The sequence below is a fragment of the Urocitellus parryii genome, chromosome Y (genome assembly GCF_045843805.1).
Source record: "Urocitellus parryii isolate mUroPar1 chromosome Y, mUroPar1.hap1, whole genome shotgun sequence".
Classification (NCBI taxonomy): Eukaryota; Metazoa; Chordata; class Mammalia; order Rodentia; family Sciuridae; genus Urocitellus; species Urocitellus parryii.
The window spans coordinates 33,834,503-33,906,591 of record NC_135548.1 but is presented as its reverse complement, the minus strand read 5'-3'; the positions used below and the strand labels follow the sequence as shown (position 1 = coordinate 33,906,591).

At 39.9% G+C, this 72,089-nt stretch overlaps 1 protein-coding gene across 1 annotated transcript; it reads left to right on the top strand.

Moving 5' to 3' along the window:
• Window positions 1-15,483: 15,483 nt before the first annotated feature.
• Window positions 15,484-54,582, top strand: LOC144251097 (long-chain-fatty-acid--CoA ligase 1-like). The gene is made up of 5 exons (XM_077794213.1): window positions 15,484-15,555; window positions 34,747-34,973; window positions 47,404-47,518; window positions 51,454-51,518; window positions 54,261-54,582. Exons 2-5 carry the CDS (start codon window positions 34,779-34,781, stop codon window positions 54,417-54,419), a joined length of 534 nt encoding a protein of 177 aa, XP_077650339.1. The 5' UTR covers window positions 15,484-15,555; window positions 34,747-34,778; the 3' UTR covers window positions 54,420-54,582.
• Window positions 54,583-72,089: the final 17,507 nt, after the last annotated feature.

Sequence of the window (72,089 nt, the reverse complement as noted above, 5' to 3'; positions counted from 1 at the left end):
ATAGACTAAGACTTTAGTGACTCACTTAAGATCACAAACTAAGTGACAGATGAGGGGTGGAGCCCAGAATCTCCATGCCAATTCCAGGGCACATTCTACCATGACATTCGGTACTTGCTTTATGTTTGCACCAAGCAGGACCCACACAGTTTGCCCATGAGACAACTTGGACACATGCCTGAGCAACAGATATGAGAAGGCACCCTCAAGAGCTCCCACCTACCCCTGAGAGACATGGGACTGACTTTGTCTCAGGACTCACCATCCACCTTGCTGAACTTGTCTTAGACTGCACAAGAGCTGAAGAAGCCTCCATTCCATCCACCTTCCTCTCCTTCACTCAGGATCTGGGCTGCTGCTTCCTAGAAGAATAGACTACCACAGCCATCCAATCCTGGAGAGCTGATGTTCCTGCAGGGGATATCTGCAGCTTCAGGAGCCAAAAGGGAGTACTCAGACTCTAGAAAAGGAGCAAATAAACCAAGAAATAAAAAGATAGAAAAATTGGGCAAACCTCAGAATGCATGCCAATCCTGGCCTGAATCTATCCTTGGCCAAGGAGCAATTTAGGCAGGGAAACTGATTCTGCCAGGGGACTATATGTATACATGGGCAGCCACCATGAAATGGCCATGAAGAAGTGGTTGTTCCTAAGCAGTGGTACCCCTCTTAAAGCCCATCTCACTGTGGAAGACAAGGTATTCCTGTTGGACTTTCTGCACCCTCTTAGGTTTGTCCTTGAGACCTGATTTTTTTGACCTTCAAAAAAATCTAGATGTCAAACTCAGGAAGAGACAACTCACCATGATACTTGTTAATGAAAGAAACATCCATGTTGATTCCTCCTGACAGGGAAATGTCAGAGAAAGCATTAGATTATATGGAATAATGTCAAAGACATAATCCCACACACTCTTCACCCCTGAATCATGGAGCAGGCCTGCCATTCCTATGTTTGTTCATCCACCACTTGCCGAGCTCTGTTGTGCCTGGATGGTGGGATGCAGAGAAGAAATGCAGCATTACAGAGTCACCACCAAGTATCAGGGAAACAGGGGAGACTGCAGGATTGACACAGCTTTTACTAAGTATATATATGTATGTATGTATGTATATAATTTTTTACACTGCAAACAAATACTTAGTACAACAACAATGCTCCCACTTTTAAAACACACAGCATTAGTCTTCCCATGGGTCACTGGCTAGTCCAGTGTGACTAGGGACTGTCGGATACAGATATGTGTAATAATGGCGTCCATATCCTCAAACACCATTGCTGGCCCTCAGGCAGTATGAACTGATTTACAGATCTGGGGGCACCAAACATTCCCCCAATGTCTGGAGAAGGAGGGGAATTTAGACATCAATGAGCAAAATTACAATATCCTCTAAATCTGTGCTGTCCAAGAGCTACATGAGGCCGCTGAGCACTTAGAAGGTGACTAATCTAAACCAAGAAAGGCTGGATGTGTAAGGTACACAATGGATTTTGAGAGAACATGACAAAAAAGAACACAAACTATCTCAGGAATAGCTTTTATGTTGATAAAATATACTGATTTTGGATATATTGGATTAGATAAGTAAACAATTCAAATTAAACCACACTTTTTTAAAAAATGTGGCTACTAGAAAATTTCAACTTACACATGAGACTCACTTTCTACTGCACAGATGTCTAGATGTAAAACTCAGTGAGCGCAGGGACTGTCTGTTTTTGTTGATCCAGTTCATAGAATTCAGCACAGTGCCTATCCCTTTTCAGGAATGAATGAAAATATGAATGAATAAATGGACATTAGTTATGAATTTCTCTTGAGCATCAGTTCTACACCTTCCTTATCTTCACCTAATGTCTGAGAAGAGATTTGCAAAATCTATCTCCCAAATTAGAATCTCAAGCCCTGACCTCCCCGAGGGCATATCTCACTGTCTGCATGCAAATTCCACTTAGGTGAGGAACAGACATCCAAATTAACATTTCCAGAGAATTCTTTATTTTTCACCCAAAGTAGTTTCTGCCCAAATCTTTCTTCTCTTAATAAATGGCACCTGAACTACTTGAAAGGAGTAAAATCCTAGATGTCAATCTTGAATCCTCTGTTTCCCTACTCTTTTCCTGCCATTAGTGCCATCGCCCAACCCTGACCCAATCAAGAAAGTTTTATTGATTCTATGGAAAAATATTATCTAGATGTGTGCATTTTCTCCACTATCACTACTACAGCCAGCCTTAGTATAAACCACCTACATCTTGTACCTGTGCAACTGTCGTAACTATCCAGGTATTACTGACATCGTCTTCAGAATTTCTTTGAGCCATTATGACCCTTCTGATAAAGACTAAAAAAAAAAAAAGCCTAATGCATTTTACTGAGAGATGATAAGATGATTTTTATCTTTATTGAACAAATGTACTTTAATATAGAGTATATAAACTGCAAGATGGAAACAGCTAGGGGCATTCATCTAAGTATACACCTGCCCTGGGGCAAGTTTTCATTTATAAATCTGCTCCATTTATAGAGTTCTCCATGGATGGAGGGCCCAGAGACAGGGAGGCTGAGCTTGGACCCTATTCTTCCCCAGGGGTAGGCATCACTCTTCACCCCAGAACCCTTTCTGCCAGCTTTTGGGGACTTCACTATGGGTGTTCCCCAGCTCAGATGCAAGTGAAACATAACACTCACCCTTAATTGGATGACACAAAATGTGAAAAACAGTCTTCATTTGCGAGATCACAGAGAAACAAGGAAGTCAAGTATTATGGAACTAAGTCACAGGTATGTTTTGCTGATTCAGTTATTTAATGGACTCCTGTTGCTATAGAACTGCAGGGAAAATGGACTTAGCTTACCAGAAAGGGGACACTCAGAACCTGAATCTTACACGTGGAACTTATGCACTCTCCCTTCCATGACAGGAGATCAGGGACCTCTGAAGCTCATCTCTGCAATCGGACTTGGGGCCCAACATCTTCATGCTCTTCCCTCTTCCTGCCCCTAAATTTTCCCTTCTCCTAACATGTCCTTAAACAATCTCCTCCCCTGCAACTCAGTGGGAACCTGCAAACTCATCCCTGCCCTTCTACTCCTTGGTGTCATCTTGGACCCCTCCCGTATCTGGTCACTCTTATCCACCACCAGCTCTTGTGCATTCCTTCAAAGGTTTCTAGTCCTGGGAGCACCATCTGGAGCTGACCCATAACTCCGTACTTCCACACGATCACAGGTTTCCCAGGACAGGTCCTTTCTTCACTCTCTTCCTGTTGAGTCTACCCATCATGCTCACTGCTACCAGGTCAATCTTCCAAAGCACAATTTTCTTTAAGTCATACTCCCCAATAAGCCTGGGCAGCAGCTCTCTGTAGCTTATTCATTCATATTTTATTTATGTGTTTGATTTATTTTGTGATACTGGGGATCAAACCCAGGGCCTCACGCTTGCTAAGTAAGCACTCTACGACTGAGCCCTCATTCTTTTTTAAAAATGTACTTGTCCACTGGGCATAGTGGTGCACATCTATAATCCTAGCAGCTCAGGAGGCTGAGGTATGAGAATAGGGAGTTCAAAGCCAGGCTCAGAAACTTAGCAAAGCCCTTAGCAACTTAGCAAAACCCTTGTCTCAAAATGAAACATAAAAAGGGCTCAGGATGTGGCTCAGTTTGTAAGCACCACTGGATTCAATCATTGGTACCAAAAACAAAAAGTGCATTTGTCCAATACTAACATTAGGCCATATGCTCTGTGCTGGGATGAACAAAACAGACTGGTAACTCCAGAAGTGTGAATGATCTCCACTCTGCTGTATGATTTTGAATACTTTACCAGCTCCCAGACAGACCTCTAGTCCATGATTTCCACAGCATGCAACTCCTTCTCCACTTGTCTTTATTTGAATTTTGTTCATCTCAAAAATGTCAATTCAGAGCCTCCCTTTTTGATGCTTCTTTGAATTCACATCATTTACCCTCTCCACACCAATTATCCAATTCCTATCCTCCAGTCTTATTTTTTAATGCAGTTATCTTTTTATTTGTGTGAATCTTATCCCCACAATTAGATATAGATATAAACACAGCTTGAGGAGGGTTCTCCCACAGAGTCTAATTATTAGATAGATAGCCTTGCAATATTTCTGATTAATTCATTTATATAGGAATTTACTATTTGAGGGATTTATTTTCTTATGTGACAGTCGTATAGAGGAAAATCAGACTATTACTTTACTGTTGTCATGTCAAATTGCTCAACTGAGTTTCTATATTCAAGTTTTATATTAAATCTTTAATATAATTTAAAATCTATTCTTTACACTAAAAAATTGTTCATAAACTATTTGTAAAGCGGGTGCCATGCTGAAAGTCAGGGTGTGTGTTTGTTTGTTTTTGGTGGCCCTGGGCATCAAACCCAGGGCCTAGTACATGCTAAGCACACACTCTACCACTGAGTGATGCCCCTAGTCCTAAAGTCAGGATTTGATATTTCATTTTTTGCCCTTATCTACTGTGCTTCATATAGCATTAAGCAAATAGCAAACACCCGATTAAAAAAAAATGATTGATTGCAATACTTTTCAATATTTCATTGGTTGATTAATCTTGGCTAAATTCCCTACTGACTTACTCAAAAGTAGGGTAGTGTTCTGTCCACTGCTGCCAAACAGGGCCTAAGACAGACCTGCTACCCATCAGAGGGGGAAAATTGCTGAATGTGATGCAAGGATAGAAGGATGGCTAACTAGATAGATGGGTAAGTGAATGGATAAGTGATGTAGAGTAGCAGGGATTGCTTCCAGTCTGGGTTATCAAAAATTTTCTGAAGGATCTGGTAGTTGAGCCATGCCTTAAGGGCCAAGGAAGACTTAGATATGAGAGAGGAGATCAACGGTGAACTTAGGCAAGCAAACAACTCAAGCAAAAGTTTAATGGACCAGAAGAGTTTGCTATTATTCCCCCACCCCAAGTCCCCAAGAAGCAAATAATTCCTCTCCCCCAAGCAATTCCAATTCTAGCACTTGTCTTATTGGTCCAGAATGTGGTGACCACTGTCAGTTATTACTGTCAAGGATTTAACCCCTTCCTGCCTGGGGCGGTGTTGCATTGTCCCATTTGCAACGGCAGGTGACAACAGATTCCCTTTCTCTATCTCTACCCACAGCAGTGAGGGCACAGGCACAGGACCAAAGACAGAAAACCGGAAGCTCTTACCTGAATGACCGTAACAGAGAAGTTGGGAGGGCTGGAATCCGCCTGTAACAACAGCATCCAGCTGTATCCAGCCCGGTGGCAGTTATTACAGTTTCAATGGCAACATCCTGATTAAACTATTCTTAAAAGATAGCTGTGGTTTTTTCCTGCTTCTTGGCTCCTGAGCCAGATCAGATATTTCACACTCTAAAATTCTCCAGTTTCCTTCCAATGAATTCTGGATCTACTCAAAACAGTCATAGCTGATTTCTGTTGCTTATAATCAAGAAGCCAGCTATTTTACACTCAACAGCACTGTGCAAAATAGTAGGTGCTTGGCTAATAGTACAGATGAACATACTTGAAAAGGAGGCAAATTTAAAGCAGAAAAATTAACCTAAGGTTTAGACTAGGTCACTGCATTATTTCTACTTAATATGCAAATTATGGGAACTTTGGCATGTGGTACTTCAGTAGGAACAACACCAGTGAGACAGAGATTTCAGAAAATTACAATTATCTAAATCTAGTCTCTCCAGATTATTACCAGAAAGCCAGGTTTTGGGGCAAAGTGCAAGCCTCATATACCTGCAGTATACTGCCAGGCTGCTAGATTGATTGACTTGAAGAAGATACCCTGAAAGCAGAGACATCCAGACATTTTCAATAGTGAGTCCAAATGTCCAGAACACCATAAGCTGCCTGCATTTAGAATGGAGAGCTATATTAAAGAATAGCCTGGTGAGTATTAAAAAAATATGTATTTTCTGTCAGACATAAAAATCAGTGCCCACAAAATACATTTTAATAAACTTTAGCTTTGCAGAGTACAACATTATCATCAATTTTACGCAGTCAGTGAGAACATTGATGATATTTACCTCACTGAACTCATTCCAAAACCATGTATTCAATATATTCAGGTCTAAAACACCTCACTCAATTTTCACTACCCAAGAATACTCTTGATGAGGATTCTTGGATTGAAATTTAACAGTCAAGGAAGAGAATGTGTATGCACAGAGATATATAGGTTCCACACAAGGGTCAGACTTTGATCAGAAAGACCAAGGTATTGAAGGAATCAATAATACAATAACTCTTTAGTAGATTAATTAGATAAAATATTTTGTGCTAAAAACTTTAGAAGATATTGCATTGTAGGAATAGACTGGCACTAGGTCATCAGACTAGGAGTTTTTGAGGTCCCATATTTATTCAACTTTGCACACCTTTCATGATCAGGGCCCACTACACACATACACATGCATGCACGCGTGCACGTGTGCGTGCACACACACACACACACACACACACACAGAAACCTGCACACCCCAGCACCTACCATTGTGGCTAGCACATAGTAAATGCTCAATAAATATTTTTAAGCAAATACATGAAGACCTAAACTTAGAATGAAACTCCACCCCATCACTGACTACACGTGCCATACTGCCAGCTCTATACAATACATCTGGGAGGCAAGGATGGGGAAGTTAGAATAAAGGAAGCTATGATGTGGCAGACCCCTTACAACCTGAAGTGCTAGCTATTACATCTGACTTTTCAGATGTGAAAAGTGAGGTTCAATGAGATCAGTCACAGAACTAGGAAGAGGTAGCAACAGGCTTTGAACTTAGATCTTTTAAATTACAAATCTAGTACTCTTTCCATTTTACTCGGGAATCGTAACTAGGGACTCTAAGAAACCCACATAATGCACAATGGGAAATGTTTATGGGTTGGAGATCTGTACCTTTCATCAGATTCCCAAGGTTGTTCAAGACCTTCACAAGGCTAAGATGTGAGATTCTGGTTGCAGGCAGATATGGACTGGCATTTGCCCGTTACACTGGAGAAGAAGGTAAGAGTTGAGGTGGAAGAAGGTGGTGGTTGCTCGAATCACTCAGATTCAACATCCCTCCAAGCTGATATACTGACTCCAGGAGGTACTGGTGTCCTCCCTGCAAGGAGTGACAAACGACCTGACACAAGTCCCAACCATTTTCAGTGTTCTACTTGGAGAAACTTACAACACTTGTGTGTGTGTGTGTGTGTGTGTGTGTGTGTGTGTGTGTGTGTGTTGGGCAGGGATGTTAGAATGCCCATAGGGACCAGAATCAGACCTCACACACCTGGACATGAAGCCGATGTTGTGTTGTGATCTGAATAAGAGAAAAACCAGTGGAGCTCAAACCCTAGGAACGGAGTAGGAAAACATCCATAGATGGATTAAGTAGTAAATCTAATTCTACTCTGGACTTTTGTATACAGCCTTCTTGGAAGTAACATAGAGATTGGAAACTCTGTTTTTATTCATTTAACAGGTGTTTGAACAGTATACACTGCTATAGTAGGCAGGGTGGCAGGGAGCTCTGTGTAACAGAGTGGAGTAAGGTATATTCTATTACACAAGGCATATTACACAAACCTGTAATCACAAGTCAGTGTGACAAGTACTACACCAGACACATGATAAAGAGCTGCAGGTGTACTGCCAGAAGGGAGAGAGATTATACCTAAGGGAATGAGAAGCAGCAGTTCTATTTGAGGTGACTCGGCAGTTCAATTAAATAAACATATAGCAAACTTCAGGCACTGGATTGGCTTGGGGGCAGAAGAGGTCTAGACTCAGAATTTCTGCCAGGCCCATGATGTTACAAGAATGGAAATTACAACCTGCCAAAGCAAAGGCTGACATAGCTCTGGGAATAACAAACTGTGCGTACATATTCTGGGGGAAGGAATATCTAAGTTAGGTTTGGAAGAATGCATATGAATTTACCAGGTTTCAGGCAGAAAGATGCATAGACTTAAAGGCTACCCAAAGAGAAGCAAGAATAATAGTAATAGTATTTATAGAGCATTCACCAGGGACTAAGCATTGTTCTAAATGCCATACAGACATTATCTCACAGGGCAAGCCTCTGAGTAGGCACTGTTACCACATTTTATGTGTTCTTAGGTACACACTTTTTTTTGGACTTTAATATCTATGGAATCAGGATGTGTGGTGGATTGTTTGCAAAGTGGCCACCACAATTCCCCTTCCTTGTATCCATGTGCTTGGATAGTGCTTTCTCATACTGATTTTTGACACGACACGTTACTTATTTTGGTCAATGAAAATAGAGCAAACAAGAAGTAGAGGTTTGAAAGGCAGTTGTACATTGAGGCTTATCCCCTGTGATGTGTTTGGAACCTGAGATCACATTTGAACACGCGTGGATTAGTTTGATGGAGTGAGTGGTCATGCAGAAACTGAGGAACCTTAATAACCAACCATCACACCTGTGAGAGAGACCATCCCAGGATATCTAATCCTAGATGATCCACCATTTGATAGTATCTGCAGGAGAGAGCCCAAGAGATACCAGCAGAGGAATCATGGAGCTGCACCCAGCCCCAGAGCTAACCACCAAGATAAGGAGCTCATAAATGTATGTTGTTTTAAGCTGCTCAGTTTTGGTGTGACTTGTTATTTTATACAGTAAAAGCTAACTGATGATACAGACACCATCAAATGATGGTGTCTTGCAATTAAAATGAGCAGCATTTTTTTCCTTAGGGATTCATAAAATAATAGTGAATCTTATAATTGATTTAGGTTTCAGATCTGATGCAATGCACTTTCATATTTGGCAGTTTAAAAAGCTAGGGATCTGAGAGTTACTTGCCTTAAGTCTTTAATTAGTAAGTAATGGAACTTGAATCCAAGCAATCTGACGCCATACTTTTGGCCTTTAACCTTCAGATAGTTCCATCTAGCTGGAGAAGGTAACAGACAAACTGGTTGATGAGGAAAGCAGGTACAAGTTCTGTAGGTCAACTTAGGAGACGTTGAAAAGAGTTTGAATTCTACCATTTGAGAATCAGAAGCCAATTGAGTTAGGAAGATGGAGGAATAAATAAACTCTTGATGTTGACCAATTAAAATGCTCATATCAAGAAACAGAAAGGAAATAGTGTGGGGTGGAGGGTGGGGTCTGGAAGCACTGGCCTCTTTGATGGCTCTAGGTTGGGCAGAACTTCAATGGCAGGAAAGGGCCTGAACAGCGGGGCTGAGCAGCTGGTGGACTGTGACCCAGAAGGAGGAGAGAAATACCCAGGACAGTTACTGCCTGGGTCTCTGCAGACTAGCTCTTCCTCATAAAGTGAATGAAGCCAGTGGCTCAATTATATTTAAAAATTACAAGGAGTGTGGGTAAGGAGAGGACTATGGCTTAATTAGGGCCATTGAAGACCATGTGGTAGTTATCAGTAGTTACAGAACAGTGTTGGTTTGGCAGAAACACCCTTCTTCCCCACTGCTGGATGCCCAAGACAGTTGAACTTGCAAATCCAAACAGGGTCATAGTGACAGTACCAAAAGATTTCCAACTGGACTAGGTTGACTTTTAGGCTAATGGTTTAATTTTCAGAGCCAATCACTTACAGCCACCCCATGAAATTCAGGGAGGGACCCTAGCAACATGCTCTCATAGTTAAATGTTCCTCTAGTCTTTGCAAAAGATGATTTAGCTTCTACCAGTTGGTTCAGCCATCACTCTATTTCGTCTCTTCCGTCACTACCCTCTTGCTCAGTAGTGCCAAGGTCATTTTTGGAACCCAGCTAAGGGGAACTGGTGTTGGTTGTATGTGTTCCTTTGGGTTTGGGAACTACATTCATGGAATTTGCATCAGGAGGACCTCACCTGCTGTCAGGAGGACCTCACCTGCTGTCAGGAGGACCTCACCTGCTGGGCCAACTTACCTAGCCTACTGGTAGGAGGTTCAAAGTCAGAGATTCATATCTCCAAATCAACCTGTCCTAAGGCACCTGGAAATTTATGTGATCAGGGAAGAGGAATGCAGATTGAAATGTGAATAGTCAGAAGGTATACCACAGAAAATTCTTCTAATTGGCATGCATTTAAAATTAAAAAGCAATGGGCTGGGGATGTGGCTCAAGTGCTCGCCTGGCATGTGTGCAGCCCTGTTCGATCCTCAGCACCACATACAAAGATGTTGTGTCTGCCGAAAACTAAAAAAATAAATATTAAAACTCTCTCATTAAAAAAAAAAAAGCAATGGATCTCATTCTCTTCAATATCTACTCAAAATTCTAAGAAGTCCAGGCCTGGTGGCATATACCTGTAGTCCCAGCAACTAGGGAAGCTGAGGTAGAAGGATCACAAATTCAAAAGCCAGTCTCAGCAACTTAGTGAGTTTGCATAAATAGAGGCCCTCAGCAACTTAGTGAGACCCTGTTTCAAAATAAACCATAAAAGGGGTGGGGATTTAGCTCAGTTGTGAAGTTCCTCTGGGTTCAATCCCTGGTACCATTTTAAAAAAAAAAAATCTTGAGGAATTCCATCAGTCTTGTTAGGGGAAAGATCGAAAGACTAGATTTTCTTTCTATTCTTTATATAACAAATTGTGTTATTAAAAATGTCATGTGGGGCCAGGCGTGGTAGTGCACACCTATAATCCCAGCAGCTCAGGAGGCTAAGGCAGGAGGATCGTGAGTTCAAAGTCAGCCTCAGTAAAAGTGAGGCACTAAGCAACTCAGTGAAACTTTGTCTCTAAATAAAATACAAAATAGGGCTGGGGATATGGCTCAGTAGTTGATTGTCCCTGAGTTCAATCCCAGTACCCCTCTCCCAAAAAATGTTATATGAGGCCAGCAATGTTGTAGCTCAGTGATAGGGCCTTGCTTAGCATCAACAGACCCTGGGTTCAATCCCAAGTACCACCAAATTAAAAAAAAAATCTTATGTGGCTTTCCTGCTCCCAATACATAATCTCATTCTAATCAAGAGAAAAACATTTGACAGCTGCCAAAAGAAGGATGTTTTGTAAAATACCTGACCAATGTTCCTCAAAACTGTCAAGGTCCTGAAAAACAAGGTTAATCTAAGAAACTCCCCCAGCCAAGAAGAGCCTCAGGAGACTTATAAGAGACATACCAAGTAAATGTGGTGTGGTATCTTGGGTGGGGTCCTGAAACAGAAAGAGGTAAAAATGAAGGAAATCTGAATAATGAATGGATTTTAGTCATAGTTAATATATCAGCACTGGCTTACTGATTGTATCCTAGGTACCCTGCTAATGTAAGACGTGAATCATGTTGGAAGGTGGATGAGAAGTTGATGAGAGTGCTGAAATTTTTCCATAAGTTGAAAACTGTTCTAAAAAATAAAGTTTATTAAAAATCTCATACCAAACACAACTAATGAGTACACAGCCCAAAACAGTGGGAAAACTTATTTTGGTAGGAGAGAATAATTTTTAAAAATTTTTAGGTTATTTTGTTGAACTTCATGAAATTTTTGGTGCAATTATAATGGGCAATATTCTTTTCCTTCCCACTGCTGTAGGCCCAAGAGAGACTTAAATTTTAAAATTTATATTTTACTGGGATTTCTGTTCTCATTCAAAAGAAACATTGATTGTTGTATTCAGTTTCGTATTTGTAATTTTCTTTAAGAGCTCCCCCAAATTGTATAAACTTTAGGTTCCACATACCCTGAATCCACCCTTGGTTAGTCCTGATTACATGTGTATAGTTAGAAAGATGTCCAGTTAAACACTGAGTACCATTACGTAAATACCATCCTAGGACTAGCAGTGGAGTGAGAAGGGGTAGGATGATTCATGAGGATTCATGGGACACAGTGCCTGCCCTCCAGGCACTAAGCGTTTCATGAGGGTAATTAATTATATGCCTATTGTACATGGTGTCTCAAGACTGGTTGAGCATCATTTACTGATGACAACTCTTTCATCAATGGCCAAGACCTGGCATTCAAAGCACATTGACTAGCGTTGAATGATGTAACTTGACTTCAGATGATGATTGAAAGCAATAGATGTAGAAGATCAAAAATAATCACAGCTGGGCTGGGGTTGTGGCTCACTGATAAAGCACTTGCCTAGCACATGTGAGGCACTGGGTTTGATCCTTAGTACCCCTCTCTGTAAGTCACAAAATGGAATGTTTAATTATAGAGCCTGGAACCTTCATTGAATGAGAAAGCTCAGGGCCTGGGCTGTCAGTCCCTAGGACACTGTTCTATAGTAGGTATTATTCCTGTTTACAGAGGATAAAATAGGGATTAATGCAGATTTGCCCAACCCTAAAGCTTGTATTCTTAACCACTGTGCAATACAACCTCCCATCAAAGTCTATCTGATGGCTACAGGACAATCCTCCAAACTGTGAAACATTTTGAAATGTCAGGAAGAAAGGTTTTAGTTTCGTTTTGTTTTTCTTCAGTGTTAGTGCTAGAATAGACCTGAGAGATTGAGATTATTTAGTTTGTTTTATCTTTATTTCTAGAGGGAAAGTCTGAGGCGATGGGGAATGAAGTCGCTGTTCAATGTCATATAACAGCTTCTGCCAGAGAGAGTAGGAACTCAGATCTGATTCCAGATTGTGTGCATTCTCCACTCTAAAGTTATAAATCACCTGTATTAAGAGCCCGGGAAGAGGCATCCAGTTTGAGTTCAGTGTCTTGGAATGGGAAGAGATACTGAGACAACTGCCTGAATGTTATGGAAAGAAATGTACCCCCACCGCCCCCATTCATATGTTCAAGGGCCTGAGAATGTGATTTTATTTTGGAAATAGGATCTTTAACAGAGACAATCAAGTTAATACAAGGTCATCAGGTTGAGCCCTAAAGCAATATCCTTATGAAAAGGGAAATTTAGACATACTTTGTAGAGCCAAGGTGATGTGAAGAGCCACAGGGAGAAGACAACCATTTGCAATGCAGAAAGACCTGCAACAGATTCTTCCTTTCAGTTCTGTGAAAGAACCAACCTTGTCAACTCCTTGATTTCATACATCTAGTCTCCAGAGCTGTGAGTCAATGAATTTCTATTACTGAAGCCACCTAATTTATGATACTTTGTTACACAGCCCTGGGAAAGGAATATACTACAGAACTGGGAAAGTGGCTAAGGATGCCCTGGGCCTCACAGACTGGTCAAAAAAGTAAGAAGGTAAAGGAGAGGATAGAATGATGAAATCATGGGTGTGGAGAAAGAGACATGGGCAAAGAAACCAAAGATTATCCAATAAAGGAATGTGCAATCTATTTTTTCTAATAAAAATAAGTGTGGAGTCTATTTTTTTTCCTCTCATTTAAATGGGTGCATGTCCATCTGAAAGATACAGATCTTGAAGGGGAGCTAGAAGCAGCCAGCTATTACAGAAGTTGTTGGTGTGTGGGTTGCTCTCACCACTACCATGCCACAGAGCCCAGCTCAGTGTGAGAGGAAACAAATACAATTGCTACTTTCGGGTGTTCTGGAAAAGCTCTAGAGACACTCAGGAAAAGTGTTTTAAGATATTATTTGCTGCCTAGTGCAGTGGTGCATGCCTATAATCTCAGTGATTAGGGAGGCTGAAGCAGGAGGATTGCAAGTTCAAGGCCAATGTCAGCAACTTAGTGAGACCCTGTATAAAAATTTTAAAAAGCCAGGGATATGGCTCATTGATAAAGCACCCCAGGGTTCAATCCCCAGTGCCTCTACTCCTTCCATTATTTTCTGGAATCAACTTGAATATGCTTGAGCCTAGAAGGAACACATCTGTTTTTAACCAGTGTAAACCTCAGTATAATCCCACCATTGTTATGTGCATGCTCTGGAGGCAGACCATTTTGAGTTCCAGGTGTAGTCTTGCCCTCAACTGACATATAACCTCTGTGCCTCCATTTCCTCTTCTGTAAAAGGGGCATGATGATAGCACCATCTCATAGGGTTATGATAAAGATAGGGTCATGCATGTGCAGTGTCTGATATTAAGCCTCCAATAAGGGGTATGTTACTGAAGTGGCACCCCCTTTCTCCACAGAAAAGCCCTCTTCACCATGGCTGATTTTAGGACTGTCAGAAAAAGAGTCCAATGTATATAAACTTCCTATTTTCATGTCACCCTGTTTACTTGGCCACTGGCAGAGAAGATACCAGCACTCCAGGTGTTGGACACCCCCTTACTAGTTTTTCATAAACCTATCCAGTATAGTACTTTGAAGAAATGTGCAAACAAGGCCTCTGGCCTTGAGCTGGGCTTCACAGAGATGTCTGCATTTTTAAGATAAGTTACAAATGAGCCCGTGGTAACAACTGGCAGCGGGAGGATAGAAAGGGGAGATGAAGCTCTCCCCTTCTCAGGTGTTGTCCTTGAAGAGTTAACTTGCCCAGGACAGTGAAAGAAAAAGCTGCTTTTATGTGAACTTCTGCAGACTGTGAAATTCTGAGCCCCTCCCCTTACATTCTGGATATAAAATTCTGAAACTCCCTGAACTCCGGGTTCAGGGGATTGATTGATTACAGCAAAGGCTGCACCCTCTGAACCTGGCTGCAGCCAAATAAAACTGTTTCCTGCTATCTTCGGTGCCTGGCCTCGTTTGTCCCTACAACATTATCACCAGAGGCCTTTATTTTAACAATAATTCTTCTCATCCCTCAAATTCAAAGCAGTACTAGACCTCTGCCCAATGCTTGGTGCAAACACCACTGTAACTGGACAACTATTAGAGCTTAAAGATACTGGCAGGCCTCAGGAACTAAGAGGAAAAGTAACAGTTGAGATGTGAGCCTGAAAACAATTGCGTTGGTGTCTGAAAATCCCTCAAAGTTCATCCCATAGAATCCCTCAAAACTGCATGGCAAGAACTCAGCAGGTGAATGTGATGCTTCAGCAATGCCTAATCTCTTTTGCTCTCACTATCCTGGGGCCTGAATTGTCCAGGGTTGCTTCATGTCTAGGACATTGTGGAAGTCCACACAGGTCTTCCCTGCCAGGGACTGTGGCGAAACTCAGGGTGGGGACGGTGGTGAAATCCTGCTAAAAGGGGTCGCATAAGTCTGTGCCAAAGAAAAACGGAAAGGGAAACTCTTAGACCACCAGACATCCACAGAGCAGAACCCCCGGGACTACAAGAAGTCAGTGGGGCAGGTGGCTGAGCGTGCAAGGTGCAAAAAGACGTCTCCCACCTCAAGGCATCGCAGACTCGCAGTCTCCGGGCCTTTGGGGCTGGGGCACTACGATTTACCCTTTGCCCTTCCTCAGATTTCGTTGTGAAACCGGACTGCAGTTCGGGTGACTTCAGCCGCTTTTGCCCGCCACCCGCTAGCAACGCACGCGCCCAGCGGGGGGGCGGGGCCTGGAGGATGGGGCAGGGCTTGCAAGGCAGGGTGGAGCGGGCCCGGCTCGCGCACTTACAGCCGCCTAGTTCGGCCGCGGGGGCGGGGCTCAGCCAGTGGGCAGTGGCGGCGGAGACTCTTTAAATAGCACCAGGACTTTGCGCTGGGCTGGGAGTGGACTGCAGTGACAGCCGTTGGCGGAGCGGCCCGGGTAGCGGAGGAGGTGAGTTCGCCCGCTGCGCGGAGCCTCAGCTGCTCCCGCTGCGGTGCGGGTTCTCGATGGAGGCGCGGGGCTGAGGTTGCACCGCGGGGCCGATCCTCAGAGGCGGTGCGCAGTGGGGACGCGAGAACAGCTCGCCGCTCCCGGAGACGTTCCTCTTTCCGGTCTCTGCTCTGCGGCCTCGCTTCCCAGGGCAGCCCGAGCTCCCAGGCCGCCCCTCTCACCGCCGCTTCCTGTGCTGGAGCCCGAGTTGCCTGCTCGCCGCTTCCCGCTGGTGGCGCTGGTGGCGCGGGCGCGGGGCTGGTGCACCGCGTATCCGAGGGACGTGTGCCGCGAGACCGGCCCCTGGTTGGCGTGGCGGCGGGGACCTGCCCGGCCCACAGTAGGAGGCCCAGCCCAGGTGCGTGGAGGTGGTCCTACCTGATCCGGGACCGTGTTCTCTCGGCCGCAGGCATCCCTTGTGCCCCAGGGGCAGGGTCTGTAGGGCGTGCTAGGACCACGCTGGGAGCTAGACTGGACCGGTGCCTGAGTGTGATGATGGCCCCTGCGCGGAACGCTCTCTGAAGGGTCAGAGGCAGCACCAAAAGCAGGTTGCCATATGTAGAAATTCTCGCGGTGTCTCCAGAGGAGTGTACATAGCCGTGATAGAATCATTGATTTAAGGCACTCTGGCCTTTTTTTTTTTTTTTAATTAGGCAACAAAAGATGATCTCTATCACTTTATAGCGTAGAGGGTCAGCTTTGGTAGATGACTTGAATGAAGGCGTGGATTAGAATCTAGAGACAGACTCCAACTAATCAGCATTGAATGTCAGGGCTTGCAAACCCTATCCGCACTCCACCCAAGCTCAAGGTTATGGAGCCTAATTAAGAATAGCCATTATAAAAGTGCCCTTCAAGTGCCCTGGTTAAGACTTTTAAGCTGTATCTTGATGCATTAATATCCAAAATACTCCAACTATCAATCAGTACCATTTAGTTATTGACCTTTGATTAATTTGAGAGAAACTGGTTAAATTGCAGTTTCTGACACACCTTTCACAACTTAACCTGTGATTATTCCAAAGAAACCAAGTGTTGACTTAACACAAACAAGCAAAAAAATCTACCAAAAACTTCTTTCAGGTGGACGTTGCCCAGAACTTAACTTTGAGTTAATGATCTGCAATGCCATGGGCTTGAGAAGGTCGAACTAAAAGGAACCCATCATTTTGGAGCATGAAAGGGCAGGATGATACAGTGGAAAACACAGGACCAGGTCTTGGGAGACATTCCTTCTTGTTTTGGCTCAATTGGGAAAATCCTTTCCTACCCTGAAACCAACTCCTCATTTATGAAAAGACTGCATTAGACTAAAATTTCATGAAAGAGCTAAAATTCTATGACTGGAAAAGGGAAAATCTTTCAAAGTAGTATAACTTATACCTCTCCTCTCAAAATAAGTTATGCATATTAAAAACTTCTGTTTTCTAAATTTACTGTAAATATAGAAGATTTTAAAAAAATCACCCTTCCCTCATAATTATGAGCATTTTGACATGTTTCCTTCCTGTCTCTGTTATTCATATTTTGGCAGGATTTTTATTATTATTGTAGGCAGCCTGACTCAAAAGAAATCTCTGGGATTTTTAATTTTTGACATTTAAGAAGTGATATGTGACAAATGCAGGTAGGGAAAGGCCATCTATTTATACCATAATGGTACAGTTTTCATAGCTACCTGTTTGCTTCTGAGTCAAGTTCGGGGTAACTCAAAATGTATCAGCATGCCACAGTGTTTTACTTTGCGTCTAAGTCTTCCAGCATCTTTAGTTTTGATGTGACAGTGTTGTGGAATATGGCTGTGTGTCTAGGGGAGGAGCCTGGGAAAAGATCGGGTTCATTTATAGCTGGAGATTTCTCCTCTCTCCTAAATTTCCTCTCTGGAAAGGGCAAGTCTGTAGGAATACTAATAATTTCTAAGTTTATATTTGTAACTTCAAAAGAGCATTAGTTTCCAAGATCAGTTGAAGTTATTGAGCAACTTTGCATTTTAAAACAGATCTCCATTATTCCTTTGCATTCACTGTCTCTTATAACCAAACTCTGTTATGTTAGAATCCATTAGTAATGTTTTATGGACAGTCTTGTTTGGATGATGAGTAATTTTGCCTGAAGAGTAATTTTCGGTGAACAAAGCTGATCTGAAGCTGCCCATGGTTGGGTACATGTTAGTTCTTCCAGGGGCTTCTGAGAACTTTAAAGCCCTGAAGTAGCAACTGAATGTGGGGTGAACTAGAAGGAAGAGGCAGTTTTACCAGTGTTTGTAACAGCAGCTCTGAGACTGTTGTGTCTATAAGATGCTGAATGTCAACTCCTAGGAAATTTTAGTTTGTTTAATCCTAGGGTGATATGTAATGGCAGAAGAGATAGTCATGGCAGAGTGAGTTATGTTAATTTTCCCCAGCTCTTGATATCCTGTCATGTGCAAGTTCTTAACAGTATTCAGTCAGTTGTAACCTTAGAGGAATCAAGAAGTGGGGGATGAAATCTGATGGCTTCTTCCTTGATGTGTGGCTGGCTAAAAGGATGTCACCCTTGGACAGAAACTCACCTGGAGGTAGGAAAGGGCTCTGTGCCCCTGTGACATCTGCCTCCAAATGTATTTGCTGATTCCTAAATCTATGATTTCAAAACTGGTGGCCTGGGTAATTTCTTCAAGAATTATTTGCTGGTCTTCAAGTTTTAAATAAACACTTTGAAATTTATCTAAGGCCATTTTGCCCTCCCCAGTTGTACTTATTTATTTTTTATTATTATAAAAGTAATGGATGCTTATGATAGAAATTTGGGGAAGTAAAAAAAAATAAAAAGGTCCTCTAGAGGTGAAGTACTATTATAACATTTAGTGTATTTTCTCTTGTTTTTTTTTTTCCTTAACAATTTTTTAAAAACTTAAAGCATACATTTTTAATCAAAGATAAAAATTTTGGCAATTTAATTTTAATTACCAAAGTTACATTGTGAACACTTCCCTCATGTTGTTATGTACTATTTTTAAAAAATGAGTTTCAAAGATGACAGCATTGTATACTTTATGGAATATGCTTTAATTTATTTACTTCTCCTTGCTGGATATTGAGGAACAGCTATTTTTTACAAGGCAGTTTACCAATATTTGTTAGTTTTTTTTAAAAAAAAATTAAATCAGGTTCTGCTTTAAATCTCTTGAAATTGACAATGATTTGAAAATTGTTTTATTAATGCATGGGTTTCAATGGACTTTTGGGTTCTAATGAAAAACTGTTGAAATAAGGTTTTCATGGTTTGGAAAGATAAATTGAAAGGAGTTGGGGCAACAGAGTAGGAGATGTGGGTTACCTTTTAGACCATTTCCTCATTCTGAGTGGGACGTATGCTGAATGTCTTATCTGTCTGTTTGCACATTTTTGTCTACTGTAGAAATTGGCACTTTCCCCTGAGGTTTGTTGTGGAAGAAATACCCATATCCACTAAGTCAGAAAACCCTATATGTCATTAAGAGAAAGTTGCAGCAGGGACTGGTTTCACTCTCAAGGCACAACTGTCAACTGTGAAACAGGGCTCTGGCAGCCACAAGAGTGGTGGCCGCAGCCAGAACAGGGCCAAGGCTCAGGGATCACAGGGGTGACAGACAGATCAAGGCACTGTTCTTCGTGCTTCAGGTATGTTAACTCATTAGTCCCCCAATGACCTTGTGAGGTAGGTCCTACTCTTTCTTATCCATACTTTACAAAAGTTAAAGAAACAGGTGCAGAGGTTAAGTTGACTATTCCAGTATTTGAACCTAGACAGTCTGACTTCAGGGCCTGTGCCCTGGTTGCTTGGCTTTGCTGACCCTTGAGAGCTAGAAGGATTCTCAGTGCGGCAGAGGCTGGAAAGTTCCAAGTTATTCAGCTGGTGGCAAAGCAGGACTGTGCTGAGTCTCCTTTTTCTATATCATTGCTCCTTATTTTTTTCTCCATCTTGTTTATAATCTTCCATGAATTTTCCCTTTGTGCCACCACAGTGCTGAAAGAGACAACAAATTTTGATTCATTCAGCTTGGTTCAGTGCTTGATGATATCATTTGCTTTTTAGAGAATTAAAGTGTAAATGGCTTTGTCTGCCCTTGAACTTGGTCTTGAAAGCCTGGAGAACAGTCAGGACACATGATTAATGCATCAGGTGTACCGGAGGAAAAGAGCACATTCCAAGTGCGCACGGGAACCCAGGCTTACCACAGATGGTGGAATAATGCCACTGTAGGAGGTTGGCCTCTCCATGAAAACATAGGTTTGCTTTCTGCTGCTTTTCTTTGGGCCCTTTTACTGGAAACAGACTTCTCCACATGTTCTAGATCATATCGAAAACTTGTCATAGACAAGAGAATTGTGAATTTTGAGGGCTCAAAGGGCACAGTAGCATCACTAGTGATTATGAGTCTGTTTTTCCCAGTGAAATTTTAGGTGGGACTTCAAGATGTGAAATAAATAAGAACAGATCTGCTGTGGTTAAAATGGGGAGGCTGAGTATGGGCGGGATCGCAGATCACATAGATATGGTTGTATCATCTGTTTTCCCTTGCTGCCTTTGAGGCTCTGCAGAGCAACCCCAACTCTGAAGCAGCCCAACTCACTCATCTTTTCGATGCAGTAACTGTGGTGCAGGGAGAAGAGGTGACTCAGCCAAGGTTACACAACCTGTCTTTGCCTCTGGCCATGACACACACAGGAGTTTTGTTCCTGGGCCCTTTGCCTGTTTGGGGAATGGCTGGCCCTCACTACTGTCCTTGACTTATGTTCTGAAATCCCATCAAGTCAGCAGGTTCTGCTTATTCTAGCCCATTCTCTGTACAATATTGCCCAATACCTACACACTATTGCCAGGTCACTCTGAAGACTGCCCATCTAGTCTGGAGCCTGTCACCTCTGGGTTAGACAGTGAAAGCCTTTAGTTAAACACGGCAGGAGGAACAGTGACTACTTTTTCTGGAGCAGAGGTCTGGTTGTATCCCTCTGGAGCAGAAACGGTTACGGCCCTTCTCTGTAAGGCCCCACGTCTTTATTTCCTGGGACTTTCTACAGCTTGGCTTCAACCTGCTATTTGCCCTACCTTTACCAATCCATTGTGTACTGTGATTTATAGAAAATAAGCTGGTGGCACAGGGCTGTGCCCTAAGACTGTATGTGAACTGTCTCAATGCCCCAGTGGCCGTCCTGTGTCCTGGTAGGGACTGAAGTTGTAGAGTATCCAGAACAGACCCCCTGTGTGTCTACCTTGGCCCATCTGGAATGCCATTCCTCGTCCTAACCCTATTCCTCAGAACCCTGCTCTTTAGAGTCACTCCTGGAGTAACTCTGCCCTTTCTCATACTCCATCACTCACTGTAACCTGAGGCTCAATGACATTCATTCAGCCGGAAGGCATCAGCAGCCTTGCAGGTGGAGATGTTGCATTATTCCCATGCTAGTTAGAAAACTGCTGCTGCCCCAGGGAGCTCCACCCCTAATTCAGAAACCAAAGGACTCATCCACTGCCTAACAGAGCTTCTGGTCTGAGCAGTGGCCTGAGTCTTTTCTGATTGGTTAATGTCTGGCCATATTGGTTATTAAATATTTTGAATAGCATCCCTGTCTCTATCTTTCATGTGCCTTTTCCTGTGTGTGTTTCTTGCTTCTTCACATAGGCACCCCAGCCACACTCTTAAGACTTGAGCATGCAGGAGACCTAGTCATTGTCATTTCTGTGTTTTCAGGAACTTTTAACATAGCACCTTAGTGCTCTTAAGTATGTCATATTATCTGATGTTTGATTCGGACTAGGAAACATTCAGAGAGCCCCATAGAAATGGCTCCTGACAAGAATATATGTTCTTGTCATCTAATGTTGCAGGTTTGTCTATTCTATTTTATGCATAGATTAGATCTTATAGTTAAGATCAAGTAATTGAAAAATCTCAAGACCAAAACCTGTGTCTTCATGGGTGTAAACTTTGAGCTTAGGAGTACCTCTGAGGGATTTCTTTCTGTTTTGTTTCACTTATGTTAGAAGCAGGTGGCTGTGGGTTTTGCAGGATGTGGGAGGAGAGATTAGTGTCAAATTTTAGATAATCTTACATAACTGTACTATAGTCTTCATTTACCTGGTATTTCTATTTTAAAACTGTACCACATTTCTGTGCCACTAATGAAATGGTCAAATAGATCTTTGTTCTTTCTGTAGGGCAGTCATGCACATTGTGCCTAGGTGTTCCAGCATGTGCAGTGGGCGGGGACATAGTCTGCTCAGCAGTCCAGCCCCGCACCTCACGAAGCATGGAACAGGAGTCCAGAGCGTGTGGCTGAGCAGCCCCGCCTTATAGGTTGCCTGTAATGTTGCACCGGTCTGTTTTCCTCTCCTTTTTCTCTTGCTGGTGATGGCAAGACTTCTCTAGAACTCAGGAAAGGTGAGGATCCTTGGCCTTTGGGGTAGGGTCTGAAGCTGTGGGGTATCCAGGACAGACCTCCTCAGATGAGGCTAGACTCTGAGTCCAGTGTGGCTCCCATGGCTTAGATTCTCCTTCTACCACAACAGCCAGCCCAGTCCATTTGGCTTCTTAAATATGACCTGTGACAGTCACCAGCAGTGCTTGCCCTCTCCAGCATGTCTCTCTTGGTCACTGGATGATGTTGAATATTTGTCTTCCCCCTGCATATGAGTTTCTTTTGACAGACTCTGTGGTTCTGCCTCTCAAATGTTGCAAGCTCTGAAGTTAGCTGTTTTGTATATTGTCACTCATAGGAGGAAATGGACAGTGACTCCAGCCAGGCAGGTGACCAACAGAGGCCACAAGGAGTGCACGGCACACTGTCAGTTCTCAGAATGGGGAAATGTTCACCCTATGGGGACAGCTAGACCATCTATTAGGGTACAGGATGGAAATATTAGAACTTTCATGGATATTTATTTTTTTGCCTTTATTTAAATTCTTATTTGTTTTACAATGTTCAGAAAATATTTATGGACTATACATGTGTATAGATTATGAAAATCATTTAAATTAGGGACATATTTATTACTAATTGGATTATAACATTAACAGTAGTCATTGGATTATAACTATTAACAGCAGTTATTACAAGCTTAGAGAAACAGAGAGGTAACTCTACCACTGGCATGGCAAGAGACTTCTGAATGCCAGTTCTAAAAAGAAGATGACTCAATGTGCCAGTTGAAGGGGAATAGAAACTGAAACTCCTCTCTAAAACTAGGTTGTGATGCATGTTAGAATGGGTCTCTGACTTCAGAAGAACTTAACAATGCAGAAGCCTCAATAAGATTGGTTCTCTCTCTCTCCCCCCCCTCTCTCCCCCTCCCTCCCTCCCTCTACCCCTCCCTCCCTCCCTCCCCCCCCCTCTCTCTCTCTCTCACATCTCCCAAGGCTGGAGCTGTGCTTGACATATAGTGGGTACTCAGTGAATATGTCCACATGGAATATATGGACCTTTTTCATGCTTGACAATTAAGTATCAATTTGAATTGACTGTTTCCAGTCAGTGTTTAAGTTGGTCTCCTTTGTTTAAACTTTTGGGCAGTTGAGAGGATATAGTATATGTGCCAGTCATACTGTTGCACAAATGATTTCCTGAACTGTAAAATCATAGAACTATTGAAACCTCAGAAGTTTCATCTGGATGACAGGATGTTGGAGACTACTTAAAAAAATTTTTTTTAAACATGGATAAAATGAAACAGTATTAGCAAAATGTTGATTATGTTTTAATGAGAAGCTCAGGTAATGGAGATATGGTAGTTTTATTACACTTTGTCTACTATTGAATAAGACTTGGAACTTTTCAGAATAAAAATTGAAACAAAGCATAAAAGGAATATAGAGACCTGAAGCTAATGTCACCTACTCAAAGCAGGTCATGACCAAACAGGAGAATCTCCTTTCCTCTTCTCTCCTCTGTCTGCTCTCTGAGTGTCATTGTACTATAATCTTAGACAACTTTTTAGATTTGTTTTGTTTATAGCTTTCCCAGGGCCAGTCACTGCTTCTGATAGTTACCTGAAAGCTCAGTGTAATTTTAACTCATGTCCTGTGGTATCAGACAATACCTCTCTTGTCCCTCCACATACAATGAGCAAAATCTTGCTCAACTTTTCTGTTGCACCTGTTGTCCCATGTTCTTTAAATGCCCTCTTGAGTCCTGAAGAAATTCACCACATACCAACATTTTGTAGATTTCATTTGCTTCTGCGTTTTACCTGTAAAGTCCTGAGTTTTCAATTCTGTGAATATTTCAACAAAACTGACACAGGTGCATTAAAGTAAGTTGGAAATCATAATCTAAGGCATATATATATATATATATATATATATATATATATAATATTAATATTGTGATAATTATCATGTCATAATATAATTATATTCTTATTATAATAATTGAATTATATTATAGAGCATACAATTATATTACATGGTATATGCTATATTTAAGTTTTTATAGGTGTTCCATATCTGGGACAATGGGACAAAATGGGTTAAAGGAACCGCAGTTACCTGCTGAAATCTGTAAACACTGAAAAGTGACTTCTCCAACTTTGAGAGTAGCTGTTTTTTTTTTTTTTTTTTTTTCTGAGTAGAAATAGGTCTTTGTGTCTGTCTGCTTCTCACGCCTGTTCTGCTAAGCCATTTCTCTAGTTCATCGGTCACTCTGAAACCTTGATCTATTTTAAGAGGCTTCAGTAACTCTACACAACCTTGTGTCCTGTTCAGCCTCCTTATCCAGGTCATGGTATTTGATAGCTTCAACGTCTGGGAGCTGCTAGGCCATGTGGGTTCCTTGAGGACAAGGACTGGGTGTGTTTTCCATCTCCCACACTGGCCTGGGCTCCAGCAAGGACCTGGAGGGATACATAAGCTGTACACCCCTCTATTGACAAACATGTTGACTTGGCCTCTGCCTAAGGAAGCTGGCTTCCCCTGCCCACCTCCAGGCTCCCAGCATGGTCTAGCCTTTGAGGGTGTCTCCCCACCCTCACCTATCTCTGCCTATTTAGATTTGGCCTGGTTTCATCCTTAGCTCTGAGCCCTCCCCCTGACCTCCAGCCCATACACAGTGCCTTCTCTCTTCTCCAGGGAGCACCCCAGCCCCCAGCATTTACTTCTGAGGTTATCACCCCCATCTTATTCGGGTGGGTTTGCTCTTGCGGGTGTGTTTGTCTTCACTGGTATCCTAAACTTGCCGAAGGTAGAGAAAACACTGGTAATGCTTTATCTTCATGGCGATGGCCTTCTGTGTGCAAGGGACTAATGAGAGTTCTCTAATCCCCTACAATTTTCAGAGGGTTGTTTGTGTATTTGGAGTGAGATCTTTTACCTGGTCAGTGGCTGAGCCAGGACTCAACACAGAACAGAAGGTGAGAGCTTAGATATGTGTTTTCTGGGAGGGGTTTATATCCCATCTGTTATTCTTTAACAAGGACAGGTTACCACCCTAAATCCTTTGTGGAGCAGGTGGGAAATACAGGCCCCTTCCTTTTCCAGCTGGTCAGTGAACTTCCCTGACTTGCCATGATATTTAGGCAGAAATCAGTGTTAAAACAGTATTTGAAGACAAATGGAAGAAACTTCCTTCTCTTAGGAATTTTTTGAATGGAAGCTTTCCCTTATATGTGCATCTCATTGAAATTTAACCTTGTGGTCCTGCACAGTCTTTTTCACATGACTTGAATATCTTCATCAGGCATGTCCAAACGATAATTATCATTTTCCTAGGTGGACATCCATGATAGTCTTCTTTGTATCTATGTGTTGAGAGGAGGGAGGAGAGCTATACGGTTTATGTAGTTATTTATTGCTCTGGAGCATGTTGGGCAAGTCTTGTCAGCATTCCTTACATCTGGAAGAGCCACCCACCCAGCATTCTCAGTGTTTTGGAAGCAGCCTCCTCTCCAGAGCCCTCACAAGGCCCTCCAGCTCCTGTGCTAGAAGAAACCTGGCCTTGCTCACTGGCTTAGAGCAAAACTCATTCAGACTTGGCCACCCCTGGTGTGGCTCTCTGGGCTTGAGTTCTTCTGGCATTTGCTTTTCTACCTAAGAAAGGTGCTGGTGGGAGCTCTTCCTCTCCCTGTGGAAAGCCTTGATTCCTTTTAAGCTGATCAGCGGTCATGTGTCTAAATGTGTGTCTGAATGTCTTCCAAAGGGAAGAGAGGACCTTGCCCCTTAGTATTGACAGAGTTCTTGGAATGGTATTACAATGTAAGTGAAACATAAAACATCACAGTACAGGGACAAGAGAATATTTTTATGCAGACTTTTAATCTTTGTCTTGCTAGCTCCCCTGCCCCCACCCATTACTCAGGAAATGCTATTCAATCCCTTCTAGTACATGGACTCCCAGCAACTCTGGGGGGTGGGAGGGGGTAGAGGAAGGAGAATACTATAGTTTGGGAATGTTTTAAAGGCCCCCTTCCTCTTTGGAGAATCACTCTTCATTTAAATAACATCCTCCAGGGGCTTAGGGTAGAGAAGTGATCAGAATCACAGAGGGCCATTCACGACTCAGTAAATATTCCTCAAATATCTGTTTGGGGCTAGGCACTATGTTAAGGCCAATGGCCAGAGGAGAAAGAGAAGCAGCTAGAGTTACTAAGCATCACCCACCATAAGCACAAAACAGGAGGTGCTAAGTACCGTACAAGGGATGCAAATAAAGTGTTGCTAGAATTCAGAAGAAGGATTAATTACTTCTCCCTCAGGGAAGTTTATAAGAATTTGTTAAAAAACGTGGTCTCTGCCCTATTTGGCTTGGATTCAGACATTACAAAAAGAATCAGGGAAGGAGGATTGTAGGTGAAGGGGGCATGGGGGAGAGGGAAATGCAGAACAGCCAGGTTTGGGGGGTAGACCTTCTTGAGGAAGGATCCTGGGGGCACCAGGGACAGGGGAGCAGAGGTAGAGCAGAGGTGCATGGGCATTGGTACTGGCCCCTGTAGGTATGTTGTCTGGGAACCCACCTACCTGGAGGAGTGCAATATTACAGACCCTTACTTCTTGCACCTGAGGAAGGTCTCTAAAAGTCGGACTGGTAGCTCACAAACCAGTCTACCCTTTCCATTTTCTAAGACTATACCCATCCTTTGAGGGCCAGCTAGTCTTGTACCCCTCCATGCAGCTGTGATGGAAAGTGAATGTGCCTTGGGTTTCTTTTGCATTTACTGCTCCCTTGTTGCTTTTTGTTTTTGTTTTTATTTTTTTTACTCAAAAATCCCTTTGTGTATGTCTCCGTGTTAAATGTTTTAATTTTGAGCTTCAGGAATGGGTCTGCCAATTTTCCACAGTTTGTACTCCCATCTAGATATGAAATAATTTTTAGACTCCAATATAAGAGAAGGGTTCCCCCAAATACTTTATGAGTCTTAATATTAAAGTCTTAACAAAGCTCTCACATTATAAGGGCATGCTGTCAGCCACTTTCCAAATGGCCTCAGACAGAGAAAGCTGCTTGTCCTGAAACCATATTGGCCAATCCTAGTCTTGGGTCCTTGTAAAGGTTAAAAAAAAATCACTGAATTTGACCCTTCTTAAGACAAAGAAATTTAAAACTAGTTGGGCAACTAGTTCTTGGTATTTGAACTTACAAAGGCCAGAGTTAGATATTGTTATAAAACCCTTTTTTAAAAAAAATCAGTTGAAACAATGAAGCATGAGATTTAGTTATAGAAATGTGGATCTATAGGACAAAATTCTTTACTGTTCTATTTAAATAGGTTCTTGTGATCTGAGAGAATTTTTTTCAGTAGTAGGTACATGCATGATTTTGGAAAATGCTTCAGCTTAATTTAATGCAAGGGAAATATATGATGGCATCACACAGAAAATGATTAGATACCTCAGAAAATGGCTTTAAAGATAACTAAGACCTTGTTTGAATGTGCATGTTTAAAGAATTTGAGTAAAATATTAATGGAATGTGAATCTTTTAAAAAACGGTATTTTCAAAGTAATTTTTCAGATGACTTAAATATATATGGAGTTGAATGAATGTGGAAATAAGGAAATATTTGTCAATTTCATCTACATCTCAAAATTTTTCTCTTCGAGTTGGACATGTCACATTTGGTATTTTTTATTTTGGCAGTGGCACACATAATAGTTGTTACCTGTGGCCAACCTGAATGGGCAAGGTATGGCTCTGATCTTATTGGTTAAAAAGTAATATTGCAGGGGCTGGGGTTGTGGTTCAGTGGTAGAGCGCTCACCTAGCACATGTGAGGCACTGGGTTCGATCCTCAGCACCAGATAAAAATAAACAAACAAAATAAAGATATTGCATCCATGTATAACTAATGAAATATTAAAAAGAAAAAAATAGTATTGCATTATGCTTGCTTTTGAAAGTGTTATGTCCCATTCTTTCTCTGATGGTTTTAGGAGGGATGGGCGGAAAGTGGTGTAAGTGTTGGAGTATTTAGATTCAGCTTGACTTGAAGAGTTCATGAAATCAAGTTTGTAAAAACAGGGCCACCTTTGTTTGCTTTGTTCCTCCATTTTTAATCTTCATGGAAACTGAATTGATAAACCATTGAATCCCTTTAATGAAAATTAAAAACCCACTGGTTTAAAGTTTATTGTACTTAGTTGAGAAGAAAAGCCTCAAGGCCGTGGATGGGAATAATTAATTTTCTGTGGAACTACAGGATTATGTCTACAAGCTTATTTGTGCATGGGATCCCAAAGTTATCCAAATGGTCTTTGTCCTTCTTCTGCCAAGGGCAGCAGTGCCACGGTATGGGGAGGGTTTGGACAGCAACCTCTGCCTCCCTCTCTAACTGGGAGACCTGGCGTCTCTCTGGAGTGTCTGGGCCTCCCTCTTTCTAGGGACAGCCCGACTGCTCTTTTGGTTCGGGAGGTGGTGGCTTAACAAATCTAGCTTTAGGTGATTTGCCAGCCAGGGTGAAGGAGCAAGAATCCAACAGTTCTGGATATACAGCAGAGTTTTACAAAACCTTTAAAGAGGAACTAACACCAATACTTTTCACGCTATTTCAGGAAATAGAAAAAGAGGGAGAACTTCCAAATTCATTCTACGAGGCCAACATCACCCTGATTCCGAAACCAGACAAAGACACATCAAAGAAGGAAAACTACAGACCAATATCTCTAATGAACCTTGACGCAAAAATCCTCAATAAAATTCTGGCGAATCGGATTCAAATACATATCAAAAAAATTATACATCATGATCAAGTAGGATTCATCCCTGGGATGCAAGGCTGGTTTAATATACGGAAATCAATAAATGTTATTCACCACATCAATAGACTTAAAAATAAGAACCATATGATCATCTCAATAGATGCAGAAAAAGCATTCGACAAAGTACAGCATCCCTTTATGTTCAAAACGCTAGAAAAATTAGGGATAACAGGATCATACCTCAACATTGTAAAAGCAATCTATGATAAGCCACAGGCCAGCATCATTCTGAATGGAGAAAAATTGAAGGCATTCCCTCTAAGATCTGGTACAAGACAGGGATGCCCTCTCTCACCACTTCTGTTCAACATAGTCCTCGAAACACTGGCCAGAGCAATTAGACAGTCAAAAGAAATTAAAGGCATAAAAATAGGAAAAGAAGAACTTAAATTATCACTATTTGCAGATGATATGATTCTATACCTAGCAGACCCAAAAGGGTCTACAAAGAAGCTATTAGAGCTAATAAATGAATTCAGCAAAGTGGCAGGATATAAGATCAACACGCATAAATCAAAGGCATTCCTGTATATCAGCGACAAATCCTCTGAAACGGAAATGAGGACAACTACTCCATTCACAATATCCCCCCAAAAAATAAAATACTTGGGAATCAACCTAACAAAAGAGGTGAAAGATTTATACAATGAAAATTACAGAACCCTAAAGAAAGACATAGAAGAAGACCTTAGAAGATGGAAAAACATACCCTGCTCATGGATAGGCAGAACTAACATCATCAAAATGGCGATATTACCAAAAGTTCTCTATAAGTTCAATGCAATGCCAATCAAAATCCCAACAGCATATCTTGTAGAAATAGATAAAAGAATCATGAAATTCATATGGAATAATAAAAGACCCAGAATAGCAAAAACAATACTAAGCAGGAAGTGTGAATCAGGCGGTATAGCGATACCAGACTTCAAACTATACTACAGAGCAATAGTAACAAAAACAGCATGGTACTGGTACCAAAACAGGCGGGTGGACCAATGGTACAGAATAGAGGACACAGTAACCAATCCACAAAACTACAACTATCTTATTTTTGATAAAGGGGCTAAAAGCATGCAATGGAGGAAGGATAGCATCTTCAACAAATGGTGCTGGGAAAACTGGAAATCCATTTGTACCAAAATGAATCTGAATCCCTATCTCTCGCCGTGCACAAAAGTTAACTCAAAATGGATCAAGGAGCTTGATATTAAATCAGAGACACGGCATCTGATAGAAGAAAAAGTTGGTTATGATCTACACGCTGTGGGATCGGGCTCCAAATTCCTCAATAGGACACCCATAGCGCTAGAGTTAACAAATAGAATCAACAAATGGGACTTACTCAAACTAAAAAGTTTTTTCTCAGCAAAAGAAACAATAAGAGAGATAAATAGGGAGCCTACATCCTGGGAACAAATCTTTACTCCACACACTTCAGATAGAGCCCTAATAACCAGAATATACAAAGAACTCAAAAAATTAGACAATAAGATAACAAATAACCCAATCAATAAATGGGCCAAGGACCTGAACAGACACTTCTCAGAGGAGGACATACAATCAATCAACAAGTACATGAAAAAATGCTCACCATCGCTAGCAGTCAGAGAAATGCAAATCAAAACTACCCTAAGATACCATCTCACTCCAGTAAGACTGGCAGCCATTAGGAAGTCAAACAACAATAAGTGCTGGAGAGGATGCGGGGAAAAGGGCACTCTTGTTCATTGCTGGTGGGACTGCAAATTGGTGCAGCCAATTTGGAAAGCAGTATGGAGATTTCTCGGAAAGCTGGGAATGGAACCACCATTTGACCCAGCTATTCCCCTTCTCGGTCTATTCCCTAAAGCCCTAACAAGAGCATGCTACAGGGACACTGCTACATCGATGTTCATAGCAGCTCAATTCACGATAGCAAGACTGTGGAACCAGCCTAGATGCCCTTCAATAGATGAATGGATAAAAAAAATGTGGCATTTATACACTATGGAGTATTACTCTGCATTAAAAAATGACAAAATCATAGAATTTGGAGGGAAATGGATGGCATTAGAGCAGATTATGCTAAGTGAAGCTAGTCAATCTTTAAAAAACAAATACCAAATGACTCCTTTGATATAAGGGGTGTAAACAAGGACAGGGTAGGGACGAAGAGCTTGAGAAGAATATTTACAGTAAACAGGGATGAGAGGTGGGAGGGAAAGGGAGTGAGAAGGGAAATTGCATGGAAATGGAAGGCGATCCTCAGGGTTATACAAAATGTCATATAAGAGGTAAGGAGGGGTAAGTCAAGAGAATACAAATGGAAGACATGATTTACAGTAGAAGGGGTAGAGAGAGAAAAGGGGAGGGGAGGGGAGGGGAGGGGAGGGGGGATAGTAGACAATAGGACAGACAGCAGAATACATCAGACACTAGAAAGGCAATATGTCAATCAATGGAAGGGTAACTGATGTGATACAGCAATTTGTATACGGGGTAAAAGCGGGAGTTCATAATCCACTTGAATCAAACCATGTAATATGATGTATTAAGAACTATGTAATGTTATGAACGACCAATAAAAAAAAAATTGCTTTTGAAAGAATAAAAAAAAAACCTCCAACTAGAACACCATTGAAATGAGAACACAATCCATCTGTTAGTTTTAACCATTTATTAGCAAGTACGTGAATATTTCTTAGAGACTTGTTAAACCTCAGTCATAAGGCATGGTGTTTATGATCACATATAGCACATCAGGGCTATTTATTGCCCCTCGTTTTCTTTTTCTTAATAGCAGATGAATTGAAGGGGAAAGATTATGTTGTCCATTTCATCCATGAGAGTTGTTTTTCACAAGGATCAAAATGGGGTATTGTCTTGGTTTTTATACATAGTTTTCCCATGTACAGTATTAACCAATTTGTTCATTGAAGTTGGTTTGCAGCTTGTTACCTGGCCGCCAGCTGAGCGGAATGGCTTAAAACCTCCAATAGCTTATCGTGATCACCCACTAAATGTAGGAATTTGGCTGAATTTAAATGCTTAGCCTTACAGATTAGCATCTAATAAAATACTCTTCCATGTGAGCCATTCAGTCTGCAGTTTTCTGAAGATTTTTTAAAAACTTTTTCTTCCCAGACTTATTAAACTTTCCTGTTGGTGTAGTGCAGACTGTAGCTTGACTGCTGATGCTTAAAATGGACAAATTAATCTCCTGTGTATGACTGTCTTTGTGTGGAAGGGAATTGTTTGCTCTTCTCATTCAGGGATGGGATTCTATTGAATAGCACCTGTGAATTCACATAATCTAGAATTTGTGGGGAATTACTGAAGAAACTTTGGGGGAAGAAGAGAGAAGGACCTGGGGTTGGGGGGTATAAGGGGTGAATAATTCCTTTTCAGATTGAAGTGCTGCAGGGTGATGAAGACAACTGGAAGGTGGAATGATTTGAGGGCAGCGCAAGTTTGCACATTAGACTTGTAAAGTTGTTGTCTTTGTAGAGTTGCAATACTGTTTGGACAGTTTGCCTGGAAAGACCCTCCCTGATGCCAGGTGGACCTTGCTTGTTTAATTTTGTGTCTCCCCTACTAGATAGCCCATTGAAGGCCACACCCAGCCACTGACACATTCACCTCAGTACTCCTAGCACAGTGCCCCTACAACCTAGGTGCTCAGATGTGCACAGTGATGGGACTAGCACAATTCCTATGAATTCATCTAGAATAAGTCTGTGCTGAGTGAGCTCTTAGCAATCTGTTTCTTTCTGGGTATGTCTCATGTTGGTTAGACCAAGCACCCAACTTCCTATTTCATTCCAGTGTTTAAAAAATATATATATATATATATATATATATATATATATAAATGAATGCGCACGCGCCCATTGTCTCTTCTTGATGGGAAGCTGAGCAGAAAGAAAACAGTGTCTGTTTGCAGAATTGGTACTGGCAGCAGCACTCACTGATGCCGGTCCCTGCCCATGGGTGGAGCAATGGGGTGACTCTGCTCCCAGCTCCTCATTGGCCCATCCTCCACCCCCTGTTCTCCTGAGAAGTCAAGTATGGATTTTGTCTGCTAGTTACCTTTAGCCCACTGGGCAGCAGTGTATGCCTTGGCATGTGACGAGTGCCCTGAAAGACCTTGGCAGGCCAGGCAAGTGCCAGCCGAGTGCCTCCAGCCCCCGCTCCACCCCCAGCCTGCTTCCCTTTTCTGTTTCTGCAGTGGTATGTCACCTAGAAGTCAGCTGTTGGTGACACAGATGGTGAGTGGTTTTGTGAGTGCTGGAGCTTTCTCTCCAGAGTTTTGACCTGAAGACATTGGCTTATCTGTTCTTTCTCTCGTCATGTTAAACCTTGACATTCCCTCTGTGTGTATGTTGTGTGTTTGTGTGTATGTTGTGTTTGTGTGTGTGTGTGTGTGCATGCACTTACATGCATGCACATCTTATCCAGAGCCATAGTAGCCCAAGCATTATATTGGTTCCTGTGACGTTATTGTTTAGTAAAAGCAGCTTAATATTTTGCTACTCTTTGAAAAAATATATATAATAGTATAGATTTGAGTTTACATAGAAAATGTCTATATTGAACAGAAGAAAAATCTTTTCAGTCTTGTAACCTAGCTATTTAAGGAAATATATAGTAAGTAGCTCACAAGTACCATCTGAATTTAGAGTGCCAATGTGCACACTTATCGGAATTACCAAAGAAAAAGCTTCCAGCTCATTTACTATTATTTCCTTCCCTTTGCTGCCAATCTTCAGAATAGTTCTTCATCAACAGTTTTCTTACTAGAATTATTCTCATTTATTTATCGGTACTGCACATTTAGTTTTTAGACTATGTATAAATTGTCTGTAACATTAAGTTTGAGGCTTTGACATCTATCAAGCTATTCATCTGTTTTTCTTCTGTGTGTTTTGACTTCTTAAGTTTGCAAACTGTAGGCAAGCATCGTTTTTTATCATCTGAGTAACTTACTGTTGTGTCTTCTGGACTAATCACAGACTGTTGGTAGAGGAAATAACGCACAATAAATGGTAGATATTGCTATTTTCTGGGGTATGGCATTATCCTAAACTGTTTATTTGAAACATTTAGTAGTTATGAAAGTCCAATGAGATAGGTATTATTTTCACCTTCATTTATAGATTAAAAAAAAAAAAAACTAAGGTACAGAGAGCTAATGTATTTTGTCCCAAATCATATAGCTAACAAGCTGGAGAGGCCAGATTTAATTCCAGAATCTTGGATCCTAAATATTAATCTATACTTTCTCTCAAATACTATATGATAACCTCTTTCTAGGTTTCCAGTGTTTGGTTTAAAGTTTATGGACACCAATTTATTTATTTATTTTAGATATGATGTCCTGGGGAATATAAAAGAAAATGATCTAGTCAGAATAGCCATCTGTGGGTTTCCAGCATTTATATTCCACTTTTGTGGTGGGAAGAGTACCAGCAAGGTCAGAGACATTTTTGAAATTTGGATTGGTCTGTTTTACCAGTTGAGGAACTTGTTCTGAGACTGTAGGTGGTTTGGGGCTTGTCTGATCTTTGCCTTTGTGTCCCCATTAGCCTTGCTAAAGGGAGTGGAGTGTATTTGATTAGGTGGAGGAAAGCAGAGATGTAATATCCCAGAAGAAGGTAGAAACTTGTGGTGCCACTTATTTGAGCATCTTGTGGTAAGAATTCTTTATGAGTAAAATCTTTTTAGTGTGGTTAATAAAAGCAAGGTAATGTATTTGTTTTCTTTCTTTCCTTTTTTTAAACACAAGATAATGGAGAAAGGGAACAGAAATGAATTCCTAAATTCTTTTTATAAAAATGAAATTTGACAGCCAGGGAACGACCCGGATCATGGGCTATTAGACTGCGAGCTGAATGCCACAGCCTCTGGGGATTCTGGTGAGGCATCCTTTCTCTCTGTAATGAATGTGACATTTTCTGTTCTGACAGAATTTGACCTAGGGCACCACCAGCACAGGACCATGCAAGCCCACGAATTGTTCTGGTATTTTCGAATGCCAGAGCTGGTTGACATCCGGCAGTACGTGCGCACCCTTCCGACCAACACACTTATGGGCTTTGGAGCGTTTGCAGCCATCACAACTTTCTGGTACGCCACGAGGCCCAAAGCCCTGAAGCCACCATGTGACCTCTCCATGCAGTCAGTGGAAGTGCCGGTAAGTCAGGGACCCAGCCTGCCTCCTGGGTTTTCTCTGCATTGCCCCCACTGGTTAAGCCCTTTGAAGGTGATATATCAAAATCACAGTCACATTCCAATATGTGTTTGTGAGGACACTGCGTAAAACAGAAATGTGTTCAACAAACAGGGGTTCTTGGTAATAGTAAAAAGAGAAGCCAAAATTCAGGGCCCAGGGACAGAAGAGGTGTTTGTTGTTAGTCGGTCATCTCTCCACAGTCGCAGAAGAGCATTCCAGAGGTCACACTGTGCTTCCAGCCTGGCTTGGGCTCTGTGTAGGCACGGAGAATTCTATAAGAGTAAAAAGATAGCCTCTGTCCCCAGGGGTATTACATTCCAGCAGGAGAACATTCCAATGTTCCAGGAAGGAGAATTTCACTTGTGTAACATCGGCTACTGGGAACTCATCCTCACACTGTAGAAAGGGACACTGGGATGTCACATAGCATAGGGCTAGCATGGGAACTTGTCAGAGTAACAGCTGCTGCATTTAGGATGGGACAAGAAGAAACGAGAGCATTCGAGAGACACCCAAGCTTGAATCATTGAGTGCCACAGTTGTATATGAGCAGGTCAAAGTGAAGGTCACGCCCTCCCAGTTGTGAAAATTAAATCAGAACATATGCATTTAGGGGCTAATGGGTGGGAAGGTATAGGGAAACCTCAAGACCCTTTCAGGAAGATTCTTTCTTAGTGCTCCTGCTCTGCCTTCGTTGCCTTCTTCATCTCTTTGTAGGGTTCATTAAAAAACAAAAAAACGTGAAAGGTTGAAAGGAAGAAGCAGCCAAGTTCTCAGTGGCACTCTGACCCCTTACCTACTCTTTGCTTTGTGGCTGCTGGCTTTCCTCTCCCTAGGTCAATTTTCAGTGTTTATAACTTTCAACACATAGGCAGAAGGATGTTGTGAAACACAGGATCCCCTCACTTACTGCTTTTAGGTGTAGAGGTAGAATAAGAGGCCTTTCCCATTTTTTCTCAGCTGAATGCCAAGGAGGAGCATATGAATCCTTCTGCAGAGAGCCCTGGCTGGCTTACTAACATTTTGTTATTAGTGAGTATTAGTTTTTAGTTTTAGACAAATTCTTAGATTCATCCATATGAAATTTTCATCTACCAACCCAAGTTATGCCAGATCTATAGAAACATAGAATGAATGAACTACTGTAGAGAAAAGTTGGCTTTATATTTTATTCCTATTGAGAAGGTGAAGGTAGCTTAATATTTTACCTCTGCTAATTACATATGGATAAGGAGTAGAATTTAACTTTCCCTAAGAGGTTGGCAAGAGGTTTTAAGCATTCCTCGGTGGCACTGCCATCGCTTTGGCAAGGGTATTGGCAAAGACACAGGGTAGACATTTCTAATTTAGCAAGAAGTGTAAGAAATGCCTAATTCTTATTATGTGAGAAGTTGTAAGGGCATTTACAATGTGGTTTTTAAGTTCTAGCTTAGCATAAAGTCGTTGTGCCTTATTAAAATAATTATACAAGTTCTCTGTAGAACAATTCAAAACTCCAGATAAGCAGAAAGATAAATAAAATCTATTATTTTACTATCCGGTATACAGACTTCCTGTTTTTTTCTCTATGGCTATAGAAATAGAGCGCTGATTTTTCAGAATTCATAGGTCTTAGGAATAGATACTGAACTTGCTTTGCCTTTCAAAAATATGTGTGTGTGTGTGTGTGTGTGTGTGTGTGTGTGTGTGTGTGTGGTGTTTACCAGTTATAGATGCTTTGATATATGTCATATGGATTTCTGTGGCAGGGAAAGAAGAGCTTCATTCATTCATAAGATAGTGGTGAAAATCCTGTTAATCTGGAACTATTTCAGGGACTGAGGATCAGAAAGAAATGCTGTTGCTTTGTTCCTGCTTTGAGAACCAGGAGCACCATTAGCCCATTCCCGTCTCACCGGGTTTTTATCACTCTCCTCTTCCCATCAGCTTTGCATGCATATGAAAACAAGAGAAATCTGCACTTTTGGTTTGGCCGCTTCTCCTCACAGCCCACACTGGCTGTTTCCCAGCTCCACTTTTTTAAAGCAGTAGCACAGAGAATCTGTGTAAACTACACCTTTTAAATTTCCTCTGGATGAATGCTCAGGGCCGTAAAGAGGACGTCAGCACTCTCATGCTGTGGATCCATACGGGAAAGGCAGTGAAGCCCCACACTGTAGCCTACACAAGGCAGCTCGGCTTAGGACCAAGAGTCCAGAAGCCTTTCTTAAATTTTTGAGCATCGTCTGATTTTTTTGAGCATACCCTGTCCCAAGAGTCCCATGCCTGTGTATTCTGTGGCAGCTCACCAACCCGTAGCAGTGACCTGAAGCCAGACTGTCCCTGCTGGCCAGTGAGGAGCACCATCCTCTGAAGTTTTGTGTTTACTGCTGCTCTGTAACTTTGAGCAGAGGATGGAAGCAGTCTTTGTGGAGTTTATTTGTTTTAAAAACACTTTTATACTCAATGTGCAAGGTTTTCTGTTTATTTCGGTCTAGTTTGCTTGGTCAGATTAAGAGCCATGACCCTCTAGTGAAGATGCTCTTCCCTGGCACACCTGGAAACCTTTTGGCATGGTTAGGGCTCAGACCTAGTGGCTTCACTTGAGGGAAGGACAAGAGCATGTTGGAGCCAGAAAGGACTGGGGAGCCAGAGAGCCATGGCAGGGGTGGGCCGTCTCCTCTGCTAGACCAGACAGCCCTGGGCATGTTCCCCTGACTCTCGTGGCCTTCACATCCCTCATCTGGAAAACAGAATTGATGGCTTCTGCCCTCCTTCAGCTACACAGTGTCTGCCTGGCCCACAATAAGTATTCAGGAAATATTAGCTTTCTTCTTCCCTAAAAGTCTTCTCATTTCACACTCACATTTTCTACATGAGAAAACTGAACCCAGAGAGATGAAGTTATGCCATAGAATCAGTGGAAGATCTGGGACTCTTTTGGATTGCCTTCACTGTAGCAGTTTGAAAGTTGTGTAATATAAATAACTAGGGCTCAGGCAAGGGAAGATCCGAGAATAAGAAAAGTTTAGTTCAGTCCAGGTGAATCTGAAGATGCAATTGGCTGGAGCCATGTAACAGGCCTCTCTCTTGTGAAAATGTATAGGTCAGTGCGAAGAACTGCTTGGGACTCCTATCCATGCAGAGAGTGAGAGCCATCCTTGAGCTAAGTAATGAGAATAACCTGTTTTCATTTCTTAAAACTGGTCATTCTCGGGTAAGAACTTGAAAGAAGTAAACTAAATATAGTATTACCCTGTGTGTATTGGTTTCAAAATCCAAAGGTTACAGCTCACTGGAGATTTTCTCAGTGCCAAGGCCTGCACAGGCCAACCACAAACCTCTTGACTCGGATGCACACCGCAACATGAGTTAGAATTCTTAGTCCACATTGAGCAGATATGTATGGAGCATATTATGGAGTAGGATTTTTTTCCCTGTGGCTGATAGAATCATTTTTTCCATATAATCAATTTATACCCAGGTGTATATGTAAAGAGTCACTTGTAAACTGGCATAAGTCATTTCTTCAAGAGAAGAAAACAGGTCATTGATTCATAAGTGTTCATGAAAACTCACACCAGAGGCTTGTAGAGGTAATGATGATATAAACTAAAAAGGTGATGCCTTCCTGGACTGGAGCGTCAGGGACCAGCTCTGAGCTGGAGAGCTCTTGTTGAATTGGGCAGGATCAAATACTACCGTGAGGCAGACATTTAGGGTCAAGCCTGAGAGGGAGCTGTCGGAGAAGGGCAGATGGATTTGGATGGTGGTATCACTGACTGTCTCTGATGCCATCCTGGAAGTCTACAGGAGTGTCAAAGCCAGCCATAGGATGGGGCATTAGACTAATGAGTTTGATCCAGGTGGAAGGTAGCATGTGAGTACCAACGGAGGTTAGGAACAGTTGTTGCATTGGTTATTTCTGTTGCTGTTTGTAAATGTGACACCATCTATATTTCTGTAGTCATTTGTAAATAGAAACCTCATTCTCACCTTTGGGTGGCCTTAGGTCCGAGTAGTTTTTAGATATATTTTTGATCAGAGGTGCAAATGAGACTGCAGAGGGTTTTCTTGTCTAGTGCTTTGGCTTCTTACTTGGAGTCTTCCTAGTGTCAATCTTATCTATATCGTAGCATTTACTTAGCATTTGTAACCACATATTCCCCATGGCTTATGTCTCCCTTGTCTTGATCATGGTATAATATTTAAGTGATCAAATAAAGATGTGAGCAAAGATTTAACTACCTAATTCTACCCTGGGCAATTCCAAGAGTTCTTGGCCATGTTTTCCTGAAAAGTGTTCAAACATATAAGGGCATTTTCAGCAAGCAATCCTAGCAGTTGGGATGGTGAGGGTGGATGGAGAGTGTTCTTCGAGTGCTGTTTCTGCTCAGAAGTATTATTCTGGTAGTGTGCAAACTTCAGCGTTTCATACCTTTAGATAACTTTAGCACCTTTTCTAAAACTTAGCAGGCTTCTTAATAACAAACTATATATATATATATATATATATATATATATATATATATATATATATATTCTAAAATATATATATATTCTAAAATACTTTTTCTTTAACTACACTCATAGGAAACTGAGGTAAGGTGTTTATAATATTTTTGTGCGGATTTAGAAACACTCTAGCAAGTGACTAGGGGTTTGATTAGGTGGAGGAAGTATCAGCAGGAGCCGTGGCAGCTGGGTGAGTGCCCTGCAGGTGAGGGGCGGGAATTAGAGAGAGCCAGAGGCAGAGTTTTTGATCTTCATGCCAAGACCAGGCTACTGGGGAGTTAAGTAGCTGTCTTAGGAATTTGAGGAAAGAAAGAGGTTGATTGTTATTTTTAAAGAAGTGTTTGTTTCTGGGTTCCCTTTAGTAGGAAGAAAAAGCTAATGTTCACTGTACAGAAATACGATAAAGGAGGTCTGAAAACACTGTGTGATTTTGAAATGATGCCACTTCTCACAGGACTCCTTAAACAAGGAACACATGTACACATAAATCCCAGAAATGCATGCTGTTAATATTTGAGTTTTAAACAGTCTCCCCCAAATGGGGCCAATCGGGGCCAAATAAAAAATGACAAACATTGCCTCCTGTGTGCCACTTGACAAAATCCCTGTTGCACACCAACAATCCAAAAGGCTGGCAACAAAGGGTAGGAGATATGGTCCCTGTAGATGAGGCAGAGGTAAAGCAAAGTGCTGTGTGTGTTCTAAATGGCTGCCAGGTAAGAATTCTGTAGGTAGTCCTCCCAACATTGTGTGTTTGTGGCCACTTGGATTTTGTGACTTGAAACTTTCTCCTCTTTCATTGAGGTGGGAGGATGATATTGTTCCTCCTGTGAGTGGCAAGACTTTTTCTGGTGAGGAGCTAGCTATTTTGCTAAGCTCGGTCATAACCTCCCACCCACCCCACCTTCTCCCTCAATCAAATCCTCTGATTAGGATCTTGGGAGCTCAGGAAGTTAGAAATTGGAGAATGAACCAGGAGTGGAAAGAACAGAAAGTTCTGAGAATTAGAGGAAAGTGTTGAAGAATCAAAATGCCCAGCTAAGCAATGGTGCTCTGGACTCTGTCTCCTCACGGATGCAGGTGAGTGACCCATGGGCGAGTCTGGAACCTGCTTTCAACCACAAAGCAAAACTTTTACCTGACCAGGTGTCCCCTTGAGCTAGCTTTGAAGCTCTGCTCTATTATTTCATAGACCTGGGACTAGAAAGGGAAAGTGTCCCCCCCCCCCAGACTGTTTCTTTATCTGGAAAGTGACTGGCTTTTAATGAGTACTCAGTAAATACTCACCTTCAAGCAGGTGTGACTGGAAACCCAGCATTGACTGTTACAGGGAAGCTTTGTTTGCACTTGAGTAAAGGATCTTGGGAAGTTAGCCAGTAATGTAGTGGATAGCAAGCCCGAGGGTTCACTGTTACCCTGTGACTTTCTGTAGTGAAGCATACAGTCCAGGTGTCATCCAAATGTCCTGCTCATTATCAGAAATTGTTGTGGGGGATGTGGAGGGGTTTGCTCATAGGCTAACCTTTAAAACACCTCGTCCACAGGGGGGGGTGTAGCTCAGTAGCACAAGCAAGTCCCTGGGTTTGATCCCCAGTACTGCAAAGCAAAACAAAACAAAACTGGTCTTCTACATCAGAATCTAGAGTTGCTTGAGCCTCTGTGGAAATTGATGGCCAGAGACCCCCTCTGAAGGGCCAATGGAGAGAAAAGCAGTTTTGTTCTTTTTTATAAAAAGAAACGAAGGTTGCTAGCCTGGCCAGAGGAAGAGATCTATAAAACGTAAATGCTAGGAAGGATATACTTTATGCAGAAAAAGCGTGGAGTCACTTTTTACCTCTCAGACTGGGGTTCCACATGCTGCTTTTTCCCCTAAAGATGGATGTAGTGTTAAAATTAAGTGGTCAGCAAACTCTTTAGAAGTCACTTCTTACTGCTCCTTTTCTTTCTTTTCCTCCTCTCATTTTCCCTTCCTCCCTCGCTGCCTTGTCTTTCTTTTTTTTTTCCTGCTCCCCCTTCCAACCCTCCCTTGAGCATGAACAACAGTAGCCCAATAAGGCATTTACCTGATACTAATAAGGCCTGTAGACACGCATTAGGTAGATTGGTATGAGTGAGACCACTATTTATAAAGCCTGGGCCTTTGTGCCTCTGAGAAATCTCAGGGATGTAATTTGCTTTTGCATTTAAATATGAAAATGCACAGAATAACTCGTCAGCAAGTGTTCCTATTTATCAAGTATTGGCAAGAGCCTTAGTCTTGGGAGCAGCGGATCCTTAGATGTTCATCGTTTTTCTACTCCTAGCTTTCTCCCTTCCTGCCTTGAAGGAGAACTTGAACTTTTATTATTCTAATTTAGCCTGAGCCTTTATTTCCTAATTCAGCCTGCAGGGAGACTGACCTCCAAGGCACCTTAGCTCATATATATGTTGGAGAATATAATGGTGACCACTGACTTGGCTGTAGCGTGTTCAATGAACACTGTTTTGTTTTAAAACTGGAAGAACTATGTAACCACATGAAAGGGGCCTATAACAGAAGGCATAAAAACCCTATAATCTCCTTGACTCACAGTCTTCATGACTGGTCAGAGCTGTCTCCTTAGCTCTCTTTAGCTTCTTGAGCACAACTGATTGCCTCCTCCCCCAACCTCCAATCAGCAGGTTATGACAGAAGGCCCCACACTTAAATTATTTTCCATTTCCATAGACGTTCCTAGAAATAGCCAGGTGGACTTGGATAACCTAGTAATTAAATGCCTGCTTTTGAAGTGACTATTTCATAACATGTGAAGACACTGGCGGCTCCAACGGTTCTAGCCATGCTTCCCGGCAGGCAAAGTGCTGTCCTTGCTGCTTGTAGGTGTAACTGAGGTTGCAAATACTCAGTATTGTACAACATTTTTATTCAAGAATGGGAATACTTATGCATCAAATATGATGATTTTTTTTGCAAGTTAGAAGCAGCCTTCAGAAGTGTCTGCTGCCCCTAGAGGGGCCTTTATTTTTATACTTTTTTAGAGGTGTCTTTTCAGGTAGTTAATGGATAGCTTCAAAGCTCAAAACTTCTTTAATATAAAATATGATGATTCTTTAACATAATATGTGATTATTTCAAAAAGTAACAAATTTCAAAGCACAAAATCTTGTCTGTGTGCTTGCACCCATCTCACTTATCCTTCTTTGAAAATTCCAGTACATGCCTTACTATTTAGTGGCATTGTAACTTTTTTGCCTGTTTTACCTGTGTCTTAAAGCTAGCGCCTCTTTTGGGCATACATCTCATTCACTGCTTCCCTTTCAAGCTTTTGCTAATTAGTTTAATTGCTAATTAGAGTAATAAATATCTTGTCCTCAGGTTATAAGGGGATATAATTAACTTCTTTAGCTTTGATTTGGCAGTTTTATCTTCATGTTTCTCAAAATCCTAAAGATTATATACCACTCAAAATTTAAACCTAACTAAAGGATTATTTAGCTAAAAGTTTGTTATAAAATGATCCTCTAGAGCAGTGATTTTCAAAATGAGAATTGGGGTGGTGACCAAGAAAGCTGGCCTGTCTTGAAGGGATACCATCTCCATGTCCAAGCTAAACCCAGTCTCTTTCTTCAAACCTACCCTCTGGCCCCAGGCCTTCCATTTGTATGCATGGAACTGCTCTCTTCTCAGCCCTTGGATCCCCTTCCTCCTTTTCTACCACATACTGGTGCCTGTCAGGCGCTGTGCATCGGTGCTGAGGGGCTTCTCTCTTTTTGCCTACCAACCTGGTCTAGTACATGGGTTTCTATCTAGTCTCTCCCTGCATCCTGCTCTACATACTGCTTGAACTCCCTGCTCTTTCTAAAGCATTGCCTTGACCTTCACCACTTCTCTGTTGGAGAATGGCTCCAGGATGATGCTTCTCAAACTTTTAACCTGGACCAGAATCCTCTGACAAACTTGTTGAGACATCAGTTACTGGACTGCACCCCCAGAGTTTCTGATTCAGCCCTGGTAATTCCCTTTTCTGATAAGTGCCAGGTGCTCGCCAGACTGAGGACTTTGACTGTAGGATGAGCCTGTGCTCCTCAGGTTCCAGGCTTCCTCCTGCCTGTCCATTTTGACATCTTCCAGACTCTTCTCAGCCAAGGATCCTTGGAGTCTCTTTGGTCACTCAAGGGCAAGACTTAGGCTCCTTCAGAACAAGCTTATGTCTTGTTCCCTTGAATCGCATCTGCCCCATTTACAGCCATGAGAACCACTCTGCAGAATATAGGAAACAGTTGTGCTTTTCCAAAGATACCATTGAGAAATTCCATGAATGAGTTAATGTCCTGATGGGAGATACAGAGTGTTCCATCCTAAGCAGAGTGCCGGAGGACCTCACTGTGGACTTGCCAGGCTACCTGTACTTCTAGCTGAGTCTCAACAGTCTAGTGAGTTGGGTCAGTGGCCAGGAGGCATGAGTTATTGGTGGCAGTTGGATCTTCTGCACCCTGTAACACTTACTTCTTTTTCACTCTTCCTTATTTTCCCTCTTCTCTGTCATTCTGTCCCCTTCCCTGGTTCTTTTTGGTGGCTTCATAAGTTGAAGACGCTTCTGATGCTTAGTATAAAACCACAAATTCCTTTTGATTTTAGTCTATTTGTTAAGGTAAATATATAGTTTATGGAGGATTTGTACTGTAATTAGTGCATGTGGTTGGTTATATGATTAATATTCTACACATTCAGATATTTTTAATTTTTTTATTTGTTGTTTTTAGATATACATGATAGTGGGGTATATTTTGACATATTAAACATACATGGGGTGTAACCCATTACAATTTGATCCCATTCTTGTGTTGCATGTGATGTGGAGTTACACTGGTCATGTATTTATATATGAGTATAGAAAGTTATGTCCACTTCATTCTACTGTCTTTCCTATTCCCTTTCCTTCATTCCTCTTTGTCTAATCCATCGAACTTCTATACTTCCCCTCCCTACCCTCCCTTGTTATGGGTTAGCATCCACATATCAGAGAGAACTGATTTTTTGGGACTGGCTTATTCCACTTAGCATGATATTCTCCAGTTCCATCCATCCATTTACCAGCAAATGCCATAATTTCATTTTTCTTTATAGCTGAGTAATATTCAATTGTGTGTGTGATGTTTTCTTTATCTATTCATTTATTGAAGGACACCTAGGTTGGTTCCATAGCTTGGCTTTTGTGAATTGAGCTCCTACAAACATTATGTGTCTGTGTCACTACAGTATGCTGATTTTAACTCCTTTGGGTATAAGCTGAGGAGTGGGATGATTGGGTCAAATAGTGGCTCCATTGCACTCCATACTGCTCTCCAGAGTGGTTGTACCAGTTTGGAGTCCCATCGGCAATGTATGAGTGAACCTTTTCCCCTATACATTCATATTTTATAGGAACATTCTTATTTAACTAAAAATAATCCTGGAAGTAGACAAAGAATCTCAGAGATTAATATTAATGCATGATACTATAAAGTGAAGATCTTTTTCTTATTTTGGATGCATGAAGAATAACTTCTTTGCTTTATAAAGTAACATGTTATAGTTGATAAGTATATTTAAAGTCATGGTTGTAATTATTAGAAAGTTTCTTCCAAGATAGAGAAGGCAGTATTATGATTAGCATACATTATTGAGTCATATTTATTCCATAAAAATATTATAAATCAAGAGTTAAACATGAGGGAAGGGGATATAGCTCAGTGGTAGAGCACTTGACTAGCATGTACAAGGTCCTGGGTCTCTGAGCTCAAGCCCTAACATTAAAAAAAAAAGGCTGGGCATGGTGGCACACACCTATAATCCCAGCACTTGGGAGGCTGAGGCAGGAGGATCATGAGTTCAAAGCCAGCCTCAGCAAAAGCGAGGCACTAACATCTCAGTGAGACCCTGTCTCTAAATAAATACAAAATAGGGCTGGGGATGTGGCTCCGTGGTCAAGTGCCCTGAATTCAATCCCTGGTGCTCCCCCTACCCAAAATTAACACCCATGTCTAGTATATAGTAGCTATTGAAAGAATGAATATAAATGTATAAACATAAGAAAAGGTTTGGAGAACTATATCAAATTATTAGTGGTAGTTAGTAATATTTTTTTCCTTGACATACTTCTGAATCATTCAAATAGTTTTAAAAACAGCATCTAAATTATCAATTAAGGGGAGGACAAAAAAGCAAAAGAGTTTATAGGAAGAGGAGTGAAAAGTTGTAATTTTTAAGAAGAACCATATCTGGGATATGAATCGGTGGTAGAGCACTTGCCTAGCATGCATAGGTCCCTGGGTTTGATCCCCTGCACTTAAAAAAGAAAGAAAGAAAGAAAGAATCGATGAATACAGACTTCATCACCACATTGGTGCCTCCCCGGAATGTTTGGTTCCAGCTGCGTGTCCAGACTATCTGTTCTTTGAGATCTTGCTCTTTGACCCCTGCTTCATGAGTTTTTTATATTTTCTTTCATCAGACCTTAAACTGGAAATGATCTTTTCCACTTGTGGACAGTGCTTTCTTGTGGTACCAGAAGTTATCGTATCTCGGTATAATTTCCCTCACGAGTTTCCTGGCCATTGCACACGTGAGGCCCTTTTCTGAAATAAAAAAAAGTCTCCATTATCAGTTGTAGTTGACCTTTTGTTTATCAGTCTATAAAGAATGCTTTGGGGATTCTTGTGGATACCCCTAGCAGTAATGACCCAGAGGCTCAACAGCTGCTCCTGCTACCACATGAGGCTAGGAATGGTTGTCTTATCCTGAATTAGGAGCTGGTGTACATGGTGAATACACTTATGAGCCAGCAGATGAAGACAAATTAGAGAAGGGTGCTCAGCAATATCAAATCTCCACGCCTATTTATGTCATCAATAAAACCAGTCCGGACTTGTGTCTGCACCTCTATATATTTTGTAGATGAAAATTTTACCTATCACAGGCTCTACAAGAAACCAGACTTCCTAATGGATTGTATTGCAGTGAGCAGATAGAACAATAGGAATGATCTTGAAAAGAACGCAGATGATATTACAGAGGTAACACTGAGTGGTGTGTCGTTTTCAACAGCAGAGTAGGATTCTCCTCCGTCCTGTTGATGGCAGCGCTTTGAGGATTTTCACAGTGCCTGTCTGTGATAGTGGCAGTTTCTTTTTGTCCTCTTGCTCTCTTTAGCTGTGTCTGGCAGGACAGATGTTTGTAGATCTGTGAGCCTCTTGGCTTTTTGCTCAGTTTCCTGCCTTAGCTTTCCTTCCCTGGAGCCTGAACTTACCTCCCAGTGAAAGGCTGATTCATATGAGCACATCCACAAGTCCTGCCTGTCATTCATTCAGCAGATACTTGTAAGCATGGATGATGGGGATGCCACGGGGCAAGGGGGCAGGGCATGTGAGCTTTTCATTTTATTTATTTATGTTTCATTGACAGATAGAAATTGTATATATTCATGGGGCTGGGGATGTGGCTCAAGCGGTAGCGCGCTCGCCTGGCATGCATGCGGCCCGGGTTTGATCCTCAGCACCACATACAAACAAAGATGTTGTGTCCGCTGAAAACTAAAAAAAAAAAAAAAAAAAAAAAAAAAAATTAAAAAATAATTCTCATTCTCTCTCTCTCTCTTTATATACGATTTCTTTCTTTCTTTTTTTTTTTTATTCATGGTGGACCCTAGAAGGAATAAGTTCAGGAGTTCTGTTTTACAATATGGTGACAATAGTTAATCATGATGTATCATATATTTGGAAATTGCCAGAAGAACAGACTTGAAGTGTCCTCACCCCAGATGATAAATATGGGAGGGAATGTAGATGTTAATTAGCTTCATTGAGCCATTAAAACCTCATGTTGTAGGCTTTTTATTTTTCACTTCTAACATGCTCCTCTGCCTGTCTTCTTCAATAGGGTAGTGATGGTACTCGAAGGTCCGCACTTCTTGACAGTGATGAGCCTTTGGTGTACTTCCATGATGACGTCAGGACGCTATACGAAGGTTTCCAGAGGGGCATTCAGGTGTCAAGTAAGCCTCCACTGCATTTGTGTGACTAATGCTTAAATGTTGTTCACAAAGAAAGAGTTACCTTCTTTTTCCAAAAGGAACATTTTCTCTCATCTCTCACCTACTTAGCATTGCTCAAGCCCCTCTGTCTCTTCCTATAGCTTGTCCAGAACCAGCCCCAAAGCTCTCTGGACCCTCCAGGTGTTCCCTGTGGTCCAGGAGGCTCCACAGCCAAATATGTCCCCTATTTTATGGAGAATCACATGTGCATGAGCTCCTGAAAGACTCTGAGGTCTCCTGCAGTAAAGAGTTTGATGAGGTCAAATCCAGCACTTTTCAAGCTTGTGGGACAAGACTGTTTTTTGAGAAAGAAATACTGACATCTCAAGGAAGCAGAGTTCTGTAAAAAGATACACTGGGAATGGGATTATCACATTGGCTCATAAGATTACCCTTAATTATTAACTGTGATATTAAGAAGCCTGCTTCCTTTCCAACCTCTCTCCCTTGAATATATCCCTCAAGCAAGACCACCTCTGTTGTCTACCACCCTCGAGACTCTGCATTTTTTTTCTTCCTGATCATAAAGCCTATTCTTTCCACCCCCATCCAGGGTTGATGAGGTATTTTCTCCCCGCAATACTAGCAATTGAATCCAGGGGAGCTTTATCACTGAGGCATGTCCGTAGCTCTATAATCATAATCATTATTTATGTTGAGACAGGGTCTCACTAAATTGCCTAGGCTGGCCCCAAACTTGTGATCCTCTTGCCTCAGCCTTCTGAGCTCCTGGGATTATAGATGTGCACCACCACGCCTAACTCATGAAGTATTCTTATATGTCTTTAAAAACTTTCACTTCACCTGTTCTGTAAAATCTTCCTGGTTTGTTTTCACTCCTTGTGCCCAAGTAAGGCACATCTCCCCTTTTCCCTCCCAGTACCTCATGCTGGTTCTGTAGTAAAAACCTCATGGTACAGAGGTGTTTACTTGGCATCCTGCCCCATCATCCTGTGCTCCTGGAGAACAGGGCAGCCCTCAGTGAGCTCTTCTGTGACCCATGTGTTATAATGTCTGCACACAGTGGACTCTCCATTAGTGTTTCCTCCATGAAGGAAGGAATGCCCTATTTTGTTTTAGTCATTTCATTTTTTTCTGCTTTTACCAGGTTCCTGTATAGAAATGGTTTCTGGGATCCATGCTTTGTTATTTAAATCTTTTGTTTGTTAGCTAGATTATAATCTTCTTAAAGTCAGGGACTGGGGGAATATTGCTTTCTCTATCCTCTATAATTCCTTGCAAGCAATATGCACTCAAGAAGTGCCTTGTTTTTTTTTTTTTTTCTTCTTCTTGGAACGGGTACAGTTGGATTGCTCAGCTCATTGCATTGAACCTAGTCCTATAGCAGGTTCACCAAGCTCCACCTCAAAGGAAAAGCAGACTTACCTGCTTATTATTTAATTTATGAGATTTTTGAAAGTTAGTGTCAGAGTTTGTCTGTGATAGTAAATATCCACAACAAAAAGAGCAGCCAAGCATAAGACCTCATAAAAGTGTGTGTAAAAATATCTATATATTTTTCCCATTGTTTGCAATGAATGGTACTCACTTAGGAGAATGGAGATGCACAGTGTACTTCTGACAAATTGAGTAACTTTTTGTTGTTGTTATTACTATGCTGTTCTTGGAAAATGAAAGTTCTTCTATATGTGTTTTGGAGAAAAAGGAAAATAAGTTATCTTCTTCATCTATACTGATTAAAGGAAGCTACTTTGCAAGTCACTCTCCCCCCTCCCCCAGGAGCTTTTTTTTAAATAAAAGAACTCTTTTTTAAATTTTTTTAGGTGTTGATGGACACAACACAATGCCTTTATTTTTATGTGGTGCTGAGAATTGAACCCAGATCCCGCCCGTCCTAGGGGAGTGCTCTACCACTGAGCCACAATCCCAGCCCCTCTGAGGAGCTTTATATTCTACACTTTAATTTTCTTGAGCTGCTCAAGGATTAAAGTATAAAGGAAGAGGAAAATCTAGCATTTGCATAAGGGGATCAGAAGTTTAATGGGGTGATGGGAGAAGCCAGCCTAACATTTTTAAAAATTGCATTTTAAAACTGCACTTAGGAACCTATTTGTAAAGGTGAAGTTCCCTGTTTATAAAAGCTCTTATCTAGCTGGGCAAGGTGGTGCATGCCTGTAATCCCAGAAACTCGGGAGGCTGAGGCAGGAGGATGGAGAGTTCAATGCCAGCCTCAGCAGATTAGCGAGGCACTTAGCATTGATTTTTAGCAACTAAGCAAGACCTTGTTTCTAAAATAAAAATATAAAAAACGGGCTGGGGATATGGCTCAGTGGTTAAGCATCTCCGGTACCATTAAAACAAAATAAAACAAAACAAACAAACAAACAAACAAACAAAAAACACTTATGCCTAGGTGCAGTTTAGTAGCACTTGGGGACACTAGAAAATGGTAAGGCCCAGGCCTCATCCTCATTCATTTATATCAAAGATTTTGTTAAGTAGGCCCAGTATATAGAACATTTTTTAAGTTCTGCAGGTGAGCCTCCGGCTTAACCACCACTGTGCTAGAGCTGGAGTTGGCACGCTTTTCCTGTAAAGGGCCAGACAGTAAATATTGTAGGCTTTTTGGGCTATCTCACTGCAGACAGGCAACTGGAGCCTCAGAAAACATGTAAATGAATGAGTATGGCTGCGTGCCAGGGACACTGCATTTGCAAAAACAGGCAGTGGCTGTAGTTTGACCTGGCTCTTGGCTGTAGTTTGCCAATCTTGGTTCTCGAGGAATAAAATAATGTCATTTTATATGGTCAGTGTATTTATCCCCTATCTGAAAACAGCATCTGATAGAACTTGTTAGTCTTGTACTGCCCTGACTTTGTTATCGTCTCTGTAAATTGAAGAGGGTCTGAGAATAAGCTCTTTCTGTTTTCACCAGGATGGCTTTTAGGGGTGGCAAAGAAGTCAGTGTCCAGCTTGTGTCTGCCCATCTTCATGGCTGGTACTTCAAACTCCAGGGTATACATCCAGGTAATTGGGACCAGGCTCCTTCCTTCCCTGTGCTTGCTAGTCCCCAAAGCAAATGAAAACACCTTCACACATTCAAACCTGAAGCAGTGAAGCTAGGTGTGTAGTGATCTCTTTCTGCTTCTTTGGTACCTACGTTGGAATCACCATCCTGATATTTCTTAACTTTTGTTTTCACAAGTGCACCTTTATTACCCCTCACGTTGCATCTTCTTCATTCATGTTCATCAGCAATCAAGACTTCACCCATGTGATTAGGGTTCCATGTGAGCTTAGCTGATACATTTGGTCATCAGAATTTGGGCACATCAAAAATGGTATTTTCCTTTTCATATTCCGAGTTAGGAGTTTAAAGTTTAACTTTTAGAAAATATCAGGAAGATCTCTTCTTGAAAACCTATAGCAAGAGCTGAGGTTGTGGCTCAGCGGTAGAGCGCTCACCTAGCACGTGCGAGGCCCTGACTTCAATCCTCAGCACCACATAAAAATAAATAAAAATATTGAGTCCAACTACAACTAAAAAATGAATATTAAAAAAAAAGAAAGAAAAACCTATAGCAAGATCTACTTGCCACTTGTTTACTGACTCTTAGTCTAAACCAATAGGGTGCTTAAAGAGAATTTCATAAGTTTGTCTTTAAAAGTTATATTTGCCTTTTCTTTTCTATTTCTCTCCTTCCTTATTTAAGAAACAAAGCAAATAAACAAGCACACACACACACAAAAAAAAAATAAAATAAAATAAAAATGCAGGAAGAAAACATTTCTAACCAGAAATCCTTGTTTCTAATTTGAAGGCTAAAGTAGATTCTACCTTATATTTTATAGAATAAGATAAGACGCAGATTAAAACACAGGAATATTTATACATGTAAGCCATCTTGCTTTATTGTTGTTTTTTCCTGTTTTAGATGATGGCCCTTGTTTAGGCTCTCAGAAGCCAGACCAACCCTATGAGTGGCTTTCCTATAAACAGGTGAGTTCCACACTAAGAGCTATTCATGCATGCTGTAGAATGAGCTTTCCAGGGCTAGGACGTTTGTGCATGTGCTGGACTAGCTCCAAGCTTTAGGATAAACATGGAGCATTCATGGAGAAACTTGACACAAAGATTCAGTGGGAAAACGTGTTAAGTAATTTAACTGGTGGTCTAAAGCACTTCATTTTAAAACCAGTGCAGATGCTTTGTGAAATGCACTATCATTTAAAAAAAAAAAAAACCTCTAGAAACTACCTGAAGCATGTGACTCCTCCCCAGACCTCTGGGGAAGTAGGATTACTTCTCTCTGTTTGAGGGGTACAAGTAAATTTAGATACCCCAATAGGGAATATCCCTCTCCTTTGATAGACATGGAAATCATGCCCTAGGAAGAGATGTGACTCGCCCAAGGTCACAGCTGATCAGTAGCAGAACCAGGATCAAAAGTGAAGTCTGCAGCCAACTTCTGTAGGGTTCTTCTAGGCATTATACTGTCCCTCCAAGCTGTCCTTGGTCATCTCTCTATGAGTGTGGCATTTAGCCCCAGCACTGCTGTAGGGAAGATCACAGATGTTCAGAGAAGACACCTGCCATACTATATGAACACAAAGGAACTGGGGTCTGGGTATTTTTACTCTTGTCACTATCTAGGTGCCACGGACGGATGGCTTTAACTGTTCAGCAGTTTGTGAGTATGAGCGACAGGTCACAGAGCAGGAAGCCATTACTTTTTATTTTTATTATGATTGCACCAAATCTAGATGTCATTGCTTTTCCCTGGTCCAACCCCGAGGACAGGCAGGCACAGCTGCGAGCATTTGTTTCCCTCCAGCTGTCCAGGAAACGGCTGTCAGTCAGTCAGTCCCTGGGCTCCGGGTCCCTGCTCCAGGGCTAGGTCAACTGTGACAATTCATGAATACAAATTAATTTCCTCCCTCTATGTTTTGTGCAAAAGGTGTTTTTAGTAGTTGGTCTGTCTGAGGGTGTGTCTGAAAAAGGGAGTTGTCATTTGGAACAGCAAAGCACAGAAGCAAAAACAGGGTTACTTCCCTCCTTGGAAAGTGCAGGACTGCGCAAGGCTCCTCGGGAGGAGTATTTGTCTCTCTCAAGAGAAAAAAAGATGAAAGGACTCACCACACCTCGCCCAAGGAGCTGTAACTCAGGTGACCCAAGGGATTTCCCTGTTTTTATTTTTGCCTGACCAAAGCCAGAAGGTGGTTTCCTATCCAAATTGTAGTTTCCAAGATCCCTCATTTCCACAAGTGGTTGAAAAACATGGTTTGTGTTGGACGCATAACACAGAATTGGTGAACACTTACTGGATTGGCTGGAAGAGAGGTGAAATGTCCATTGCAGATTGGGTTTTCAAGGCAGATTGAAAATCACCAGGGTTTCTCAAGGTGTTAATCTCTGATTTGAACATTTCAGCCAGAGACTGGTGAAGATCTAAGACTTAACTGAAGCCAATTTGTAGATTTAAATCGTTTTGTTGGTTTTTTTTTTTTCCCTTTTACTAGCTCAGTTAATCTGACCTTTTGAAGTTTAAGAATCCCTCTGATATCTTTTAGAAGATAAGGACCCATCTTTCTAGAAATAAAAATAGATGCATATTGTCTGGATAAACTCTGCCAGCAATTGCAGGCATTTCTCAGGTTCCAAGCCCTTAAATGCAACCAAGAGCTGTGGACGAGGCCACAGAGTAGAAGGTGCTAAGCCTGTTCATTGCTACCCTGCTGTCACCCCAGCTGTGTTGGTCTGATTCCCATTGGTAGGGCTGGGATGGCACCATGAGCCAGATCCAACAGGATTCCTGGCAGGGACAGGTGTGGCTACATTTCCTATGGGCATGGGTGTGCTTTGAAAGTACTCTTGAGAATTCATCAATTGAGAATAAAGAAAAGAATGCCAAATATTAAGATTTAAAAAAATATTTAGTTAATTGGAGGTAGGAATGGGGAGAAGACAAGCTTGGTTATATAGCACTGGCTAATTTTTGTGACTCTACCTAGTTTTACTTCTTTGTCATAATAATATGCAAGTTTGTACTTACTCATGTTGGTTATCACTGTTACTAAAACTACCCTGTTTGATAGGTTTCTCATGTATTTACCTAGCTACGTTGCATTTCCTTAGAGATTTACCACCATTTACTTAGCCATCCAGTCACTGGTTTCCCCACCCCCTAGATTTTTTAAATAATATATATTTTGAAATATATATCTTTGTATATAAAGCTTTTTAAAAACTTCCTTCTAAAATTGAATTATTTACCAAGAATAAATTCTCAAGAATGGAACAACTGAGTCCAGGGATAAGAGCTTGCTGTTATATTTTTTTTAAGTCTCAAAAAACTTGCTGCTTCTGTTTAGAACAAAGGACAAGTTTTGGCTACTTTGTTGTTCTTTATAAGCACAAAAAATCAAAAACAAAACTATGTCCCTGTATGGCTTCTGCAACTTTGTAAAAACTAAAATAGAAAAAAGAAATAGACAAGAAGCTAACATCTCATCCTCTGTGAACCTGCCACAGTTTAAAGGATAATAATTTGCTTTGCAGAAGGAACCTTATGATCAGTTTTTGCATTTTGCAAAAATTTAAAACAAAGAGCTACCTCCCCTTTTCTGCTCAGCTCTGCTTTCTGACTGAGATATGAGTCTGTCACCTAGTAAGCTTTGTTCCTTGAGAGGGGACCTGATTCTCTTTTCTGATTTATGTATTTTTCCTCCTCATTCATTTCAGGTGGCAGAAATGTCGGAGTGCATAGGCTCGGCGCTGCTCCACAAGGGATTCAAGCCCTCTCCAGACCAGTTCATTGGCATCTTTGCTCAAAATAGACCTGAGGTATTAACCGTTAGTCACTTACTGGACAGGGGTTTGAGAGTCCTAAACCAAGGGTAGGAGCCAGAATTCACACCTACTTCTACTCGAGACCAGATTTTGTGGTCTCATTTCTGCTGAGAATATGACATTGTGTAATGCCTTAGAAAGATAAATGTACAGAAACCTAAACCAGGGCTTTCTACACCTTTAAAAGAAAAAAAAAATATATCCATTTACCTCATTATTATTCGTTTTTGTCTTTATTTTTCAAAACTGGATCCCCAAACAAAATTCTTAGAACAAATATCTAACAAAGTCTTCTCACTTTAAAGTTTACATCTATGATTAGAAAAATAGCACTAACAAATTATGGAGAAAACTTGAATACATTTTGTTAATAGAAACGTCTCACTTTTTTTTTTCTTTTCTGAAAGGTCTGAAACTTTCCCTCTGGTCAGATTTCAAAATTGAAAATATTACAGGCCCGGGGGAAAGTACCTCCCTATGAGCTAGCCTTCCTGTAGACACGCAGCCTGTTATTTGGCTATCAATTCCTGTGCATGGTGCTTCAGGAAACCATTGTATGAAAGTGAATCTAAATGAGAGGCCCTTTTATAGGTGTTGCTTACATTTTTAGTCAACAGAGTAATGGCACAGTTGGCTTGGAAAAATTCAAGCCTCTGGCTTAAATCAAATGTATTCTTATACCTTCTTGGGTCTAAAAGCATATTGGCTCAATCCCTGTTCTACTTTCTATTTTATAAATTAATGGCTTCTTGGGGGTTTTATTTTCTGCCAAGAAGAAAAACAGCATTCTCCACAACTGAACTGTGGCAAAGCTCATGGAATTTGGTTTCTTTCATTACAAATGAACACATGCAAAATTTTTGTGTTAGTGGAATTTTATCATGAATATGTAACTGCAAAACGTATTCCTTACTTCAAGAAGTAGACTCCTGGGCTGGGGTTGTGGCTCAGCAGTAGAGCACCTGCCTCGCACATGTGAGGCACTGGGTCCGATCCTCAGCACCACATTAATAAATAAATAAATAAATAAAGGTATTGTGACCATCTACAACTAGGAAAATATTACAAAGAAGAAGAAGACTCCTTTCTATATTTATGAGTTACTTCAACTACCATTTATTGAACACCTACTATATGCCAGATACTGTGTGAGGCACCAAGGCAACAAAGCAACTTGGATCTTTTTCCTGCAATACCATATAAGGGAACACAGACCCAGAAGAAGAGGCTTTAGCTATAATGTAGTAACTGTGGACACAGGACAGGATTATGGGAGGTCAGTCAAGAAGGGCTTCCTGGGGATGATGTCCAAGTAGATACTTTAAGGAAATAGTGGTGAGGGGGCCAGAGGAATTCCAGGAGCAACGCGTGTTCACATCCAGTAGCATGTCTGTGTCAGGGAGTGAAGCCCTTCACAGTGGTGGAGTTTGGAGTAACAGGATAAGAGGCAGGGAAGTGAGGGCCCTGTAAGGCACATGTGCCTGAGGCGCTTGGACCTGACCTCCAGGCTAGAAACTTAACATGGATTCCAGGAAAAAACAAAACCCCCACAAAATCCTACCTCCGGGTCAAGTGAGTGTGAACGCTTGTGTTCCCTTCCCACACAGCTGTGCCTTCTTCTGTGTCCTGTGTCCAAATCCTGCAAATAGTTTCATTTGTAAAGTACAGCCAGAGGCATTGGGGTGCCCCCCAGGGGTCATAAGTGAAAGAGTAACCATGTTGCACTTGTCTTGAAAGTAGGTCAGCTGCCCTGGGGCAGATAAGTTTAGTGGCAAGATGACCAGTTACTGTATCATTTCTTTCCTTTATCGCTCTTCTGGAGAAATCTTGTCAAAATAAACACACACATGTGTATGTGTGCCCTCCTTCCCCTGTTCCTAAGCACTGCTGCCAGGCAGAACCTCCTTAACCTCCACAGCCACTGTTTGGCCAAGAACCCTTTGTGGCTCTGCAGGGCCTATGGACTAGAGCCAGACTCTGCCAGAGCGCAGACTGACCAGCCAGTGCTTTTGATCATCTATTGAAAGCCTTTGTCATCCTTTGTCCTTCTCCCAACCCGTCTCCAAACTTTGCATCTTTTGCAAAGGGCAGACTCGGGTTCTTCCTGGTAAAGGTCTCGGAAACTTCCTAGAGCCTGTGATAAGCATTCTCCAATGAGTCACTCACTGTCTTGTACTGTCAATGACCTTTCTGCATTAGAAATTAATAGTACTAAGGGGTAAATATTTGGTATTTTTCCTGAGAAATGAACATTAATTCTTGAGTTTTACTTGGACATAAACTCTTAAATTTAGTATTTAATAAGAAAATATTTTAATAGGCATCCTGGAAAGAATACCAGACTAAAAATCTAGAGACTTGGGCTGGGGATGTGGCTCAAGCGGTAGCGCGCTCGCCTGGCCCGGGTTCGATCCTCAGCACCACATACCAACAAAGATGTTGTGTCCGCCGAGAACTAAAAAATAAATATTAAAAATTCTCTCTCTCTCTCTCTCTCTTTCCCTCCCTCCCTCCCTCCCTCCCTCCCTCTCTCCTCTCTCACTCTCTCTTTAAAAAAAAATCTAGAGACTTGATTCTAGTTTATCCACCATTGTACAGCTATGTCATCATAGAAAAATAACTTAAGCTTTCATTTTTCAGTTGTCTAAACTCTCAAATACTGAGTGGTCATGAGATAGTGAGATAATGAAAATAGAAGTGATTGAAGTGGGGAGTGGTGGCACATGCCTGATTCAACAAATATGTGGGGACCCCAATCATGCATTACACATGATATTTGTGCTTCGGGGTACAGTGATAAGATATAGCTTGCTGTCCAGAAGGGAATGCAGAAAGTAAAGAAAAAATTGCAGTAAGATATGATGAAGAAATACAAAATATTAAAGGTACTTTTGACAACATGCTCTAACTCAGATGAAAGGTGAGGAAAGAAAAGATGAGTTAAGAGTCAACTAGGTAAAGTAGAAAAAAAGAGAGCATTCTAGGTGAGAATAGTCACATTCTGGAAATGAAAGGAATTTAATCTCACTAAGGTCCAAAGCTCATGTGGAATAATGGAGGCACCAGCCCATAGAGGCATTAAAAGCAGCTATTTTTATGAAGTATGGACTTTATTCAAAAGTGTAGGAACTGCTGGGTGGGGTGGCACATGCCTGTAATCCTAGTAGCTCAGGAGGCTGAGGCAGGAGGATCATAAGTCCAAAGCTGGCCTCAGCAACTTAGCCAGGGCCTAAGCAACTTAGTAAGACCCTGTCTCAAAACACAAAAAAGGGCTGAGAATGTCGCACCCCTGAGTTAATTCCCTGGTACCAAGAAAAAAAAGCTTAGGAACTGTTTGTGATGGTCTTCTTTGTGCATCAACTTGGCTAGGCCGAGAAAGTATCCTACAAAGGTGATTAAATTTCATAATAAATTTATTTTAAGTAAGGGGTGGGCCTGATTCATTCAGTTGAAAGGCTTTAAAAACAGAGCCAAGGCTTCCCTGAAGAAGAAATTCTGCCCATGGACAGAAGCTCAGCTGTTGCAAATTTGTATTGAAGTTGGACATAAGGAATTGATGACCCTGTTAGGAGTAATTGTAGGAGAGTGAAGGGTCCAAAATTAAACTTACTGGGTGGAGGAGTCAGTGGAAGTTGAAGGGACAGAAACTGAGAATATACTTCTCTTCCAAGAAATTTAGAAAAGGAGGGAAAAGGAAAGAGAAGGAAACAGGAAGGAGAAATAGAGTTGAGACTGTTGTTGTTATTTTTAAGATGAGAAAAACCAGTACTATTAAATGCTGACAGAGGCAGTACTAAGGCAGAAGTTTAAGACAAGAAAAAAATGAGAGGGAATTATCAATAGAGTGTGTAAAAAAAAGATAACAACAGAAAGGTGAAAGAATATCTCTTTCAACCATAGTGGTACTAAGTAACTGAAAACATGGATTATTTTTGTTTGTATGTTTCCCTTTGTGTTTCTTCTCATGATGGCTAAAGGCAGAAACAGTTACCACAGATCTATTTTGGGATTCTGTTTTTATTTACTGTTCATTCTTTTTAAACAATATTTCATTATAAAAATGTTGGCGATATAGAAAAATACGGAAGGTAATTAAAATCATCTGTAATGATACCATAAAAAATACCTGTTTCACTGAAGCAGAGAAGTAAGGAAGCATGGGTTTATAGGCTTTTAGATATTAGGAGTTTTTAATTTTCATTTTTAAATTTTTGTGTAAAGTAGGCTGTGATGTTTACAACTGAGAATGGGGTGGGAGAGGAAAGTAAATGTGAAGCATGTGATTTGAAGAAATTGAAAAAGTTCTGAAATAAACCAGTGGAAAATGGGAATGTGGAGTTTCCTAAAAAAAGTAGCAGGAATTGACAGAATATTTTGAGAGCCCCAGAGAAGTTTGTGATAAAAAAAAACTGATAGTGATATAAATCTATTGATTTATATGATTTTCCCCAGCAGCACTATACAGCCTGGTGCAGGGGAAGACAAGCAGTCAGGTTCAGTCAGGGTTGGGGATATGCTAGTAAGTGTGAATGGAAGACAACAAATCAAAGGAGTTTAGAAATTTACAAGAAAATAGCTATCATGAGGAAAACAGAATCTAAGCTGTGTCCAGCTTAGAAAGGAAAGAGAAAAGAAGTATGTAGTTAAGAGAAATTGAGAGAGAGCAAAGATTTTAATTGACTAGATAGAGCAGGTAGGAGACATTAGTCAGGAATGGTCGGAAGGTGTGATTTCAGAGATGTAGTTATTTTGGATGATATTATATTTGGTTTTGGATCATACCCCAAAGAGTTTATATCCTTAAGTACCCTAAAGACCTCCATCACTTAGAGTGTAGAAATACAAATAAAAACTAACATTAACTGATATATTAATATGTCATTAGCAGCATGCTAAGGATTTTACACATATTATATTCCCCTTTAATCCCAACAACTATAAATTAAACTAAAACTGTCCTAATAAAATCCTTTTTTAAAAAATATTTTATTAGTTGTTGTTGGACCTTTATTTATTTTTATGTGGTGCTGAGAATCTAACCCAGTGCCTAATACATGCTAGGCATGCACTGTATTACTGAGCCACAACCCCAGCCCATCATAGGGTCACTGAGATCTCTGAAGGTCCTAAAGAAGGTTAAAGAAAAATAGTATGAAAATGAGGCCAACGATTGAGGAGGATGTGCTTTCTCTCTCCTTCTTGCTTTTTTTTTTTTTTAAAGCAGGAAGAGCGAATCAGGCGGTATAGCGATACCAGACTTCAAATTATACTACAGAGCAATAGTAACAAAAACAGCGTGGTACTGGTACCAGAACAGGCGGGTGGACCAATGGTACAGAATAGAGGACACAGTAACCAATTCACAAAACTACAACTATCTTATATTTGATAAAGGGGCTAAAAGCATGCAATGGAGGAAGGATAGCATCTTCAACAAATGGTGCTGGGAAAACTGGAAATCCATTTGCATCAAAATGAAACTGAATCCCTTTCTCTCACCATGCACAAAAGTTAACTCAAAATGGATCAAGGAGCTTGATATTAAATCAGAGACACGGCGTCTGATAGAAGAAAAAGTTTGCTATGATCTACATACTGTGGGGTCGGGCTCCAAATTCCTCAATAGGACACCCATAGCGCAAGAGTTAACAACTAGAATCAACAAATGGGACTTACTCAAACTTAAAAGTTTTTTTCTCAGCAAAAGAAACAATAAGAGAGATAAACAGGGAGCCTACATCCTGGGAACAAATCTTTACTCCACACACTTCAGATAGAGCCCTAATATCCAGAGTATACAAAGAACTCAAAAAATTAGACAATAAGATAACAAATAACCCAATCAACAAATGGGCCAAGGAGCTGAACAGACACTTCTCAGAGGAGGACATACAATCAATCAATAAGTACATGAAAAAATGCTCACCATCGCTATCAGTCAGAGAAATGCAAATCAAAACTACCCTAAGATACCATCTCACTCCAGTAAGATTGGCAGCCATCATGAAGTCCAACAACAAGTGCTGGAGAGGATGCGGGGAAAAGGGTACACTTGTTCATTGTTGGTGGGACTGCAAATTGGTGGAGCCAATTTGGAAAGCAGTATGGAGATTTCTTGGAAAGCTGGGAATGGAACCACCATTTGACCCAGCTATTCCCCTTCTCAGTCTATTCCCTAAAGACCTAATAAGAGCATGCTACAGGGACACTGCTACATCGATGTTCATAGCAGCACAATTCACGATAGCAAGATTGTGGAACCAACCTAAATGCCCTTCAATAGATGAATGGATAAAAAAGAATGTGGCATTTATACACAATGGAGTATTACTCTGCATTAAGAAATGACAAAATCATAGAATTTGGAGGGAAATGGATGGCATTAGAGCAGATTATGCTAAGTGAAGCTAGCCAATCCTTAAAAAACAAATGCCAAATGACTTCTTAGATATAAGGGGAGTAACTAAGGACAGAGTAGGGACGAAGAGTGGGAGAAGAAGATTAACATTAAATAGGGATGAGAGGTGGGAGGGAAAGGGAGAGAGAGAGAAGGGAAATTGCAGGGAAAGGGAAGGTGATCCTCAGGGTTATACAAAATTACATACAAGAGGAAGTGAGGGGTAAGGGAAGAATAATACAAGTGGAATAAATGTTTTACAGTAGAGGTGGTCGAGAGAGGAGAAGGGAGGGGAGGGGAGGGGGGATAGTAGAGGATAGGATAGAGAGCAGAATTCATCAGACACTAGAATGGCAATGTGTAAATCAATGGAAATGTAACTGATGTAACTGATGTGATTCAGCAATCTGTATACGGGGTAAAAATGGAAGTTCATAACCCTTTTGAATCAAATTGTGAAATATGATATATCAAGAAAGATGTAATGTTTGAACGACCAACAGTAAAAAAAAAAAAGAAAAAAAATTATTTATCTCAGTTGTTGATGCACCTTTATGTTTTATTTATATATGGTGCTGAGAATCGAACCCAGTGCCTCACACATTCGAGGCAAGTGCTCTACCACTGAGCCACAACCCCAGCCGCTCTTTCTTGCTTTTATTGTGAAATAAATTTTTATTGGCTCTTTTTAGTTACACATAACATTAGAATTCATTCTGATACAATTATAAAAGCATGGAATATAATTTGTTCCAACTCAATCCCCAGTACTTCCCCTTTCCCTCTCTTCTTCCCTCTTCTTCTTCCCTTCCCTCTCTCAACTGGTTTTTCTGCTACTTATTTACGGTATTTTTTAAATTAGTGTCTTGTGGATGTACACAATGGTGATATTCACTGTGGTCAAATTCTTGTATGTACATAGGAAAGTTAGGTCAGATTCATTCCACTGTTTTTCCCTATCCCATCCTTCCTCTCCTCCCATCATTCCCCTTCATCTACTCCACTGATCTTTCTTCTCTTTTTTATCTACTTCCCCCCATATTTTGGATTACCTTCTGCATTATCAGAGAAAACATTTGACCTTTGACTTTTAGGGACTGGCTTATTTCATTTAGCATGACAGTCTCCAGTTCCATCCATGTTCTTCCTCTTGAAAGTGTCAGGGGAAGCAGAGTCCTCAGCTAAGAGCTGGAATTTTACCACATCAGTAACATTTAGAGAAATTGAGAATGGAGCAGAGTCTGTTCCTCATGGACTGAGTGGGCACAACGGGAAGATTTTAGATGGGAAAGTGAGAGGTTTTAAAGAGGGAACAAGAAGCCCAGGAGCTCTTACATTAGGATAAAAGAATTCTCATAGGGTATATATATTGGACATCTGGGGGGTAAGGGTTCCACTGGGTAGGGTGGCAATAAAAATGGTGTGAGGCCAGACAGATGTAGACACTAAAAGAAACTACAGACATAATCATCTAGCTTCTATTTTTGACTAGTTACTAACCTGGGTAAGCAGGTCATGGGTAAACAGCTTAAGTTCTCAGCTGTAACAATAGTAACCAATATTATTATGATATGAAAATTTTGCATGTGACAGTGGCAGTATGAACAATAAGTAGTCAGCATCATTCCAAACCTCCCAATGAGGCGACTTCCCTTATTGTTTGTTCATTTAGTTTTTATCATATTAAGCTCGAAAAGAAAGGGATACGTAACATCATAGAGTGGTCCTTTAGTTGTATTAACCAGAATGAACACGAGAAAAGGACTTTGAAAAAATGATTTGTAATGACATTTTTAAAATGGAATTTCTTAGAATGAGTTATATAGTGAGAAGTATTGGACTTCGGTTCTCAGTTCTGCCACTTACTTTGTGACAGACCTTGACAATCTCTTAAATCTCTCACAGATTGTTTCTTCATTTATAAAACAGGCCAGATAGTTGCGCTCAATTGACCTCACTAGGGTCAAGTTGGCTAATAAACATATCATAAACACATAAAACTACTTTATAAATTCTAAATTCTTCATGTCAGACATTCGTAATATTAACAATACAATTGGGCAAAGTTTGCATACACCTGAACACTATGTAGGAAAATAGTGGATGGTTAGTTTCCTCACACTCCCTTTGCATTCCTTGTTCCTCCAAGGAGTAAAACTCGATTTCTGCAGAATTTTAAACCATTTGAGTTACTGGAGAACAAAACAATTAGACAATAGGCAACAGCCCAGACAGGACAAAGCTGGAGATTTGTGCAAAAGAATGAAGAGGAAATGTTTTGATCCTGAGCAGGTGTTCTCCCTAGATTGTCTAACATCGATTTGACTTCTGAAAAGGCAGTTTGCATCTAGGTGGGTTTGCCTTTAATAATTAAATAATTAAAGCATAGACTTCTATTGTTAAATCAAAATTTTAAGTACTGCTTATTGAATAACAAAATTATTTTAAAATATTATACAGAAGACATTGAGTTAGATAAATAAAATTATCAGGTTTTGCTTATTATCTATAACTTACTAAATTTGTTCTTATTAAGTAATTCTTTAGACAATGATAACCTTATGAAGAAATCAAGAATTCAGCCACACATTTGGTAGCAGCAAAGTAGTTGAAAGGATCAAGATTAAAACATTTTTAAATAAAAAAAGAAAAAAGAAAGGATAAAAAATCCCACATTCCCACTCTTCAAAGTAGATTTTTTTTATTTAACAATCTTAAAATATTCTCAACTTCAAATTAAGAAAATGTATAGGGAAAACCCCTAAACCCTAGTTCTTTCATACTAATCTATAAAAGTTAATTTTCAATGAGGAAACAAGAGGTGGAAAAACATTAAGTTGGAAAATATTAAGGCTGAAATTGAATATTTTTTTTGTCTCCAATGTTCTTCCTGATATTTATCCGATAAATTACTCTGCCATTTTTGGAAGTCATTTTTTTAAATAGAAAATTACATGTTTTTTAAAATATAAAATGACATTTTTGCATTCCCTGGCTCCAATCGTCCTTATCAGCAACATAAAATCACCCGGAAACACTCTAGGAGTGTAACGCAAAAGTTTAGAAATTATCCAAGTAGCACTATAGAAATTATCCAATAGCACTTATTTTTGAATTCCTATTTTCCCTTGACCTTTACTACTACATGAAAACAAAGTATATCTTCACACCTACTGAGATACTTAGGAATTAAATTAACCATAATGAAACGTCATTAAAGGCATACATAACAATAGTTAAATTTAGAACATATCTGCTGTGGGCCCTTTTTTAAAATGTATAAGGCGGCTTCCCAAAGAGTATCCCTTTAATAAAAACACTAAAATTTCTGGAAAACAACAGTAACAATTTAAAGTTAAAAACAGGTGGCAACGTTTCATCCTGTTTACCAAATTTTTCATATGAGTAGATTTATTAACAAATTATAACTTACATATTATGTTAAAAATATTTTGTATTTGGTGTTAAAATTTGGGACATAGAATCTATTCTTGTATCATTAGCAGTTATTTCTTTTGCTTCTTATTTTCAATCAGCTGAATAAATTTAGACTTCAGAGAGAATATAATCCTTCATTATCCCTAATATAATTTACTGAATATCTTTGGACATGTTAATTCTCTATCAAATTCACACCTTTCTTCACTATTTATCCATCAACTTTTTTTAGCAATGGCAGTATAAAACTATAGCACTCTCTAGTATTATTTACATGAAACTGCTTAGTAAAGTTGCATAAAGGGTGAAAGTATCTTTTCTTTCCTCAAAATATGTGTCCATTCAAGAAATACTAGGTGAGAATTCACTGAACTTTGAAATACCACTTGAGCAATTATTTTCTTTGTCTAAAGAATTACTTAATAAGAACAAATTTAGTAAGTTATAGATAATAAGCAAAACCTGATAATTTTATTTATCTAACTCAATGTCTTCTGTATAATATTTTAAAATAATTTTGTTATTCAATAAGCAGTACTTAAAATTTTGATTTAACAATAGAAGTCTATGCTTTAATAAGCTTCCCTCTATTAACTCTAAAGAGAATTTTCATGAAGAATATTATAAAATCTTTTACTTCATTTATTAGGTCTGAATTTTAACCTTGGTTATTCCATTGAGCAGCTGTCTCTCCTTGGACTGATTACCTACCTTCTCTCAATCTATTTAATTGTGTGAAATGCAGAATAAACTACCTCAAAATTGTCCTGTGAGGTGCATGAAATGAAGAATGTAAAATGATTTTGAAATATAAAGGCTTTATGAGCTTTATATTTCTATATTTCTCTTTATGAGCTTTATATTTCTATTTCTAAGGTTCTGTAGGAAAAAATCTCATAGATTATATTTGCATCAAGAGTGAAACACTTTAAAATATAACTTTAGTTTAAAAAAAACTCAACATATACCATATAACAAATATAACACATTATCCCTTTCCTATAATATACTGAAATTAAACAGTGTGTGGCATTCTTAGACATGGAAAGGGCTAAATGTTTTGGTTTACAGATTATTTTTGTTCATATGTGTTTGAATCAGTGTACATGCATTTAAAAATTATTTTTAGTTGTTGCCAGACACAATACCTTTATTTATTTTTCTGTGTTGCTGATTATGGAACCTAGTGCCTCACCTGTGCTAGGTAAGCTCTCTGAGCTATGACCACAGCCCTCTTATTCATATTTTAAGATTCAGTTTTCCCCTAAATCCAGAGTTGCTTGGAATTATAATGAAAAGTGATTATATAGAATCACATATGCCAGTTTATTCCGAATAGACTTAGATAATGATATTTCTGTTTTCTTAATTTCTGAATCTATAATATGATAGCATCTTACACTAAGGTTTACCATATGTTTATAACTTTAGCATACTCAGTATTTGTGTTGGTTTCACAATTTCATAGACTCTTATTTTGAGAAAAGAGCTATGGACTTAAGGAGTATTGAGGAATTAAAAAGTCAGCTCATCTTTGTGTTCCTAGAAGCATCATATATCATTTTATCCTAGAATGACATCTAACAGTAAGTCATTGTATATGAAAAAAAAATTCTGAAGTTAGTTTTTCACTAATTGTTGCATTTTATTTTGAAAGATAAGCACACTGCAACTGTAATCACTGCAAATTACTGGAAGAACTTATATCCAGAATTTATGACTTAAACAGTATACAACACTTATGTACTTTAAACTATTTTTTAAAAAAATATATCCAGAAATTTTGAAATCTTACTTCAGATTTGACATCTGGCAATATATTTTAAAATATATTCCCAAGAAACAAAATTGTAAAGTCTTTCTTTAAAATAATGAGTAGTTCTTGTAAGTAATTGGTAGAGAGCTTCCCCATATTTATGTATGTGTGTGTATGAAAACATCAGATTTTGGGGCTTGGTATTCTTAAAAGATTTGGGATATGTGTATGTCTTTAACTTGAAATATATACATACAGAAAATGTATGTTTTAATTCCAAGTTTAAAGGGTGCACTGCCACACACTGAAATCTTGTGGTATTTCATATAGTTAAACTTGTCGAGAAAATTTGAATCAAATGTTAATTAATTTATTCGTGGTTTCTTGGAATATAAATTGAACTCATAAAAATAGAACTGAACTTGTCATAGTGGTGTATGCCTGTAATCCCAGTGGCTCAGGAAGCTGAGGCAGGAGGATCACAAGCTCAAAACCAGCCTCAGGCAAAGAAAGGCATTAAGCAACTCAGTGAGGCCCTGTCTCTAAAAAAAAAAATACAAAACATGGATGAGGATGTGGTTCAGTTGTTGAGTGCCCCTGAATTCAATCATCAGTGAGCCCCCAAAATAGAATTATGTAATCTTTACCATGTTCTTAAATATGTTGGATTTACATTATTTTATCAGTTTAGAAAATGTTAAAATTTTGTGTTTTAAAAAATAGGTACTAAAGGAAGTCTTCTATTTGGTAATTTGTTTAATCAGTGCAAGTGAAATGAAAAAACAGTATAAAAATGAATTTAGAAAATGAGAAGATACTGAGTGTAAATCCCATAGGTGAGTAGAGATTTATGACAAGTGCAGGCCATTTGATAGTAAAAGTGTCTTTAAATACTATCGTTTTTTGCCATCAGGAAACAAGTGATGCTATTTTTATTTTTAATTTTGTTTTTATTTCTTACATACATGACAATAGTTGAATGCATTACTATTACAATTATCCATTCACAACACCATTTTTCATAACTCTTCCCTAATCATTATACAAAATACATGTATGAAGACATGAATTTGGTGTCAGCATACCTTATATACAATCAGAGATACGATGCTATTTTTTAAATCAAGTTTTTTATTCTTATTTTCCTAGAAATTTATTCTGCCCTCATTTTTTTCTTCTGCCTGTCCTTACACATTGCATATATTCTTACTTGCCATTATTTATAATGAAGTACATAGTACAGAATGGAGAAGAATAGTGAACCTACTTACTAATATTTCACATTGACTTGTTAGTGATCTCTTCAACATAGGCTATAATTGGCATCTTTGATATATTTCCTAACTATTTCTTATAAATTACATATGGTATTTTCCCATGGTACTTCAAGCACATAAACAACATAAAAACAAACATGGTTTTGTGGAATAGATGACCCTGTTCTAAAGAAAATGTGTTCATTTTGTAACTTTCAGAACATTCTTCCAAAAAGAGTTAAATTAGGGTTGTGCAATATGTTAATAGTGATATTGGTGTATTATAGATAATTGCTTGTTAATAATTTTATTAAAATGAAAACCTTGTGTTTTCTGTACTTGTAGATTATTTAACAGTTAAATACTAATTTCATTTCATTTCTCCAGTGACTTTTATTCACTATTGTATACGACTTTAGTTTTCTTTATCTAAACCTTTTGATTTAAAGTAGGCTAGAAAATTATATTTGAAAATTTGCTCCAGGGCTGGGGATGTGGATAAAGCGGTAGCGCAATCACCTGGCATGCCTGCGGCCCAGGTTGGATCCTCAGCACCACATACAAACAACGATGTTGTGTCTGCCAAAAACTGAAAAATAAATATTAAAATTCTCTCTTCTCTCTCTCTCTCTCTCTAAAGAAAAGAAATAAAAAAGAAAATTTGCTCCAAAAATTAGTGATTATTATGTGCTGCTATATACAATGACTAAGTGAGTACTGGGAAAGGTGGTAGAGAATGAAGGCTGAGGCAGGAGGTTCACAACTTTAAGACCATCCTCAGGAATTTAGTGAGGCCCTGTCTCAAAATTAAAATTTACAATTGCTGGTGATATGGCTCAGTGGATAAGTATTCCTGGGTTCAACCCAAAGTACCAAAACAAAAGTTTTTCATGTATAGGTAACTGTTTCTTTTCTGCACTGTCCCTTACAATATCCACTAGGCATTTGTGGCTATTCTGAATTTAGATGCAGGTGAAATCTCAAATTTCATATTGATTGCATGTTCAAATAATATTATTGTTACATTGGGTAAATTAATTTTATCCATTTTAATTATTTTAATGTGGCTACTAGAAAATTTTAAATGATGTGGCCTAGATGTCACTTCTATGAGAAAGCATACCTTTAAGCTGTATAAGTTTGTATTCTTACTACAAGAAGACATCATTAAAACTCATCCTCCCAGTACTTCCTTGAAACAAGGGATTTATTTTTTTTAAAGAGAGAGTGAGAGAGGGGAGAGAGAGAGAGGAGAGAGAGAGAGAGAGAGAGAGAGAGAGAATTTTTTAATATTTATTTTTTAGTTCTCGGCGGACACAACATCTTTGTTGGTATGTGGTGCTGAGGATCGAACCCCGGCTGCACGCATGCCAGGCAAGCGCGCTACCGCTTGAGCCACATCCCCAGCCCCGAAATGAGGGATTTAGTCTTTAATATTTGGATAGCCAAGAGGCAAACTTTGCAGTAAATTCTTCCTAGAGCATATAGTTCAAGTCAGAGACAATAGTATTTTAATCCAACTTCTATCTTTACCAGTTTTTTTTTTTACTATGAGGAAGTAGGTTATTTATGTAACCTTCAGTTTCCTTATGTATAAAATGGGAGTATACAGTTTTATAAATTTATTTTTAGAATTATCGATATATTGTATGTCAAGCATAAAACCTTTTAAGGTATGTAAAATACTCCTAATATTGTTACTCTAAGGTTGCCACTCATTGGAACTCCAGAATTGGAAATGTGATTTCTGATACTTTGGTCATATAAGTGGAAGTGGTTAATACTGAAATGTCAGAGAATTCAGAGAAGGAATTAATTCACAGTAGAATACAATTCTGAAGATACCACCTTCTCTGTTTTCAATTTTTTTCCTTTTTAATTTTATTCAGTCAGATTAACAATTACTTGACTTGCCCCAAATTTAGGTAAGTCTGTATAGCAAGATATCAAAAAAAAGAATTGATTTAGGCATGGATGAAAAATTATAAGATTATTAGAGAAAACAATGCTGCAGACACAGGAACACATATTGAAGAGGGTGCTAAAATATTTGGAGAAAAGAAATTCAAGTATGTAAATACATATGTATAAATTAGATACTTTAATATTTCAATAGAGTTTTAACACCTTTTATTATACTTGTAAGCCCTTTATCTTGTGGACCCTCTATAGTTTAATGGTAACAGAATGAAAGCAATATATTTCAATTATATTTTAATGATTTTCTTAATCACCCATTCTTATTTGAAAACTCAATCTAATATGTCTATCTCTGGTTTTTCCTCCTTTCCCTTATCTTCTGTTCATCTTTCTCTACCTTTATTCCTTTGTTTATCCTGTCTCTTTAGCTTTCAACACTGCTGAATTCTAGTTTTATATTTTCTGTAGTTTTATGAAATTTAAAATGTGGGTTTGATTCCTGGTCACAATTCTTTCTAGATAGGGCAAAATTTCAGTAAAATAATTTCTTTCTGTAAAGTGAGTTTAAACTTCCATAACTTCTTTATAGAGATTTGTGTGGCTTATAGACCATATATAGAAGTGAATGGCATGCAACCTGGTATACAGTGTGTACTAGGTAGTATAGAACCTGATATCTAGTAGGTTAACAATAGTAACTGTAATGACAAAAGAAGTAATTATAGAAGTGCTACTAAATATGGTAAGCTACTCTTGCTAGTTTTGTTATAATGATGTCTCATACATGTCCTTGTAACACCAGCTTCCCATGTCAAAAACTTGTAAAGCATTATTTTACTATTCCAATATGCTAAATCTGTTCCATGTGAAATGATATTTTTAACAGTGAACCATTATTATTAACTCCAGTTACTACACTTAACCTTTTCCAATTAGCTTGTCACTGAATTACTGCAACATTTTCTTAGCTGTCACCCACATTACATTTTATGTTTTTATCTCATACATTTTATATTCCTCCCTGCAACTTATTCCCTGAACACCTACCTATCATACCAAATAGAAGGTTTAACGATTTGGATATGTTTTTAGTCAGCAGTGATACTGTAAGGTAAGCAGGGATAAGATCATGGATTACTTTAATTTACATGGTAAAACCTTCGCATTTTAAGATAATGGGAAAAGCTTTCAAAGGGTTTTCTGTGTTGGCATATTTTGGACAATGAGTCTCTTTTCTGTTTGGAGGATATTTAAAAGATTAAAGACAGTAATACTACTTGTGAGAATAATGGGAAATTTGATTTCAATTAATGTTTTTATTTTTTAATTTTTGTTTATTTGGACACAGTACATTTATTTTATTTTCATGTGGTTCTGAGAATCAAACCCAGTGCTCCACATGTGCTAGGCAGGCACTCTACCACTGAGCTATATCCCCAGCCCTGTTTTGTATTTTATTTATAGACATAGTTTCACGGAATTGCTTAGAACCTTTCCCTTGCTGATGCTGGCTTTGAACTCATGATCCTCCTTTCTCAGCATCCCAAGACACTGGAATTACAGGCATATGCCACCATGCCTGGCATGCTTTTTTTTTATTACAATGATGTTTGTTATTAACTTTTATACTTTATGTCATGAATTTTAAGTGTTAATCTTTTTAGAGCTTCATATAAAATTTTTTGTTTCTACAACTTAAAATATATTAAAGCCCATGCACATAGATCTGATGCATGGTAGTTTTAAGTAGGCATATTTAAAAACATTTAAGACCTGGAAATAGTGGTGCACATCTGTAATCCCAGCTACTATGGGAGGCCAAGGTAAGAGGATTGTAATTTCAGGACCAGCCTGGGCAACTGAATGGGACCCACTCTCAAAATGAAATAAAATAAAATGGATGGTGGATGTAGCTCAATGGCAGAGTGCTTGCCTCACATACATGTGGTTCTGGGTTCAGTCCCTACTACTAAATAAGAAAAAAAAAACTTTTTGTGCTCTGACTTGAGATAACCATTGATGAATAAAACCAGCATAGTGATAAAATAGCTTTTCTAATTTAAAAAGTTTTCAGAGCAAAGATTAAATGTCTCTATGTGATCTCCATGAACGTTTGAGTTGCCAGAATGAAGGATGATTTGCCAGGTGTTGGTACACAGTAATCACAGTCATAGCCATTTGGAAAAGCAAGGCTGCTTCAAAAAGAAATAACAAACTGATTTCCAAGATGTGTTAGATGAATGGTATATGACTCTTAGTGTAGCTGTGACTATAGAGTTGTTACAAAAAGTCTTCATGGAGGGAGTCGGATTGAGGTATATCCTAAAAGACTTGGATAACTGAAAGAGCAAGGATGATATTAATATGGGAACCATAAAGAACTCCAAATTTGTTGTTCTCTTTTATGTTATATTGTCATTAGGCTGGAAAGTTTCTTGAGTCTGGAAAGTACAATAGCATGTGTCAAAGTTGGGGAGATTATTAGAGTTTTTAGATGATGGACTTGAAGTAAGCCTTATCTTGAAGGCAGTGGACCATCAACAGTTGAGCTCATTAATCACATCTGATCATCTGTTGGCCAAATGTGTTTCACTCTCTTTTGAGTTACTTATATTTCCTAACCCTAACAGGGTAACTGTACTTCAACATGTTTGGCAAGTCATTTAAACACTCTGAAACTTAGTTTACTTATTTGTATGAATGGTAAAATAATTACCTGCCAGTCTTGAGGGTAAACTCGACACAGTATAGAGTACAATGCTTGATAAATAATAGACTTTCTGGAAACATAATTTATCTCCTTTTTTCCAAGATTCTTCATTTTAATATTTCTAATTGCTTAATTATTTTTGCTCCCAAATGTATAATGATTTTATGATGTTGATATTAACATAGATGTTGTGGTCTAAATGTGAGATAACATATTTTAAGGAAAGCTTGTTCATTAAAATCAG

What these genes read in the sequence shown, in the direction of transcription:
- LOC144251097 (XM_077794213.1), top strand. Translation starts at nt 34,779, where the DNA reads ATGCAAGCCCACGAATTGTTCTGGTATTTTCGAATGCCAGAGCTGGTT. An exon ending in TGCAGTCAGTGGAAGTGCCG is followed by an intron (nt 34,974 to 47,403) that starts GTAAGTCAGGGA and finishes CTTCTTCAATAG; the next exon opens with GGTAGTGATGGTACTCGAAG. An exon ending in AGTGGCTTTCCTATAAACAG is followed by an intron (nt 51,519 to 54,260) that starts GTGAGTTCCACA and finishes CATTCATTTCAG; the next exon opens with GTGGCAGAAATGTCGGAGTG.